At 42.2% G+C, this 72,089-nt stretch overlaps 1 protein-coding gene across 1 annotated transcript; it reads right to left on the bottom strand.

Annotated features, from left to right (window-relative positions):
* Positions 1-40,594: 40,594 nt before the first annotated feature.
* LOC121867002 (zinc finger protein 239-like) lies at positions 40,595-65,159 on the bottom strand. Its single transcript, XM_042366756.1, has 2 exons — positions 65,056-65,159; positions 40,595-42,959 (listed from the first exon to the last, which is right to left on the bottom strand). Exon 2 carries the CDS (start codon positions 42,089-42,091, stop codon positions 40,916-40,918), a length of 1,176 nt encoding a protein of 391 aa, XP_042222690.1. The 5' UTR covers positions 42,092-42,959; positions 65,056-65,159; the 3' UTR covers positions 40,595-40,915.
* Positions 65,160-72,089: the final 6,930 nt, after the last annotated feature.

The raw sequence follows: 72,089 nt of genomic DNA, 5'->3' as shown, positions 1-72,089 counted from the left end.
TATTTTATCTAAAATTTGTATGTCTCATGCAAAATATATGATGTTTATATTCAAAATGATCACCAAATTATAAGAATTCCAGCAATGTAAATTATATTCTGGCCGGGTAATTTGTATGAATTTTATGAGCTAAAACAAATATCTTCAGTTAATAAAAAAAAAATAATCTTCACGACACTATCTGTCAATCAAAGTACCCCACCTTGCCTCACCCCCTCTTCCAACCGCGCGGGCAGTCCCAACCCTCCCCCCACCCCCCACCAATCATCCCTTCAAGAGATGTTGGGTGAAAAATTTAGATTTTAACATTTTGTATTAAATAATACCGCAGATTAAAGTTAGCATAATATAATTGACATTGCTGGATTCCTTGTAAGACCAGGAATAATTTGAATATAAACGTCATATATTTTGCACAAAAGATAACATACTTACTCAGATTAAACTTTTTATCTAAAAATTTTATATCTAATGCAAAATATATGATGTTTATATTCAAAATGATCATCAACTTATAAGAATTCCAGCAATGTAAATTATATTCTGACCGGGTAATTTGTATGAATTTTATGAGCTAAAACAAATATCTTCAGTTAATAAAAAAAAAAAAATATTCTTCACGGGGTAACAGATGGTCGGTCGGTCCCTCCCTCCCCCCCACCCCCCACCAACCGTCCCAAGGAGATGTGTGGGAAAACCAGAATACTTAACTTTTTTGTAATAAATAATACCTCAAACTAAAGTTAGGATAATATAATTGACATTGCTGGATTCCTTGTAAGACCAGGAATATTTTGAATATAAATGTCATATATTTTGCACAAAAGATAACATAGTTACCCAGAGAAAAAATGTTATCTAAAATTTGTATGTCTAATGCAAAATATATGATGTTTATATTCAAAATGATCACCAAATTATAAGAATTCCAGCAATGTAAATTATATTCTGGCCGGGTAATTTGTATGAATTTTATGAGCTAAAACAGGCAGTCAGGCAGGGTGGCGGGTGGGGCAAATCTAAAAATAGCGTCTCGAGCCGGACACTCACCGCGTATATGTGGAAAAAATCCGTGTTAAGTGAAAGTTCAGCTCTGGCGAGGCACCGCGTATATGATAAAACGCATTAAGTGAAACCGCGTTAGGCGGGGTAATACTGTATATATATATACTGTATATATATATATATATATATATACTGTATATATATATATATATATATATATATATATATATATATATATATATATATATATATATATATATATATATATATATATATATACATATATATGTATATATATGTATAGGTATGTGTATGTATATATATATATATATATATATATATATATATGTATATATATATGTATAGGTATGTGTATATGTATGTATAAATAAAAAAATAAAAAAATAAACAAATAAATAAAAAAAATTAATAATAAAATAAATAAATATTGAAGTGATAACCGTGGTTACATTATGAGATGTACTTATTACTGCCATGCTATTGTACTATTCCAGATGATACTAAATGTTAGATAATACTTGCTTGAGATAAATGTATAGTATATATCAGGTGCCTCAAAGACAGCTCAGGTTCTCAACTGGCTCTGCCATGTTAATATTGTTATTATTATCCACTCTGTATCTGTATTTTTCTGGCTAAATAAACTGTTACAATTTAATTCAATTCAATTCAACATACAAATACAATGTTTATTAAAACACAAAAATGGTTACAGAAAAGATGCTGTATGCACCCAAAATAGGAACTCCTGGTACCATGCCCCCAGGCTCAATTTACTCACACCACGACTGGGTGAACATACACAATAACACACATAAACTCTTACAGCACCTTTGCACCATTAAAACCAATGGCACTTACTAGTACAACACTCAATACCCCAAGGGCAATACTCCAGCGGCTGCCATGGGAGTCTCATCACCAAGTGACACCGTCCAACAAACTCGGATAATTCCGGTGGAATAACACCACCACACAATTAGCCCTACTGAGTTATGTACTGTACCCATTTACCAATGATGGGGGCTGGCAGTTGCTTGTGGGGCTTGATGATCTGGGTTCACTACGGGGGCATAGCGTTAGGGGAATACTGTCCAGCTATGGGGCCCATAGGTGGTAGTGGAGCTTCTGACGGTCGGGGTTCACGGGGATAATCGATTCTACTGGACTTCAGACATCTCCCCTGACTAGTGGATGCGTCATCCACGCTACAGACACGGCCTAGGCTGCGATAGGGACCTGTGGGTGGAGGAGCGTGGCGCTTACTGGTTTGAAAACAAACCGCCGCCTTCCACCCATGCTAAAGTCATGGATTCCACCTACTCAACCATTTCACTGAATTACGTTACTGTAACACTCTGATGTTTGAAACTGAGACTACGAACTCAGTTTCATTCCCTACTATTATCTTTACAAACAATGCTCTGACTGAGCTATCAAAAGCAAGAATTAAATTGATCACAAAAGGTTGGATGGCAATCCCGTCCCAACATGTAGCGCCTTGCTACAAACCCGAGGAGCAGATTTAAAGTTCCCTTCAGGAGTATTAACTAATTCCTTAGTTAACCTCCCAACCACAATTTTACTATGATATTATCAGAGTCTCTGATATTCATAGGTGAAAATAGGTTTACAGGGTCTCGGTAGCAGAAAGAGTTTACAATTTTAGTGAAAAAACACACGACATCTCAATGACGTCATCAATCAAACAGAGAGAACGGAAGGCATTTCCACTGGGAGACTGAGAAGGTTTTGTGGACGTGTAAGCGTAATATGAATCCTTAGGTTTCAACAGGCTAGCCATCATTGCGATCATGACAGCAGGGCCGGCAACGACCTTGTTCCAAGAACGGTAGGGAGAGGGAGGGAGGGGAGAAAGGATGGGTGGTAGGGGTGATAGGGGGGATGGTAGAGGAGAGGATATCAATGGGAAATCCTTGGTGGATGGAAGAGGAGGTGGTGGATAGGAGTGAGGTTTGGTTGGCAGGGGTTTCATCAGAGACAAGGTACAAGGTACAAGGTAGGTTTTCCCCTGGCGAGTGCCAGGACGCTGTGGGTAATTGGCATTCCAGGCGTGGTGAATGCCATGGCAATTGACACACCGTGGAATAACTGGGATTTTGTTCTAGATTTTTTATTTGCATTCCACTGTGTCGTGAGGACCTGCACAGAAACCGCAGGTGACCATCCTCGTGTACTCCCAGGTGCGGTGTTTCCACGATTGGCAACGACCACAGATTTTTGGGGTTCCGATAAATCGGATAAATCGGTGGAGAGGACAGTTGTGAATAGGTACTACATTCACCTTCGTAGGGAGGGGGCCCACCCACCAGCCTATGAGTTCGTTGGATGGACGTTTGGAAACCGGGTTGATGCGGCGTTCCATGTCCAGTAGTTGTGGTAGAAGAGGAAGATCGTCGATAGGGATCTCCCAGGGTACGTGGCGAACCATTACCTTGGTACGACGAGTTTCTGGGGTGATGATGGCATCACCTCCCCCTGGGGAGCAGGAAAGCCCACCTGAGTGAGCAGGCGTACCGTCTCGTCCATTTGTGTGGTGACTACTACGGCTGTAGGACCTCGGCGGAGGCGAAGTGTTGAGTCCTGAAGTGGAGAGCAGTGACGGAAGAACCAGGTCGTCTGTGTGCTCAGAGGCAAGTCCCGAGGAAAGGCGAGACGACGAAGGTGCTATGGGGCAAGGAGACGAAGGGAATCCCCCTATGTCCATCGTCAGCAGAGGGTCAGTCATTGAGCCACATGTAAGCTCACTTGGGGACCCTGACGGCAGGAGGCCACCCTCTACAGTCCCAGACGGGTTGCGAGAGGGAGCCGTAGCCCCTGGAGACCCTGACTTCTGAGGTTTCTGCCTAGACTTGTTCTCAAAATGAAAGTCGTCAGCATCACTCTCACCTACTGCCGCCGTCTCCAACGAACGGGATCATTTAACGGCGGGCATAGGGCACGTTGGCAACACTGCAGTCAGGTGGAGTGGTAAAGATGTTACTGCTACGTCACACTTCACATTGCGTATGCGCAAACTTGAAAAACTTCGACCAGAGGACCGAGTGGTAGGACCAGATGTTTTATCCCCAAAAAATGACAACGTAAATAAGTAAAAAAAAAATAGATGCCACTGTGCTGATAACTGGGTCTTACTATAGTTGTCTGTACAGGCTGGGAATAGTAGACTCGCTGAATGCGTCAGAAATACGACTTTAAGGAGGCAGTCTCTTACAGCCTTTGTTGACACTACGGCATGCATGAGCGTTCCTTTAGAGTATCTCTTTTCTTTTATCTCACCACTGACCAGCCTGTTCACCACTTAGACAGTCGGTCATGTCCATGGAAAGTACTGTATACAGGAAGAAGCACATCTTAAAGCTACTTAATGTAGATAAAGGAAATTACTATATACAGGAGGAAGTGAGTCTTAAAGCTACTTAATATAGAACAAGGAAAGTATTGTATACAAAAGGAAGCACGTCTTACTTTTACTTTTATCCTCTTCACCACTGATCGGCTCACTAGCCGCTTGGACAAAAGGTCACGTCTCTGTTACTTTTCCTTTTCTTTTATCCTCTTCACCAAAAGATCGGCTCGTTAGCCGCTTGGACGATCGGTCACGTCTCTGTTACGCACTGTTGGCAAGTACTGGGCATGCACCGCTCCTGAATGTACCTGAACCAGCTCCAGTGTTGGTCAAGTCTGGTCTTGAAAGGGCTCACACTCGGTGCCGTCACAACACTTTCTGGTAGATTGTTCCAAGAGTTCACAACTCTTCACTCCAAAAAATTTTGCCCTCACAGTTTTCTGGACTTGAGACTTCAATCTTGAGCTGTCCTTGTGAGGCGAGCGTCTGCCAGCTCCAAGTAAGGACACTGACTGAGTAGTCCTTGAGATGCTTATACACCTCAATTAGGTCACCCCTTGCCCGTCTGTAGTATAAGCTAGGCAAGTTCAGGCGCTCCAATCTCTCAAGGTAGCTGAGGTGCCGAAGGGCAGGCACTAGTCTGGTGGCCCTCCTTTGAACATTTTCAACCAACTGACAGTCCCTAGCATATCTCGGGGACCAGACGGGGTGACAGTACTCCAGATGGGGAAGCACTTCACTCTCGAAGATCGTTACAGGGGACGGACTCTCTAGATATCTCAACGACCTTCTTATAAGACATAATAATTCATTTGCCTGATTTACCTTCTTCTCACAATGGCCCGAGAACTTCAGCTCATTGTCAACATACACACCTAGGTCCTTCTCGCATTCAGTCTCAAATAGTGCAGTTTCTTCATCCCATTGGGACATATGATACGCCCTACCGTTGGTACGCCCCAGGTGCATCCTCTTACACTTCGTGACATTGAATCTTATCAGACATTTCTTCGACCATTCTTGGAGCCCACAGAGGCCCTAGTGCAGCTCTTCACAGTCCGCTTGGCCTTGATTTCCCGAAATAACTTGGCGTTGCTCCCTTCAAGTAGACATATCTTGTTCAAGGGTCGCGTCAGAATCCTTTGTGCAGACGTCTTCAGCTTCACGTGTCTCACTACATCATCCTCCCCGGGTTCCTCCTCCAATATTCGGCCTAGTGGACACTGGCTTCGGGCTAGGTTCTGACTTGTTACCAACACAAGGTCATGTACTCGGGAGTTGCTTAACTGCTTCTGGCATTGTTGTAAAGATGGGAGATACTCCTTTAGCCATCGCTTTAATAACTGGTCCGCCAGGAACTGTGCATGCTTCCAGCCCCTTTGATAAATGTTCTTCGTCGTCCTTTCCGATTGACCCCATAACGAGCGGTGGGGCAATGTCCTTGCACGTAGGATATGCAACGGGATGAGCGACTCGAGGTCGTTAACGTCTTCCGAGGTTTGTGTAAGTGGCCGTCCATTGACCATCGCCTCTACCTCACAAAAGAGTGTATGGAGCCGGTCCTCATCCATAACTTGTGAGCCTATTACCGCTTGCAAAACCTTTCTGACCATTTGGATTTGTCGTTTCCAGACGCCACCCATGTGAGGCGTAACGTGGGTTGAAACCCACTTAATCTCTTTCTTCAATAGTGTATGTCGAACCTTGGTATCCGTTCTCCAGCTTCTAGCCGCAGCACTGAGCTCCTTGTCTGCTCTGACCATATTTGTCCCGTTATCCGAGCAGATGCGTTCTGGTACACCCCTACGTGCAGAGAAACAGTGATGTATTGAGAGGGAAAAAATAAACTAAAAAAAATATAATAATCTGCACTCTCTATTGGCATAGAAACAGGAATAAATCGAAACATAATAAAATAAATAAATTCTGCGTGGAGTAGTTTTACACCCACTGCAAAGTGTTTTTCTCCAAGGAAGAGGACTTAAGCACGCTCTCCGCGGATGCGCTGGCCAGCATTCAAAGCTTCGAAGATGTCCACCAGGTAAGCTAGAGATAGCTGAAAGCCTTCTGCTTCGAATCAAGAAATATTGCTACTTCTTCTCGTAGTTCATAAAGCCGTCCAAGCATGTTCCCCTTTGATAGCCATCGTACGTTCGTGATTGAAAAAGCAAGGTTTCATGTTCAGATTCCATATCATACGGCAGTTTGGAAGACGACTGTTTAAGGCTCCATCCAGCTTTGATAAAGAAGTTGGTACCTTAGTAGCCATGTTCAGGACATCCCTCATTTCAGCAGGTAAAGTTCTGGATACTGAGATTCACGATGAAGTATGCGAGTGTACCTAAAACAGACAGTTTTTTCTTTCACATTGTAATGAATCCAGACTGCAGACCAAGCATGGCTGGAGCTCCGCATCGAAAGTGCACACCCCGACCAGCGAGAGTCCCACGAGTTGGTTTTCAACGAAAGAAGTTTGATACATCATAAATAGCTGCGCTTTCTTGTTTTTCCAGCTTTCCATGGAGTGACAGAACAGCATTTCCTCTTTTACACTGTTGCCTGACACTAAACAGCGACGCCATGTCAGTAGCTGAGAACACTGAGCGATGTCAATCGTTCGTCTGCCTGGATAGCCAGCAGGAGAATCTTTTACTTGATCGAGAATTTGATCTTTGATGTCTTGAGGCAATTCATCGATCCTTCCGCCCGACTGTATCGTTTTGATAGTGAAATTTGGGAAAGCTTGTTTTTCCTCTTTCCCCAGAACGAGTTCTGCTGCACTGATATCTTGGTCTTATGAGAAACTTTCCGATGTTTATGACTCTTCTTGCTCTTTGCAATCAACATAGCGATCTCATAGGAAGCCTCAACAACCTTTGAAGTTTGTTGCCGGAAATGCTTACTGCCGTCCAACAACTTTGGCTTTAAGGTGTCTTTTGTTTCAAGGAATGCCTTGGACTTGTCAGCTAGAGCAGGATGTGTTGTCCTCAAGTGGCATTCCAAGCGTAGGGGCGCATTTCATCATTGCTCAGTCTTGTAACATATCACACACTGGGGGACCTCTGTGTCTGCTTTTTGAACACGAATCAAATCGAATATATTAAATCAAGATACTTCCGCTTCTTTGCACTCATTGCAGATTATTTGATGTGCAGTGGACAACACAAATCTGTGAACAAAACATAAGGCAGGTGTAGGTAAGATAAACATCACCACGTGCTCATGAACACCACAACATCATGATAATCACAACCACATGATCAATAACAAACATCAATGATCGTAAAGTTCGTAAACACACAAGTGACTACAATCATACATGATCATAAGCACCACATGATTATTAACAAGCATCAATGATCACCAACATGATCATAAAGCACCACTACATGATCATAAACACCACCACATAATTATTAAAAGTAAATATTAGCAAACACCACAACATTATAGTAAACACATCATGATCAACAACACGTGATTATTAGAAACAAATCGTATCATCATAAATACAACTTTACCATAACCACCTGTTACCACCACATGATTTTAGCACCACCAACTACGATAAATACAAACGGAATTCAAAACTCGCGAATAACCAACAGAGCAAACACATGCGTGTTCTGAATTCACCAATAAACTTATGACATACTATTTTTGGTGTACTGCGCACATCATTGTCATCCTAAAATCCCATCTAATTCATATTACGCTACATAGCATTCAAATGCACAGCGCTTGTAGAACCCCAGAAAACGGAAACATTGAAAGGACAACTCACCTACTCAAGGTTCCTAGACCATGTGTGGTGTGTACAGGTATAATTATATCATATCAAGTGTATGTATTCATAGCATTAGGATCCTCCAGGGTATGCATAGAATGAATGTTAAAGTCCAGTTGAGCCGGACTAGGGTACTGTAAGACTAGGGGTATGGAGCAGGTTTGAAGATCCTACTATTTACGTCTGTGAGCTGATGTATGTGAACCTAACTCCAACAGATATCATATGAAATACATAGGAACAATGATCTGGAAAAAGGGATAAATGTATCAGAACTATGTGAGGGTGTTGACCCGGTGATCTAGAAACTATACTGGAAAGGAAATATCGTGTATGCGTCGGTATGAATTTAATACACCTCGTAGCCTCACGTGACGTATACCTGACAGGTACAGTGATCAGAATCTGAGGTCTGTGTTCAAAATAGTGCAATGTGTGAGAGGATCCCTCATTACAGTTTTAAGTGAAGTTGATACACCCCGCCATGATCATTCGGCTTTTGTTTCAAGGCGCGTCATGTACCCGCCTCCAGATGCCACGTTGATATTAAAATCCCAGGCATTTAACCAAGCACTAGCCAGCAGACTGACCTTAGTGTATAAGTTAGGATTAATATATGTGTTTATAAGAAATAGTGACAATATACCGTAAAGTGTTCAGTGAGAACCATAAGAAACAAAATGTAAAGTGAGGATTGGAAACTTCAGCAGGCCTGTGTGACGAGAAGCGGCGGGAAGCCGGCGCCAGTCTTTCCCGTTCTGCCGTCAACACAAGGTCAGTGTCCTGGCGGAATCTCCGCTTCCCTACAATTAGAGTTGATAAATAACAGTTACTACAGTTTAAAAGCTTTGCCGGATATATAAAGTGTGATAGGGATGTGTTAAGGGATGGGATAAACCGCCCGTCCAGGCATTATTAGCCCCAGTCTTTCCCCGTTCTGCCGTCAACACAGGTGCCACGTGGTTGGGGTATCTTGCCGCCCGGCCGCCATTGTCTCGCCCAGGCGCCACACCGGGTGAGGAATTACTCCCCCACTATACCAGTCTATGAACGGGGTGGATTCCCCAGCGCACCACTCCACATGAATAGTCACAACTAAGGAGACCAATGACTGCGGTCGTCACTTTGGGCGCGACCTATAATACCAGGCTTAGAAATAGTGCTGGTATGTCTCTGAGTGAAGCCCTCGTCTTTACCCACACCGAGGGCGGTGTGCGAACCTGAGGGGCCCGTTATGTATACCTAAAAAGTCATAAGGAGTCACATACTTTACAGGTATGGAGTGTAACAGGTGTGTGTTGCGATGGTGCTACTATGTATGATAACCGACGGTGCTACAAAGCCACATCAGTGGAACAGTCTGATGTATTTAAGGGATATTGTAGAAGGAACGACCGAGATACGGCGTTCACCGATTGTTAATGCAATAAGTGGGTGGATGACCGCCAGTAATGTGAGTCTGGGGACCCAGCTGGGCAAACAAAATTCCGTTGTTCTTCTGAGAAGGCCAATTCATGTATGTTTTTACAGTGTGTTTTTATAAGGAAATAAATCAATGAAGACATGTTATGGTTTCACCCTTCTTTACCCTTATCGATCTGATCAGTAAACCTAACCAATGCCTAGTCCGCTCTGCCCGCTACCTAACGAGCTACATGCTGTCCAGAGGGGTCTGGTGGCAGCGACCCTTAGAAATTAAGATTAGAGTTAAGTTATCCTTAGTTGTGGCCCCAGCAATGACATTATATTAGGTAAATATAACACTGGGATAAAACATACCTCCACTTAGCCTTAACTGAATAAATGTGAGAGAAGAGGAATTATTGCCACGGACGTGTGCAGAAGACTGGGAGAAGGCCAGGGCTCACCAGTCACCAACGAGCAGTATGCGGAGTCAGGAAGGTTAACCCCCCCCCCCCTTGGGTTTTCGAGGATGAGGAAGAGTCAACAAGTGAAAATGGTAAGCCCTAAGTCAAAAAAGTAGCCTATAGAAAACTAAAGTTATAAGGCGATACTTGCATTTTTCATAAACTTCTCAATATTAGCCCGCTCTTGTTAAGAAAATAAAAACTATAATTATAATTAAGAAAGTACTACTTTTTCCCTAGGAAAAACTGCGCCCCCTAGGGGCGTGCCCCCAGGTTCTAGAAACCGCTGTGCTAGATCGTATGTATTTACACCTCCTTTACCCATGGTGTCGACACAATACTCCCTCATATCGATCCACGATGCTTTCTACAAAACTCACTGGGTTACATAACCCAATCTGTAACCATTACTTTCTGACTCTCCCGGAAAGTTTGGTTCAAGTCTCCTACCTACCTCATTCCTTCTCCTCATTAGCCATAACAGCAGCAGTATTCCCCTTCATCCTAGATACCTTTTTAGATCGAGTGTTTATCTTCTATTGCCCACAAAAGCTGATGTACTTTTACGGTTCTGTGAGACCAAACTCACTAACGATATTGACCATTTGTATAACCTTCCTAAAATTATAATAGACACCATCAACACGTCACGACACAACAGTGGTGGTGTGCCCTATATATTGATATCAAGTATAATACTTCTGTAAGAGATGATAAAGCAGGTGGCCAACCTATCGAGATAGACTGGTCGATCGCAAGATCTTTCTAGTCGATCACATGGCAAAGTTAAACTTAATGATTCATCCTTCTTAAGCTCAGCCATACTACAATCCTTCAAATTTTACCCATAATCATTGGGATATAATTTGTTTAGATTTTTCTGGGAGTAGATTACCATTATGGACACATCAGAGCGATACATATAAAAAAAACTTCGACTGTGCCATGCTGTGTGTATGAACCTGATAGGAAGTGTTCGCGTTCATATACTTTTACTTTTTATTTTTATCCTCTTCGCCACTGATCGGCTTGTTAGCCGCTTGGGCGATCGGTCACGTCTCTTTTCATTTATATTCTTCACCAAAAGATCGGCTCGCTAGCCGCTTGGGCAATCAGTCACGTCTCTGTCACGCACTGTTGGCAAGTACAAGCACGCACCGGCCCCTGAATTAGAACCTTCGCTCCAGTGTAGTCCAAAGTCTTCTCTTGAAAAAACTCCACACTCTAGTGCCGTCTAACCTCTCTGGTGGGTGTTCAGAGTTTACAAACCTCCTCGAAAAAGTTTGCCCTCACGGTTTTCTGGACTTGCAGCTTCTTCAATCTTGAGCTATGACCCCTTGTGGGGCAGGCGTCCGCCAGCTCAAGCAGGACACTCAACTGAGTAAGGTGCCCCCTGAGATGTATAGAAACCTCAACTAGAGTCCCCCTTACTTGCGTCGTAGTATAAGCTAGGCAGTTCCAGGCGCTCAATCTCTCAGGGAAGCTGAGGTGCCCGAAGTGCAGGCACCAGTTTGGTGGCCCTCGCTGAGAACATTTTCAACCAACTAACAGTCCTAAGCATATCTCGGGGACCAGATGGGGTGACAGGCCTCCAGATGGGGAAATGCTTCACTCCCTGAGATCGTCACGAGGACGGACCGTCTAGATATCCTGAACGACCTTCTTATAAAAGACCCAATAATTTAACTTTGCCTGATTTACCTTCTTCTCTAATGGCCGAGAACTTCAGCTCATTGTCAACGCCACCGCCTAGGTCCTTCTCACCTGATCTCCAACTAAGTACATTTTCTTCATCCCGTTGGGACATATGGTACCCTTACTCCTTACCGTTAGTACACCCCAGGTGCATCCTCTTACACGCTTCGTGACATTGAGATCTCCTTAGCCATTCTTCGACCATTCTGGAGCCCACAGAGGTCCTTCTGCAGCTCTTCACAGTCCGCTTGGTTCTTAATTTCCCGAAATAACGCCATCATCGGCAAACATTTGTATGGAGGAGTGTGCAACGTCAGGCATATCATTTTATGAAGCAAACAAACAACAACGGGCCCAATACACTACCCTCGCGGTACCCCACTTATTACAGGTACAGATGACGATTTCGTGCCATTAATCACCACACATTGCTTGCAGTCATGTAGAAAGTCTTCTATCCACGCTAGAGGACTTGTTTCCCCGAATTCGTACCCTTCCAGTTGATTTTCAGCCTTTCGTGGGGTACACTGTCGAAAGCCTTGGCAAAATCTAGTAAATATTGTCGATATTACCACCCCGTTCTAGAATATGGGTCCAAATAATCCAATACCTTGAGCAATTGTGTCAAGCAAGAGGCCTTCGGCATAAAACCGTGTTGGCAATCTTTTACAAAGATTTGTTTCATAGTAGATGTTCCATCGCGCATCTCTGATAATACTCTCAAGTACTTTACATATTATGCTGGTCAGGCTCACCGGTCTATAGTTGTTCGTGGAGTGACTATCAGCCAACCCTAGCAGAAGATAGGACTCACATAAGCCACTTTCCATTCACTGGGGACCATTTGTTCATCCAGGCATTTACAAAACAAGAATCTTCAGGGGCTCTGCAAGCTCGTTTTTAGCTCTCTTAGCACTCTAGGATATATGTCAGATCCCAGGACTCTTATGGACCTTTAGCCTGAACAGTTTATTTCTAATACCCTCTTCTGTGAACACAATGTGGGTCAGTGCTTAGTAATGTGTCGAACCGTCTGTCCTCAAACGCAGGAAGGTTAGTTGCATCCTCTCTTGTGAACACTGAGAAAAAGAAGCTGTTCAATGCCTCCCAGCTTTATCCTGGTCCAGAATCTGCGTAACTACCATCTTCCAAGCCTCCAGGTCTGATACTCCTACTCGCGTTTTCAATTCGACTTTACGCATAGCGGTAAAACGCCTTTGGGTTTGACTTGACCTCGCGTGCAACCAGCCTTTAGAACTCCTTTTTCAGCCCTCCTACACTCTATCTGTTAGCGGTTTCTGGCTCTTGCATACATCCTCCTGTCACTTGCTCGTTTTATTAACCCACGTCTTAATTTCAGGGTTTCTTCTTAATAATTTTTGTCAGACGCCGCATGGTTCATGTGTAGGAATCCCCTCGTATTCCTAGAAGCACTGGGTTGGTCTTGGGTATATATTTATCGATCAAATGGGTCATTTTACTAATTTGTAAAATAATATTCACATAGTGTCTGCGTTCTTATGCCTAAATAAAATTAATTTGATTGATACCCTCATCTCTTCCACTAGTATCCCATTGTAATTTCCTTGTAATATTTTTGTAGCCTGGCCTTATCTTGAACTAGGTAACGAAGTTAAATCTGAATGACAACACTGTGTATGGTGGCTTCAGGTGCCAACTGGGGCAAGGTGTTCGGATTTAGTACCATACCCCTCCTCGTTTGTTATGATGAGGTCAAATTAACCCCAGGTGTTTGCTCCACTAACGTGTGTCAGGTCTCTACATATTTGGAACGAAAATTATTTCTCAGAGTTTCTACAAAAAGTAGCAGGAATTATTCAAGTCATTCGGGGAATTAGACTCGTTTCTCCAGTCGATGTCGCCATAGTTAAAGTCCCCCATGATAAGGAGGTGGCTGGGGTTGAGCATCGCCGCATTGTTTAATGGGTTCTTAAGTTCCTTTGATTTAGTAAGGCCACAGTTCGGGGATCTGTAGATACACCCGACGATAAGTAAGTCCCTTCCCTTTATTTAATTTTACACCACTTGGACTCTTCAAAGCATCCTCTCCCTGTGCCCTCGCCTGGCTGGCTCTAAGGTCTTGCTAGCGTAGTGGCTTACACACCCCTCCTGCAGGATTCTTGAAGTTTAGGTTCTGTAAATACAGAGTCATATCCAGCAATACTGAACTCACATTCCTCTGGGTCCCGATTCTCTGTTCTTGTACAACAGTTCTACAACTCCTACAATATCTGGTTGGTGTACTCTTAGTAGTGTTCAAACTCTCTCTCTTATCAAGGAACGTGTCAGTATTAGTGTACATGACATTCAATGGGAATTTGTTCTCAGTAGCGTCTCTGCTCTTTAGTAATAAACCCGCTCACACATTCTCAGAAGCTTCAGCATTTACTAAGTACACTGTATTTTGCAGGGTGTAGTTAGAAATGTCATTGTTTACACGGCGCTCGTTCCCTCCTGCCCGGTAGGCTGAGCTGGTGCCGCCTCCCCTGGTGGGGGGGTTGAGTGGGTGGAGGGCGCACTGCTGCCCCCTGGCCCTGTGTCGGCACACTTGTTTCCACTACCCTCCCCCTGAGTATAACCCATGTGCACCTGTCCCCGTTCCTCCTCGACTATGGGCCGGTGCTGGCTGGTTCCTAGTGAGGAAACTGATCAGCAAGTTGTCATCAGTTGTAGGCTAAAACTAGGCAGGTATTTGCTTTTATAAGTTTACAAATACACGTTAAACCTTTTATTAATGAATTTGGTAATGAAAAAGTCAGCTCGATATTGAGGAGTCTTGTCAAAAGTAAAGAGAGAATCATATTTGGCAACCTTGCCCAGCGAACCTACACATGTCACCAACAATGCAGTGATTTTCAGTCATCTGCAATACAGAAGTGTGAGGTGCTGCCTCTTGTTATGGAAAAGTCTTGGGTGATTACAAGAATTACTGACTTTTTAGCTTAGCGACAGTTGTCGCCGCAACCCTAGAGTTGACAGAAGTGTCCACACTAGCAGATGACAATTGTTTATAAAAAAAGTTAAGAACGTTACGCTGTTAGTTAGTAATTCTCATATTCATGTGGAAAAAGTCATGGAAAAAAGCAATTGGCCATCAACTGAACCAAAAATGAGTTCTGGACCAAGTAGTAAAAATACCCAAATTTACCATTTTCACAATGAATGGGAAGAAGACTATTTTTTACCATGAATAATTTGAAGTGTCTGTGCTTGATCTGCCATGCGTCTCCAGCTCTAGTTAAGAAAGAAAATCCTGAAAGGCATTTCCAAAGTTTTCACAAGAAGTATGATAATGATTTCCCAAAAGTGAGCTATGAAAGAGGAAAGTTCATGAACTGAAATCACAGCTTACTGCACAACAAACTCTTTTTACACAAGCGAGCTCAAAATCAAGGGTAGCAACTATTGCATCATTCAGGGTGAGTCGAGTACTTGCAAAGCATAAAAAAAAACATTTCAAATGGGAGAAACATTCAAAGGCCTTTTTAGAAGCAGCATATTCGTTGTTTGAAAATTTCAAAAATAAGTCTGAAACACTGTTTTCTATTAAGGATGTTCAGTTATCAAGAAACACTGTCATCAGACTCTGTGAATTCATGGCTGGGGATTTGGGTGAACAACTGAATAAAGACATACGTGAGTGTGTGTTCTTTTCATTACAATTTGATGAGTCTACTGATGTGGTCGATACATCATAATTATGTATTTTCATGAGAATGGTGTTTAAAGACATGAGTACCAAAGAGGAACTGCCGAAAATTCTACCATTAAAAGGAAAAACTCGGAATGAAGACTTATTTCAGACTTTCAGTGATTTTGTTAATAGTACACAGTTGCCAGTAAGTAAGCTCGTATCTAAAAATACTGATGGGGCACCTGCATTGGCTGACCGAATCAGTGGGTTCATTGCCCTGTGCAGGAGTGATGATAGGTCACCTAACTTCTTTTTTGGCCTCAAAAGATTGGCCTTTTGATCACAACGAAGTGTGGCTGTTGGATTTAGCTTTTTTAGTTGACATGACTGCTATGCTGAATAAACTAAACATTGTAAGGGGGGGTTATCACTCAAGCTGCCACCCTTGAGAGAGCGGGGGCACTACTACCTCTTCTACTGAACCACCGAGGCCACCCTTATCTTACTCATACTTCTCTCTGTCTTAGTTCCTTCAATTGTCCTGTCTACATATTTCAGTTCATTGTTACTACATAACCTCAGTTCTTTGGTAGCATGGCGAGGGTCTAGGGCACATGGGTATTGTAATTCTGATATCAAGTCACATGGACGGAAATAAAGGTGGAATACTGCGGGAAAATGAATACCCCTAATATACTCTAAGAAAAGGTTTATTATTATGAAATTAAAGTAGGGAAAAAGATGGCATTAACATACAACTCCAAGGCGCAACTCCTCGGATTTACTCAATTGCAATTTACTCAGATACTGTACTCTTACTACACATAACCTTACTGGTGTTACATTACATTAACAGTTACCAGGATAAACTCCGTGGTTTTACTCATATTACAACTCCAATCAGATATTCTCGCTTCTTGCAACATTACTGGTGTTACATGGCATCACATTGCAAAACAAACTTACTTCTGATACTTCACTAACTGTTGGTAGTCCATGTGAGATGCACTCACAACACACAACAAGTTAATACTGAAACCAACAAGTTATACATGGGTTCACTACCCAACATGGGATAATTATATTCCAGAATTATCCCCAATCAAGTACAACACACACTGTGGACCATATAACTTCAAGGCATGTCCCAGAGTAGAACACTCAACAGCTGACGGCCTCTGTTATGATCGGTGATAGTAGGATACGTGGTGACAGTCTGGGGTCCAGCCCCACGACGTTGACTGGATCAATTTAATCCGGCCAAATCAGCGACATCGTCCATATAGGCTATAGCTAACTGCTAGGTATCCACCGACTCCGGGCAGCCGGTGGGTGCTCAAATAACCCTCACACTGGATCTGGGAACAAAGTTGGAGGAAGGCATCACGGGAGGCATGAGGATGACTCAATCACAACAAATCTTTCGTCTCACAACGTCAGACGACATTTACTTTATATTAAATCTTACACTGGGTAAATGACAATTTCACTGTTACAACATGAACACTGATACTCACTAAATTGGCTAAGTCAAACTGAAAGACTATATCGACGGGGAACATTCGTCTAACATACCTGGGAACAAAGTTGGAGGAAAGCGTCACGGGAGGCTTGATCCTCCGTCCTCCGGGTGTTTATATACCCCTGAGTTGCCAGACGTGGCTATCTCACGCAATGGCAAAAATCACAAACAAATCAACTGCTACACATTTAAAGATGACCCTCAGTTGACAAAGGGTCAGGAGAATTACTTAAGTTGATTTACATAAACTAATTCAAGATTGAGCTTGCCAGGAGAAAGTGGAATACATACGTAATGACAACTGTGTTCACATAGGCAGGACTTAGAGAGGGATCCTTGGGGTAAAACGAAAGAGGGAAAAACATGTTTCTTCCTAGGGATAACTAAACAGTTACCCATTCATGTTTTGTGGGCGTGGAGTATAATAAGAAACACTTTCTAAAACAGACTAGCAGTCAATGTGACCATGACAACATGATTAGTCCTGTGGCTGCTTTCAAGCAGAAACTAAAACTAGTGTCTTCGCAAGTGCATCAACATCAACTAAGAAACTTCAAAAATATGATGTCTGAACTAGAAAACCAAGGAAAAGACTGTGACCAGTTTGACAGTGCTCGATATATTGAACAAGTACAAAACCTTGCCTCATATTTTGACAGACGGTTTCAAGATATAGCAACAATAGAACCTGTTGCACCATATGTGTTTTCCATTTGGTAAAATCACAAATGTTGAAGATATTGCATCTAAAATGGCATCAGTATTTAACATGGACATATCTGAAGTCGAAAATGAGCTTCTGAAGCTTAAAAATGATATTCAGATCAAATCCAGGGCAACAGGAGGAAGTTTCTGGAACCTTCTCAGTGAAGAAAAATATCCCAATGTCAGAAAATGTGCCATGTACCTCACAGCATTTTTTGGATCAACCTTCCTTTGTGAATCAACATTTTCACACATGAAACACATCAAATCCAAATACCGATCAACAATGTCAGAGGAACACCTGGATGCTTGCTTGAGGCGAGCAGTCACCGCCTACAGCCCTAATTACACAAAGCTGGCAGACAACATGCAGTGCTGACCATCTCATTAGTAAAGCAAGCTTATGATTTTGTCATATTAACAATATATCATAACAATTATTGAAAAATATTATTTGTTTACTCTCTCTCTCTCTCTTTCTCTCTCTCTACGAATCTGCGTATTTTATGGCAATGGGTGAATATTAGGCTGGTAGCTCGCATCAAGGTAACTGTGGAAAAAGTAGATCACATCACACAAAAGGTTGGCCACCCTTGATTTAAAGGTTCAGGAGGCGTACATGGAGAGTGTTTTCATTGAATTACGTAACGACTCACGAAATATCCTAATGGGAGTAATCTACAGAAGACCCCGACACTAATGGCAGGAATTTTCTTGATAAATTTTTGGAGCTTATCACTATCATAAGTTCAGAGAGGAAACATTGCTACATTACAAGAGATTTCAACCTTGATCTATTAAAATCAGAAATCGACATCTCAGTATTAGACCTTCTTGCTACCTGTCATTCTAAACTCTTCTTCTAATCTAATATACTGTAGGACTAGGCATGTGTCTGTCTGTCTGTCTGTCTGTCTGTTCTGGGCAGCCGAAACGGCACACTCGTTTTTCATCAAACTTGGTGGAAAATCGCAAACAAATCGTAGAGTGGAACAAACCTGGTCCCATGTCGATGATTTCTTTAGGAAGGCATTAATTAACCACTTTATTTACGATGGAAAACGATGCAAGTGTAAGGACTTGGCGCACCCTCATTCGCTGTATGCTAGCCAAGCACGAGCGTTCAAACTTTCACTGGGCACGAACGTGCTCGCGATCACTTGTAATATACTATAGGAATAGCCGTGTGTCTGTGTGTGTGTGTCTGTGTGTCTGTTCTGGACAGCCGAAACGGCACAATTGTAGTGGAGTCCTCCCGTACAGACGCTGCTTGTCGCTGACTAGCCGACCCTCGAATTCACCAGCCTGCGCCTCGTGGTCAAGGTCAGCAACCAGCGCCGCCTTACATGAATGAGGTCAACTATCAAGCCACGCCTACCTCCTCTATATAAGACCTCACCTCGTGGTGACCTATCTCTTTCTACCCACAGCCACCAGCACCTCCTCCACCTCCGCTCCTGCCTGGTGACCCTCGCTCTCGCCGGCGACTATGCCGCCCTACAAGCTGCGTGTTCTCCTCTGAGCACCCTCACCAATCAGCTGTCTCTACTCAATGCTTGTAACCATGCTGCCTTCCCAGCACCAAGATGCATTGTCCATCCAATACAATATGTATACAGAGAGCACATTGTGAGTTTCCTTTCTCCATCCCATCCTGAGTGTGAACCAATAACATGTACCCCACACAATCACTTTTCATCCAACTTGGTGGAAAAATCGCAAAAAAATCGTAGAGTGGAACAAACCTGGTCCCATATCGATGGATTCTTTAAGAAGGCATTAATTAACCATTTTATTTACACTGGAAAACGATGCAAGTCTACGGACTTGACGCACCCTTATTCGTTGTACGCTGTAAGCCGGACGCAGAACCGGCAACGAAAGGGCCACGTTTGTTAAACTATGCAGTGAAGGTATGTATGTGTTACGCCGTCTCTTAATTTACTTAAATATCCAGGTTCTAGGCGTAACCAAACAAAAAAAGTGAAGTAAATAAAAAGGGAAAAAAAAAATAAATAAAGTAAACCTTTAAGAATTTAATTAATTAAATATTAACACAATAAAGAGCCCCGTAGGCTGTCACAACAAATTGATTCACCATAGAAACTTTTAAGACACAAATGATACTAAACATCGAAACATCAAAAGAATAAAAATAAAGCATTGGATTACGTTAACACTGCATAAACATATAAAATAACTAACACTGAAATTAACTAACGTGAAACAACACTGAATTACTTAAATGTAACTAAGCAAATACTGATGGACATAAATAGAGACATAAATAGGTACTCACATAGATATACCACATTGGTGGCGACAGGAACAACACAAATAAATTAAGTATAAGTAACAGGTGACGAGTGTCACTCAAAGGATGTGAACTGTATGACAAGAGGACTGAACTAAACTCCGTCTGCTGGTGGGTCCTATATATCAGGCCAATTCCCGTCAAAAACCCGCGGGTGGGTCGTTTAACGATGCAGATGGTCGTTAGAGAATAAAGAATGCTTGTTACAATACTAAATAAAGAAATAAGATGGGCTTGAACAAATAATGACAGTTAAAACCTTAACAGCATAGGGTAAGGTGACTAGAATATATAATAGTAAATTTAACACAACATTACAGGAATAATATGGAACAACATGGGAGCATGTTATATATAAAAAAAAATAGAAAATACGACACGGTCGTAACAATGTTAAACTATACAGGGCAGGTATGTATCTAATACTGTATACTATAAGAATAGCCGCGTGTGTGTGTTCTGGGCAGCCGAAATGGCACAATCGCTTTTCATCAAACTTGGTGGAAAAATCGCAAAAAATTCGTAGGGTGGAACAAACCTGGTCCCATGTCGATTGTTTCTTTAGGAAGGCATTAATTAACCATTTTATTTATGCTGGAAAACGATGTCGCTGTATGCTGTCAGCATACAGCGTACGCTATGTCAATCTATACAACAACATCAGTGGATAATGTTCATCTAATTATAAATAAAAACAAAATATATCAAGAGTTTTTATTTCGATAATTATTTAATAAAGCCTTAAACGCCCGCCCTGCACTCACCAATACACGCGAGTCATTTTTCCTTTATTAATTCTGTAACTACATAACCAAACATTGTCTCGGTTAGGTTAGGTTAGTTTAGGTTAGGTTAGGTTGGGTTAAGTTAGGTTAGATTAGGTTAATAGTGGTGTTATATAGTTATAGTTTGTATTTTATATAAACATATTGTAAATATATATTGTGTTTTAGAATATAACACTATTTTAACGGTCATTTTCCCTAAGGTGGGTATAAATCAAGTGCACATAGCAATTTCATTCAGTGACAACTCTACAACAATTACGGATGCAATCATTGTAATTTTACGCTAATTTTGGGGAAATCAGCCGGACCATCTCACACATGGCGCGTAAATATCTCCCTCCCAACACACACACACACACACTTCTATTCCCTTGGTCTTAACGCTTGCATACATGACCGCTTACATACACGACCGCTTACATACGCGACCTCTTACCAACATGACCGCTTACCTACATGACCGTTTACATACATGACCGCTTACATACACGAACGCATCAACAAACGCAGTAAGTATACTTTAAAAGAACCACAAACACAGGTTGACGCTTATCATGTTTTGACATTACGATTAATGCAGGAAATGTCTTAAAACACACACACACACACACACACACACACACACACACACACACACACAGACACAGGTTAACAAAGCGACACGTATACTTTAAACAGGAAACAATTTGGTACACTTAATACACAGCTAATGTTACAAACACACCTACACACAGAATAACATGTATACTGTATTATTTGTAATGCATAGGTGAGTTAATTTATTAAGTATACACACATTAACATAGTACACTGGTATAATATTGACGAACAATTTATCTTGATTTAACTTAACAGGACGCGTTTATTTTAATATCTTCTCTGTGTTGGATAAGGTTAACATTAACAAAAGATAAAGTTGTTATGGGTTAGTTAAAAATACCATATACAAAGGCAATTAATTTCTCTCCCTTCCCCCTCTTACGCTATAGGTAAAGACTGTGTTAGAAGATGGTATCTAAGATCATTAAGACCACTCAAGTAAAGAATAAAGACTCCTGTTAATCCAATATACTATAGGAATAGCTGTGTGTCTGTGTGTGTGTCTGATCTGGGCAGCCGAAACAGCACAAGTGTGTTTCATCAAACTTGGTGGAAAAATCGCAAAAAATTCGTAGAGTGGAACAAACCTGGTCCCATGTCGATGGTTTCTTTAGGAAGGCATTAATTAACCATTTTGTCGCTGTACGCTGTCAGCCGGACGGCGGTTGCGCGCTAGCCAAGCACAAGCATTCAAACTTTCACCGGGCAAGAAGGGCCAGAGATCACTTGTCAACACTATAACCAAACCCCAGTAGAGTAACTGTCACCTCTGCCACTGTGATAGCTCATATCTGGACTAACATCACTCCTAACAATCTTGCAAGTGGAATTATTTATAACAATATCTCAGATCACTTCCCATTTTTTGCCATGTATAAAACAGCCACAAGATCTGAAAGGTCCAGTAGAGTCTCAATACAATACAGAGACTACTGCACCGACAACATGCTCCTGTTTGAAAACCTAATGCATGCTAACTGGGATCTTGTCTATGCCTCTGACAACCCTAACATGAACAGCTGCAACTTCTCTTGCATTTTCAATGCTTGCTTTGATAAATACTGTCATGATCGTGATAACGGCTAACCTGAAAACCTTAAGGATTCATATTACGCTCAAACGTCCACAAAACCTTCCGAGTCCCCCAGTGGAAACGTCCCCAGTTTTCTCTGTTTCCTTGATGACGTCATCGATAGGCCGTCTTTGTCTAAAGGGAACTTTGAATATAATCCGCGGATTTCGTAGCATGATGCTGTATGTTGGGACCTGTTGCCATCCAACCCCTTGTAATCAATTTAATTTTGCTTTTGATAGCTCAGTCAGAGCATTGTTAGTGAGGATAATAGTAGGGAATGAAACTGAGTTCATAGTCTCAGTTTCAACGTCAGAGTGTACAGTAAATTAATTCATCGAAATAGAAGTAGGTGGACTCCCTGACCTATTCTGAGTGAAGGTGCCGCGGGAATTTCAACTGTTAGTAAGTGCTCGCCCCTTCACCCATACAGGTAGACCATTGCACTCTGTGTTGTAATTCGCCCTTCTTTAAGTGATTTGACCCAATCAATAGTTGATTGTGCAGGTGTTACAGTAACGTAGTTGATATGCTCTGAGTGAAGTCATATTTACGTCTTTAACGTCCCCTGAAATGTGATGTCATTGTCACTGTTAGAAAGTGCCCGTCCCTTCACCCATACAGGTCCCTAACGCAGCCTAGGCCGTGTCTGTAGGGTGGATGTTGTATCCACTATGGCTGGGGAGATGTCCGAGGTCCAGTAGGATCAGTTACCTTCGTGAGACCCGACCGTCAGACACTTCACACTACCTATGGCCCCCATAGCTGGCTCGTCTGGCCCCAACGCTCGGCCTGCGAGGTGACCCCGGATCACCAAGCCACACACCACTACCAGCCCCCATCATTGGTGGATGAGTGTCTAACTCAGTAGGGATATTTGTGTGGTGAGGTTAATCCACTGGGATCTTCAGAGTTCGTCGGAAAGTACACCATGGTGGCAGGACCCCATGGCGGTTGCTTGAGTATCACTCCTGACGACTGAGTGTTGTAGTGGCAGTTGCCCCTGGTCTTTATGGTGCTAAGTGACTATAAGAGTTATGTGTTATTGAGTATGTCCACCCAGTAGTGGTGGGAGTGTTATTGAGTATGTCCACCCAGTAGTGGTGGAAGTGTTATTGAGTATGTCCACCCAGTAGTTGTGTGAGTATGTTGAGCCTGAGGGCATAGTACCAGATTTCGTCTGTTGGTACATATATATTCTTTCTCCTACCTCCATATTAATGTTTAAATAAATTTTGTATTTGTATATTGTGTCTATTATTTACCTACAGTATTTACCGTTATTTCTTCCCTATTACTTGATACTATCATTACATCTACCCACGAGCCTCCTCTCGTCACGCTACCAATGGTAATAAGTATGAGAGTAAAAGGAAGTGTTACTGACACACAGGCCCTTATAAAATGGTGGCACCATGGCCATTATAATACTTCCCGCTCAAGACTAAGTCAGTGAAAACTGTATCCATTTCCAAACCCTATATCACAAGCGAAATTAAGATAATGATTAAAGAAAAACACAAACTCCAAAGGAAATTTGCAAAAAAGACCCATAACTTTCGGTGATGCTTACCGAAGCATCAGAAATAGAGTAACTAAAGCAGTTGAAATGCCAGACGTAGCTATTATACAAATAAGCGACAGTCAGCATCAGGCAACAGTAAGAAAACCTGGAATGTCATAAATTCTATTCAAAACAGGAACGTTCAGCCTTCGGCCCCCCACTCAGCTTTTATGATAAATGATTCAGTTGTAACGGAACCCTCCCCCATTGCCAACCACTTCAATGAATATTTTATTAAAGTTGGTAAAAATCTTGCAGAAAGCATCCCTGATCACCATGAGAAATTTAGAGCCTACCTGCAAAACAGACAGCAAAATGAGCTGTTCTTATCCCCTGTCACAGCAGATGAATTATTGGCCATCATGAAAATGTCTAAAGATGCAGCATCAGGCGAAGACAATACTGTATAACAATGAGCATCATCAAGAAAGTAGCCCACTTATTACTACCTGTTCTTCTACACATTTTAACTCCCCCTTCACAAGTGGTGTCTTTCCGGATAAACTGAAAATTGTTAAAGTTCACCCAACATATAAAAAATCTGGGGACAAAGTTCTCTTCAAGAATTACCGCCCTCATATCAGTCCTCCCAGCCTTGAGTAAGATACTGGAAAAGCTAACATGTAATAGACTAAATTCCTTCTGCAATGCCAATAACATCTTTACAGACTCCCAGTTTGGATTTAGAGCTAGAAGGTCGACTGAGAGTGCTCTGCTATCCTTTACTAATGACATCTTAAATTCCTTTGATGACAGTCAGTTCACAGTCGGTATATTCTTGGACCTCTCTAAAGCCTTCGATACTGTCGACCATACCACTTCAAAGCTTGAACATTACGGCATTAGGGGCCTGTCCCACAATTGGTTTACCTCATATCTGTCCAACAGGATGCAGTATGTCTCCTATAATAATCACCAATCTGACTCCTCGCCAATCTTGTATGGTGTCCCCCAAGGTTCCATTCTCAGTCCAGTACTGTTTTTATTGTACATAAACGACATAGTCCACGCCAGCACACTCATAAAATACAACTTATTTGCAGATGATAATCTCTATGCCAGCAACTCAGACCTCCATTCCTTGATGAGAACTATGAACACTGAATTGAATAAAGTCAGGACCTGGGTAATACGTAATAAACTGACCTTAAACCTTGAGAAAACCCACTACACGATCTTTCACATTTGGAAAAACTTTCCCCCAGACTTGGAGCCCCTGTACCTTGGTAATTCAGTCCTCAAACGTAAACAAAATACTAAATTCCTCGGAGTTATTGTTGATGAGAAACTTAACTGGAGAAACCACATACAAGCCATTCACAGTAAAGTCAATAAACAGTGCGGTATCATGTATCACACTCGGCAGTCACTCACTCTAACAGCAATGAAAGAAATCTATCATGATCTTGATTTACCTACACCTGATACACTGTCACACACTATGGAGGGGGGCCTCTGGCTCTTTAAAAACACAATCTCTGGTTACTGCACAAAAGAGAGTTGTACGGACAATGACCTACTTGAAAAAAATAGATCACACAAACGAAAAATTTGCTATACTGTATTGTAAATGTTAAAATTCGAAGATATTAACACCTACTGCTGTGCCATCTTTGTTTACAAATCTATGAATCACTTGCTGACAATAATTATTTCCAGTTCTGGAATAATCAGAGATACAACTTAAGGCACCCAGAGCTACTAAGACCACCCCCCATGAGCTGCTCTCAGTTCCAGACCTCCATAAAATATCACGGTGTGAAGGTGTGGAACAACTTACCCCCACCTATATTTACAGTACCTGCTTTTATTGTACCATCAAAACCGTTTTATCGGAAATTATCATGTAAATAGATAAGTAATTACCATTGCAATAAACATAATTGCCAACTAGGCATACTCCTGACAGCTCTGTCCTCTTGTTCAACCTTATTACTGTACAACCCATGTTGTACTGCTCCCCCATTATACTTATGTTTTTCAATTCCACTGTAATTTTTGTATACTGTATATAAATAAATAAATAAAAATAATAATAAATAAATGAAATTAATAAATATTGAAGTGATAACCATGGTAACATTATGAGATGTACTTATTACCACCATACTATTGTACTATTCCAGATGATACTAAATGTTACATAATACTTCCTTGAGAGAAATGTATAGTATATATCAGGTGCCTAAAAGAGAGCTCAGGTTCTCAACTGGCTCCGCCATGTTAATATTGTTATTATTATCCACTCTGTATAGGTGTTCTTCTGGCTAAATAAACTGTTTCGATTCAATTCAATTCAGGTAAAATTCAAGGTAAAAAAAATTTCCTTTTTTTATTTTAATTGGGAAAAAAACAAACATTAAGCAAGTCTGTTTGTCAAAACAATTTCATTTAACAAGATTAGTGCCTAATATATAAGTTTGATGGCATGAATAAAGTACTCACAGTAACAGGATTATCACAACTAAATCACAAAGCACTAAATACAAATACAGTGGTCCCTCGGTTAACGAGCACAATTCATTTCAGAAGGTTGCTCGTTAACCGAAAAATTCATTAACCAAAACCATTGTTTCAATGGGTTTTTGGGTAATTGGTTCCAACTCACCGAAAATTGACTAAAGTCAACAAAAAAGGTAGTAAAGTACACTTACTTTGAGGTGTGTATGTAGAAGGCTCCTGGATGATGATGATGATATGAATTTGAAGTGGGAGGTGGATGAGGAGAAGGGAGAAGAGAATGAAGTGGAGGAGCAGAAGCATTTTACTGCTTCTTGGAAGGTGAGTCACCTTCCATGAAAATGTCAGGAACCTCTGGACTGACAGATTCTCCAGCAGGAACATCCTCTCTCCTTCTTGAAGTGGAAGGCTGAGGGCTAGCATCTTGTTCCAGCTGCCTTTTAGTGAAGAAACTGTCAATTTTTGTCTGTGGGGCATCTCTCCTCCTCATCATTATCTGATGTTTGAAGGAGACCACTGTGTCCTCAATATGACACAAAGCTAGTTCTGATTTTTCCACATCTGGGTGCCTTGAAGCCAGTTTCCTGAACTTTTCCCAGTGGTCAACATCTTTCAACTCTGAAGTTGACATATGGTCATCACTTTCCTTTTCCTCCTCACCACTGTCAGCCTCTAACATCTCATCCAGTTGCTGCAAGTCATCAAGAGTAAGTTCCTGTTCACGAGACATCACAAGCTCTTCTACATCATCCTCCTCCACTTCAAGGCCCAATGACTGACCAATGGACACAATCTCCTGGTCCAACTCTGCTTCTTCCTGAAATCCCTCAAAATCATGGACTACTGATGGCCACAGTGCTTTCCATGAAGAATTCAGGGATCTAGTGGAGACTTCTTGTCATGAGGACACAATCAATTTTACAGCCTCCAGGATGTTGAATTGTGTCTTCCAGAACTGTGACAGTGATAGATCAGGATCAGTGGTAGTTGCCTGATGACACCTCCTGAACATTTTCTTCATGTGCAGCTTCTTCAAGTTGCTGATCACATTCTGGTCCATTGGCTGTATGATTGATGTAGTGTTGGGAGGCAAAAACAACACTTTGACAAAGTCAAATTGATACTCCAAAGTGCTGGCAAGTTGAGGGTCATGACCAGGGGCATTATCCATAAGGAGAAGAGTCTTTAAAGGGAGTTTATTGGTGGTTAGGTAGCTCTTGACAGAAGGGCAAAACACCTCAACAGCCCATTCATTAAAGAGCTGTCGTGTTACCCATGCCTTACGGTTGGACTTCCAATAAACTCCAAGACATCCTCTTACCACTTTTTGTTGCTTGAACACCCTGGGGTTTTCAGAGTGGTAGACACGCATAGGCTTCAGTCGGAAATCCCCTGAAGCATTGGCACCAAGCAATAGAGTGAGACAGTCTTTCATGGTGTTACTTTTAAATGCAGGAAAGTGGTTTTCTTACTGTAGAACTCAGATACCTTCACACTGGTTACTCACTCAGGAGATTATGGTGTATCACTACGTAGAATTTCACTCTGCTTCCGGCATTCAATGCGTTGTGTACTTGATAAATGATGATTTAATGAATTCCATTATTTTCCAACATCCATCTAAGTTATTGGTTATACATTGTCATAACCAAATAGTCATTACCTTTGGCAATAATAATAATAGAGGGATCACAGATACAGGCAGATCATGCACTTACGTTTATTTGGCACAATTCCATACACTGGACTTATAATTTGCATTGATAGATCAGTCGCTCACATTCACGCCACAGTACCGTAAGTTATAAGGGAGAGTTTGTCAACCTGGAGAATCAATCGTTTAGATCTATTAGGCCGGCCTGGAGTGCTCTTGTAGCAAACAGGCCCTCACCATTGATCAGTTCCTTTACAGGATATGTTAGCTTGTCGCTGGACTTAACAACAATCTCGGGGATTTACACACACAGACTCGTGGTATACTGCCAGACTGGGGGTCACTAATACTAAGGGTAAATACTTAACTCTAATCTTAATTTCTAAGGGTCGCTGCCACCAGATCCCCTCTGGACAGTATGTAGCTCGTTAGGTAGCGTGCAGAGTGGACTAGGCATTGGGTTAGGTTTTCCATTGACCAGATCGATAAGGGGAAAGAAGGGTGAAACCATAACATGTCTTAATTAATTTATTCCCTATAAAGCATACTGGTAAAAAACATACAATTGAATGGGTCTTCCTCAGAAGAACAACGAAAATGTTGGTTACCCAGATGGGCACCAGACGTCTTACATTAATGGCGTGTCATCCACATACTTATTGCATAACAATCTGTGACCTCCTTACCTCGGTCATTCCTTCTTACACTATCCCTTAACACATCAGACTGCTCCACCTGTATGGAATATAGCACCGTCGGTTATCATACATAGTAGCACCATCTCAACATATATGTTACACTCCATACCTGCAGGTATGGGACTCCTTGTGACTTTTAGGTATACGCAACAGGCACCTCGTTCGCACACCGCCCTCGGTGGGTAAAGACGAGGGCTTCATCCAGAGACATACCAGTACTATTTCTACGCCTGGTATTATAGGTCGCTCCAAGTGACGACCGCAAAGTTTCTCACGGTCTCCTTATTTGTGACTACTCATTTGGAGTGGTGTGCTGGAAATCCACAGGTTCACAGTGGATTGGCATAGCTGGGATAATGGCTGCCGGGCAGCAAGGCACTCCGACAGCATGGAACCTGAGGTGACGGTAGAACGGAGGGTACTGAGAAATAATGCCTGACAGGCGGTTATCACACCCCCTAACACATTACTATTACACTTATATATCAGGCAAAGCTTTAAACTGTAATAACTTCTATATAAACCTTAATTATAGGGCGGGATGTAGCCCGATAGGACACTGACCTGAGGTGACGGTAGAACGGAGGGTACTGAGGGCCGTGCCCTGCCGCTCATCACCGCGTAGGCCTACAGTTTCCAACCTTTAATTTTTACTTTTATTTCTTACGGTTCTCACCTGAACACTTTTCGGTATATTGTCACTCATGCCGTATAAACACATATTTTAATCCTAAATTACACACTAAGGTAAGGTCTTGGTTTGCTAGTTCGTGGGTAAATTCATTGGGTTATAATATCAACGCGGCACACCCGAGGCGGGTACATGACGCGCCTTAAAACAAAGGCTGAATGTTCATGGCGGGGGTGTATCAACTTCACTTAAAATTGTGATGAGGGATCCTCCTCTCACACATTACACTATTTGAACACAGACATAAGATTCTCTGATCACTGTACCTGTCGTGGGTATATGTCATGTGAGAATACGAGGTGTATTAAGTTCATACTGACGCATACAAGATTATTTCCTTTCAAGTATAGTTTCTGGGTCACTTCCAACACCTCACATAGTTCTGATACATATATCCTTTTTCCAGATCATTGTTCTCATGTATTTTCATATAATATCTGTGGAAATTATGTTCGCTACACGTTCGGTGAGATAAGACGTGCCTGAAGGCGCTCTCGGTTTTAGCAGCCAGGCCGAATCTGTTTGGCCCTGCCCACTCCCCCTTCTATACCCCAACGCCCTACCAGCCTTACTACACCAGGATCGATTCAGCAAAACATTCTAGTGATTAGTGAACGAATGATTACGGAGCAGTGTTCCTATAGTGCACTTAAGGAACTTTCTCGGCAAAACATTCTAGCCATCAGTGCAATAAGTGATTACCATACAGTGCTCGATAGTGCACCCCAAGGAAAAGTCAGACAGTGGGCACTTTATCGGTCAACTTTAAAGTGCCAGTGACAAGGACCACCGCGGTGTTTACATATATCGTGAAAACTGTGTCGGCGACCCCAAGCACCGAGGACAAAGTCCACGGTCTTTACAACTGACAAACATTAACAGATGTCTACCAGTGTCAGTGTCCCTCAAAGTGCCGCCAGTGACAAACACTTCCGTCCGCCCACAACAGATTTCAACCGATGGCCACCAATCACTTACTCCCGACGCACTCTGTATCATCTAAAGCGTGGGAACGGTTATCCTGATGGAAGTGTTATCGCGCTACTCAAGTCACTGAAAATATTCCACGCGCGGAGCCGTAGACAAGGCCGTCATGCACATAAGCCCATTAGAACCGTAACCTCCACTAGGAAACCGGAGAAACCCACCCCTGACAGACCATACCACCACACTGAAGTTCCACGGATATGGTATGATCTCCCGTCTTTACTGCTATCCAACGTCACTTCCCTAGCTAACAAGTTCGACGAGCTGGCAACTACAGTCAGGTCAACCGCCGCGCGCGTGGTTGCCATATGTGAGACTTGGCAAATTGTACCTGAAACGTGTCACATTGAGGGATATCAACTCTTTCATCACCTTCGTCCACAAAGACGCGGAGGGGGCGTTGCCCTCTTCTGTCAAGATGACCTACGCCCGTCACGCCTGGATGTTCAAGTCCCAGCAGATGTGGAAGCATTATGGGTACGTGTCGTGCTGCGGGCACACCCACGCAACACCGCCTCCATTATAATCTGTGTGGCATACCATCCGCCTCGATCACCCACCAGAGACACTCTTATCAATCATCTCATCACCACCTCAGACCATCTCAGAGTTAGGTACCCATGTGCCAAGTTAGTATTATGTGGGGATTTAAATGAAATTGACACCACTGATATCCAGGACCAGCTATCACTATCACAAGTTGTGACCTTCCCCACACACGGTCAAAACACCCTTGACCTTATCTTAACTGACTTAGTGGACCAGTACCAACCCCCTCAACCACTGCCTCCTATCGGGTGTAGCACACACTTATCAGTGCTCTGGTCCCCTGCTGCCACTCCCACTCAAGTACAGAGACCCTACATCAAGACCTACAGGCCGATTACTGACTCTGCAGTACGCCTCTTTGGGCAGTGGATAGTTCACTATCCCTGGACTGAAGTACTCAGCGTGGATGACGTGGAAACCAAATGGATAAATTATACCAACACCACCACCGCAGCTCACCACCACTTCTTCCCCGAGAAGTCCGTCAGATCTCACCCAGCTGACTTGCCCTGGATCACACCTCGGATCAAAAGACTAATGCAACAGAGAGACAGAGCCTTTCATCTCAATGACCACATCCGCTACAGGTCACTTCGCAACAGAGTCATCCGCGAAATACGCACTGCAAAGAAGTCCCACTACCCAACCAAATTACAACACCTGAAGCAGACCAACATCAGTCAATGGTATGGTAAGCTTAAAGAACTCTGTGGACTAAACAATAAGACACACCCCCTCCCCTTCCTTAGCCATCTCACTAATGTTGACGCAGCTGAGCAAACAAATAACCATTTCGCTACTATATGCCAGACGCTCCCACGGCTTGACACAACCACTCTCCCTGCTTACCTACCAGCCCCCCTTCCCACTGACTTAGTAGAAGAATTTGACGTAGCAAAACGCCTGGACAAACTAAAATTAAAACGCTCTACCACCCCCATTGACTTACCAATGAAACTATTCAAGGAGTTCTCCCCGGAGCTTGCTAAACCCCTCTGCTCCATCATCAATGCTTCTCTCAGTCAAGCCAGATGCCCAGCTGACTGGAAGACCTCTTATGTATCACCAGTGCCCAAGTCAACCAGCCCACAATCCTTAAATCAGCTACGACCTATTGCAATCACCCCAATACCCAGCCTAATCTGTGAAAGTTTTGTGTTTGACTGGGCTTATGCTGATATTGCAGGAGTCGTAGACCCTCAGCAATTTGGCAACATGAAAACTTCCTCCACCACTCACTGTCTTGTCAGCTTTCTCGATTACATATACCGCCATCTCGAGAAACGAAAAACGTCTGTAGCTGTCGCCTTCATTGATTTCACTAAAGCGTTCGACCTAGTCGACCACAATATAATCATAAACAAAGCTATTGACCTCGGGCTTCGGAGAAGTCTCATATCATGGCTTACAGACTTCCTCAGTGACCGACGCCAAGCTGTACGCTTCCGAGGGGCTGTCTCCACCTTTCAGTCACTCACCTGTGGCGTCCCCCAAGGCACCAAGATGGGACCACTCTGCTTCCTTATGCTCATCAATGATGCCCTAAGAGAAACCCCTGCTCGCTGGAAATATGTCGACGACTCCACCATTGGGATCAGCGTCAACAATTCTGCTCCCAACTATACCGCCCTTCAGGATTTATTGAACAGTCTCCAAAACTGGGCCACCAACAACCATGTCACCATCAACCATACCAAGACCATGGTTATGCACATCAACCTCTCCTCCGACATTGTCCCACCTCCTTCCATTACCCTAGGTCCGAACACACTCCAGGTTGTAGATTCCACGAAGCTCCTCGGCGTCACCATAGACAACAAACTAAATTGGAAACCACACGTCAGTGAAGTTGTCAAATCCTCCAGTTTCCGTCTCCACCTCCTCCGCCGACTCAAGTCCCTCGGAGTTCCTGCACACGAGCTCCTCAGTGTATACACAACATTCATACTTCCCAAGCTCACCTATGCCTCCCCCACCTGGTCTTCCTCCCTAAATGCCACACAACGTAAACACCTAGAAAAAGTGCAAAAGAGGGCATGCAAGATTATTCTCTCCCCTTCCTACTCCACATATCAAGAAGCGCTCAACACACTGACCCTTTCGACTCTCACTGACCATCACCACGGCCTCATCTGCAAATTTGGTAAGAAGCTTCTACACCATCCCCGACACCGGCCCCTACTACCACCTGAGATCCCCTGTCCGAGAATTGCTGTTCGACACCACAACCGCATCCAGCCCATACGTGCACGAACTGATCGCTATAAGAACAGCCCAGTCCCAACCATTGTAAAAATTATCAATAACATGTAATAAATCAGTGTATTCACTCCCAGTAAACACTGCTCCCTACACTGTCACTATGTTGAAATGAACTGTAGTTTGAGCTGATCCCCATCTAAGTTACTATATGTCTTATTTGTGTCACTTATGTTACTTGTATATTATTTGTAATTCGTAACCCATTCCCCAAATATGTAACTGTATATTTTCAGCCTTCCGGCTGCCAAGCTCTTTCAATAAACCGTTAATTATTATTATTATTATTATTATAGTATGACCTTCAAACCCTGATCCACACTTAGTCCTACAGTACACTAGTCCGGCTCAGCTGGACTTTAACATTCATCTTATGGATACCCTGAGTTCTCCTTAATGCTATGAACACATACAATTAATATGATATAACTGTACCTGGGTACAATACAACACATGGTCGAGTAGCATTGAGTAGGCGAGTTATCCTTTAACAGTGTTTTCCGTTTTCTGAGATTCTACAAGAGCAGTGGATTGAATGTTATATAGCGTAATATGAATTAAATGGGGTTTTTAGGAATGACAATGATGTGCGCAGTACAGTAGCACTGGTAGGACTGTATGGCCCCTGTTCTAAATCTGCGGAGCAGGAGGTCTTCTCTAACCCAAGGTCTAAAGCCCACTGGCTAAAATGTGGTTTTGAGGCGTGAAATGACCCCTATTGGCTGGCCGGGTACCTTATATCTACCTAAACAAACATTTGGGATGGGTTGTGCGGGAGGCCCAGTGCAACCCATGACACATGGGTTTATGCCCAGGTAAAGAGGCTTCGTCTCTGGTGATGAATGTCCTTTTGGGCATCTTTTTCCAGAACAGCCCAGTTTCGTCCACATTGAACACTTGCTGTGGAAGATAATTTTCTATATCCATCAGTTCTTGAAACTCCACTAAAAATTTTGCTGCCCCTTCCTTATCAGCACTGGCAGCTTCACCGTGCCTAACAACACTAAAAATGTCACTTCTTTTCTTAAATTTTTCGAACCAGCCCTTGCTGGCAGTAAACTCTTCAAATTCTGTGCACGAAGAACCAGGTTGATCTGTCTTTAAATGTTCGTTGATCTCCCTGGCTCTTTCACAAATAAATTCAGTAGAAACTGAATCACCTTTCATCTGTTTTTCCCTAATCCAAATGAAAAGTAACCTCTCTGTTTCTGCTATTAGGGATCTACCTTTAAACACTGGTAGATTTGTCTCTCACTTTCACTTCCTTGAATTTGTCTTTCTGTGCAAGAATTGTCGACACAGTTGATGTCGACATGCCATATTCTTTGCTAAGCACATTTGTTCTAATGCCTTCTTCATGTTTCTTAATAATTTCCTTTTCACCTGGATTGAAATCGCTTTTCTTGATTTCTTGGGACCCATGCTGGATTCAAAAACAATTTCAACACTTGATATATTAAGTTTAATTGCTGTAAATAAAGAATATTTTCTTTAAATCAACACTGCACTGCACTATATATGATCAATATGTAAAATAAATTTCAAAATAACCAATAATTTCACTGTAAAAACGGAAAAAAAATTATGTTGAAGAGAGTCTGAAGCAAGATGTTAACTCCACTGAAAAGATACAGAGACTGACGCCTGCTTCGTGTGTTGACAGGATGTTTGGCGCACTAAAAACTAGTTTCCCCGTATTCAATTATGTTAAATAAATATTTAAATTTTTTAGTCATTTTAACAATTATAATTGTTAAAATGACTAAAAAATTTAAAATAAGACTTTTAAAATTATCGAATGGTACAAACTTCTTGATATTTAGTAAAATAGTAAGGAATTTATGCCCTAGAACCGATTACTGTATTGGCGGACTTTGGCGGACTTTTCGTGATGTTATGTTGTCTAGCAATCAGGATGGGATGAATGGAAACTCTAGGTGGTGGTTTTCTTATATAAAATATATTATATACAAGACAGTCTAGTGCTGGAGATGCCGTGTGGTGAGGAGCTTGCTCACGAGACACGTTCAGTAAGTAGCGTGCTTGAGGCGGTATCTGTGCAGGAGCTTCGTTAGAGATGTTGGGTGTTGCTGTCCTCCAGGTTGAATGAGAGCTGGACAGCGAGGAGCTTGCTTGGAGGAGGTGTTGCGTGTTCAGGAACGTAGGGCAGAATGAATCTCAATGGAGAGACTGAGAGCTTATATACACAGCAGCCGGAAGTAAACCCGTGGGAACTCGCCGGTTGATGGGCTCCGTTGCTAGGGTAGACACAGCAGGTGGTGACCCCCCCCCCTGAACAGTTCAAGGGTTGCTAGGATACTGTCGCATTGGAATGCGGATACGCAGTTGTAGGGAAGAGGTCCACTACAATACTCCACCTTCCTCCGGGCGCTGCAGGAGACTTGTTGTCGGCAGGGTTGTATCTCACATGTGCGACATAACGGGCAGGAGTGTGGATCAGTCGGCCGCTGTGGGAGACGACTCTGTCTGGAGGCACGAGACCTGTGGGAGAAGCAGAGGGAGAAGGAGGGTTGTGGATAGGAGAAGGTTGTACTGGCGAGGAATGTGGTGCTTCTATCGTCGCAGGTGGAGGGGGGCCGGTAGGGGTATCTGGGTCATTAGGGCTGGCTGCGAGATCGTCAGGAAAAGTAGGTACCTGAGGATGAAAAGAGGGTATGCAGAAATGTTGTGGGTGAGGTGGTGCTCTAAGTGGCAATGGTGGATAGACTGGCGGAGGAGGTGCTGGATGAATGTGTTCAGGGCGGTGGGGAGGCTGGCGTGGGGCAGTAGCCTTGAATGCAGAAACCGCCTGACGTAGTGTTTGTAGTAGGTCGTGACGGGCAGCAGGAGTGAAGTGGTCAAGGTCAGAAGTAAGGCGTGTGATGTGCTGCTTGATAGTGGCGGAGGTTATAGCGCCTACCAGTCTCCGTCGATGTTGCTTCGCTGTGTAGTTGCAGGGAGCCTCACAGCGTCTACCTTTAGCGCCAAAACGTTGATAGTACCAACAGAAGGTAGGTACATTGTGCTGGGGACTGGCAGCGGGGTCTGGGGCAGGACGGGGGTGTTGGGGTCAGTAGGACACAGTGCGTGGGGCAGGAACAAGAGAAGAAGCAGGCATGGAGGAGCAGAGCTGTTCAATGGTGTCCATCCTGCGGTTCAAAGTTTGCAACAGGACCCTGGTGTCTTGTTAGGTATTGCTCGGCTGAGGGGTGTTGACCCGGCTTACAAGTTCAGAGGTAAATACTGGTGTGGTCGTTGGGTTGTCCGCAGCAGCCAGGCACGCAGCCGAGCATTCGTTGAATATTCTATCTGCCGCGGTTGCGTAAAGTTCAGGTGTCGTCGAGTAATCTACTGCGGACAGGGTGATACGTATTAGTGTGGGGAGCTTTTGTGCGTGAAGCTGGCGCAGGATAGGTTCAGGAAGTCTGTCTGCGTGCCGGGAGTTCAGCCTACATATCTCCTCCCAGAGAAGTCCCGGAGTTGAGTTTCCAAGGGAGATTGAAGATAGGTTCTGCTGGAGGCTGGGGTGGGTCCGTCGGTAATGTGTTTTTAAGGCGTCCTGCAGGGTGGCGAATTCGTTGTTCTCTGGAGGGTTGGAAGTAGTCCGTGATACATGCGTGGCGACTTCCGTGGGCAAGGAGGAGAGCAGGGCACCATACTTTTACTCGTCAGTAGCTTGTGAGCCGATGAGGATTGCTTCCACATGATCTAACCAGTCCTTGACGTTGTGGTTGAAAGTCGGTAGAGAGATCTGTTCCTCCTCCATCCTGTGTGAGTACATTTTTCCGGGGTCACCATTTGTAGGGTTTCGTGATATTATGTTGTCTAGCACTCAGGATGGGATGGATGGAAACTCTAGGTGGTGGTTTTCTTAAAAAAAATATATTATATACAAGACAGTCTGGTGCTGGAGATGCATTGTGGTGAGGAGCTTGCTCACGAGACACATTCAGTGAGTAGCGTGCTTGAGGAGGTATCTGTGTAGGAGCTTCGTTAGAGGAGATATTGCGTGTTGCTGTCCTTCAGGTTGAATGAGAGCTGGACAGCAAGGAGCTTGCTTGGAGGAGGTGTTGCATGTTCAGGAACGTAGGGCAGAATGAATCTCAATGGAGAAACCGAGTGCTTATATACACAGCAGCCGGAATTAAATCCATGGGAACTCGCCGGTTGATGGGCTCCGTTGATAGGGCAGACGCAGCACTTGGCGACCCCCCCCCCCTGAACAGCTCGCGGGTTGCTAGGATACGGTCGCATTGGAATGCAGATACACAGTTGTAGGGAAGAGGTCCACTACAGACTAATACGACAGCAAGCGAAAACATGTTGAGGGGCGCTCGTAAGGAATTCGTTAATCGAGGGATTGCTCGTTAACCGAACTTAAGAATCTTATGGAAGGTAATACGTTAACCGAAATCTCGTTAATCGAGGTGCTCGTTAACCGAGTTGTAGTATTTTACATTATTTAATGGGAGAATGAGAAGCCACATGCTTGGTTTACCTAGAGCATTTATTCTCTGTTGTTCTGTACAACTTGCCTAACACATTTCATGATTACACAAGCCTAAACACTTTCTGACTTTGGTAAGAAGTAACATAATATATAATGTACATATAATCAATAAAGGCAGCATATAAACATACACATATATAACACTAGTAACATCTACAAGTTCACATTTCTTGATGAACAGCACCGAAATGCTGCACTGACAGTCACAATTGTGTGGATTACAATCACTTAAGAACAGAAGTAGTACTGCAGTTCCTTACAGCACATTCCAGCTTCTCTCTATTTCAGCCCGGAAGAGAGACACAGACCTACTGTCTAGTTGGGTTACAGCAACCGCTGTTGTCACAACCACAAGCTGTTGTACACTTTATCCTTTTTCTGAGGCAGTTGCACCTAGCTGTCTTGCACTTCTTACAACCACAAGCAACAAGCTCCAGGAAGGCTTCAGGGATTGGAAGTAGTCTTGTCCACACTGGTAGGAGGCTGAAGTGTCCACTGGATCACCAACATCTACGTTGTCTTGTCAACTTGGAGCCATATTTTGGCCTGATAGTTTGCCCGCTTGGCATGGAGCTCCAGGGCATCCTTTGTCAGTGGGAGCATTTCCGGAGACTTTTTGGTCTTCCCAGAAAGGTGAGCTCTGGTGTCACCAACTGTGTGTTGTTCCAGGGTGCCATACAAATGACACACAAACTTCTCAACATCTGCAATACCCCCATCTCGACCAATGGTGTTCAGCAGGAGTGGGTGGTCACTGAACACCTTGCAACACTTATTTTAACCATGACCACTAAAGGACGTGACTGTGTCACTCCCGGTCAAAGCGTGGAAGCTGACCAAGTTGTCCGTGACTGGGGGGCAACAAACTCTTGAATACACCGTGCACCAGGTAGCATTTTCGGCTCTTGGCCGTTCAACAAAGCATCCATACTTCAGTGATGTTGGTACAAATGAAGTGATTCTACAGCATTATTACACCAGTGTCTCTGACCACTACCGGTATTTGTTCATAGCCCTGGGATGTCACATCACATGAGTGAAGGATGAGCCTGGTGTCTGCCTCTTCATAGTTGCTATGCAGTAGAACATCATGTTGCCTGGGTGACCGTACTTCAGTGGCTTCAGAGAAGCCATCCCCTGTCACCAACTCACATCTTTCTAGAAAATCTCTGCCTTTCTCAGTGATAACATTAGACAGAAGCAAGGCTAAGTCAGTCTTGTTTGTATGCAGGGCCATGATGTTTTTCCACACTTCAGGCAGTGGAACTTGTGGGTCATTAGTGACTTCCCAGTCGGTAAATTCTTGCTTACACGCTTTGTCCTGGTAACTGCTTTAATCAATCCTTCCCTTGCATACCGATCAAAGATAACATCAACTCTTGTTGTGAGTTCATTGAACAAACTGGCCACAGCCTTGACGAACACTTCAGCAGTAGCCGAATGTCCAACAGCTGGCAAGCTTGCCAAGAGCTTGGATGAGTGCATGGCCTTCCATCGTCACACAGGTCTTCAGATCAAAGGTTGAAACCTCTGAGCTTGTGGTCTGCTGTGCCATCAGGAAGTTCATTAACTCAGACTTTGATGTCAAATTCATCTCTCCTCCTGCCTTCACCAGACTAAATAAAACAGTTCATGCTTCAAGATGTTGACCATCTCCACCATGCAACCTGCGGTCACATCATTCAGGAGCTGCTGTAGTAGCTTTCTGTCAGCTTTGATGGTCTTCTGCATGTTCTGCTTGGTAAAAACTGTAGCTTTAAACACATCAGCTAAGGTTATTGACCAATGTTTCATTATTGTTTCATGAAAATGATCACTCTCCTTCATGTAGCAGATTATATGAGCTGTCAGTAGTTTCTCCACAACATCTCTGGGTGCAGTGTCTTTGGTTGTCAGTGAAACAAGTGGGATTTTAGTGGTGGCATCAGAATCTTCTGCTTCACCCACGAGTACTCTGAAGAAGTCAAACTGCTTCTACTGCTGAACAAGCTTCATGACATCATGATCGTCACACATAGTGCAAAAAGGCAGGCTGTCAACATTCTGTGATCGCCGATGCACCCATGGTCTGCTGCTGACTTCGCATCCTTTTGAGTTTGCCTTCAGAGGTGAATAAAGAGTAGCATGACTTATGCTACTTGAGTTCCAATGCCCTGAAATCATCCCTAGAATGACTGTTCAGTCTTTGTAAAACATCAAGAGAATAACGCCTGTATCATTAAACAACATCTCCCCTTAATGGGGTTGTCGTGTTTCAGCCAGTTTTAAACTATAGGAGTGCAGAGGGACACCGCAGTACTGTACTTAACGGGGCGGTGTGGCGGTAAAATTAACTAATTCCAATAAAATTCATTTATAATATTGGAATTAGTTAATTTTACCGCCACACCACCCTGTAAGTACTGTACTGCAGTGTCCCCCAGGGCTCATTTAGTTTAAAAATCTGGTTGAAACACAACGACCCTCTTCAAGGGGCGATGTTGTTTAATAATATGGGCGTAAGTATCTCCCAGGTACTTTTTCTCATCACCCACTCATAGTTCTTGCTTTTCCTTCTGCTGATGCTGTGTGCAAGTCACCAGCGCTGCTTTGGCAATATTAGCAACATCATTGATAACCTATCCTTCACTATTATTATTTTACCAGCTGGCACTGTTTGCACTTTTAACTGCATATATCAAGCCAATGTCTGGCCGGCCAGAGCCCTGAAAATATTCAACATGACACAGTATGCTAATACTTGTACTATGGCAGTAGTAGACCCATGTGCACCTCACCCAGCATGCTAAATGTATTTTTAATGGAAATAAAAACACCCAGTCATAGTTCCATTCATTTATTATCAAAAAAATTACAACAATATGCTTTATGTGCTAATGGTATGCCTTTAAACACAGTTACATAGAGCCACCATTGAATTTAAAAAACTCAGAATTTTTCAAAATTTGACATATTTGACCCACAAACCCAAAACTGTGTTGCATCCACCCACATTTTGTTTAGCATCCTCAATACAACTTATCTAAGGTGGGTTCCTGCTATTACCCAAAAATTTAATTTTTTTCCTAGATGACTTTACTCTCTTTGGCCAGCCTATTATAATGGGCAGTCATGCCTATGGGACCCAGTTTTCAACAAGTTTCAGAATTCTTCCTTAGCAAAATTTAGTTCTTCCTGGCACTCCATCTTTAAAGAAGATTGGTCAATTATCTCAGGCCCTGGTGAAGCTTCTGTCTCACAAATAACCGAGAGTGGATCATAATTAGTTTCCTTTTTCACTCCTTCAGAAACACACATCTCCACTGTTGGTTGGCTAGACAAGCTCAAGTCATGGTGCAAATCCTGGCAACTTTCACCTTCATAGTGATTAGAGTTGACCACCTGGTCAGTCTGGTAACATCTCTCTACATGTAATATTAAACTCTCTTTCTCTTTAAAGTGTTTCATGCATCTTACACAGTGGAAAGGTTTTTCTGAGTGAACTTCCTTGTGTCTTATTAGAAGATAACTTTCAGAAAAGCCTTGATGACATTCTGAACACTGAAATGGTTTTTCTTCAGAATGAATTCTCTTATGTTTTATGAAAGAGGAATTATCTGAAAAATGTCTTAAACACTCAGAACACTGATAAGGTTTCTCTCCTGTATGAATTCTCATATGTCTGGCTAAATTAGATTTTAATGAAAAATTTGTCGGACACTCAGAACACTGATAAGGTTTCTCTCCAGTATGAATTCTCATATGTCTGACTAAAGAAGATTTTAATGAAAAATTTGTCAGACACTCAGAACACTGATAAGGTTTCTCTCCAGTATGAATTCTCATATGTATGACTAAAGAAGAATTTTCTGAAAAATTTTTCAAACACTCAGAACACTGATAAGGTTTCTCTCCTCTATGAATTCTCATGTGTTTGACTAAAGAAGAACTTTTTGAAAATTTTTTCATACACTCAGAACACTGATAAGGTTTCTCTCCTGTATGAATTCTCATATGTGTGACTAAAGAAGAATTTTCTGAAAATTTTTTCACACACTCAGAACACTGATAAGGTTTCTCTCCGGTATGAATTCTCATATGTATGACTAAAGAAGAATTTACTGAAAATTTTTTCAAACACTCAGAACACTCATAAGGTTTCTCTCCTGTATGAATTCTCATGTGTTTTTTTAATTTACTTTTATATGGAAAGCTTTTCGAACATTCTGAACATTCAAATGGCTTCTCTCTTGTATGATCTTTCACATGTGTTACTTGATGTGATTTTACAGACAATTCTCTGGGAGACTCTGACTGTTCCTCTGAGTGACCTGCCATTATAAAACTGTGTGTACTTTGTGTTCAAAGGTTTTAGTGACACTTAACTGGCAAACTGTTTCCTCCTACAAAAACTATTAATGTCTTGTTACTGTTAATTATATTTGACAATGAAAACTGAAACATAAATCAATTAGTGAATGTGATTTACTGACACTGATGTAATGATGCTGAGATGGGAGGACAGTGAGGAGGTAAGTGTGATGGAAGATCCAGTTTGTGATGTGACTACACCATTATTAACAAGGTTCCTCTATACCTCTTTGAACTAAATGTGAAAAATGGTGTAAAGAATGAGTTACACATATAACTATACTTGTCATTAACAAACACTGTTTATGACTTACAACATACACTATAAAAACACTCAACAGGGAAGTGTACAAAAACTATATACTGTACACTATTGTTATATGTACAGTTCCTCTGATGTACAGTAAACAATAATACTCAGGCTGATATACTACTGTACTTGTGATGGCTGGTAAACAATAGTACTCAGGCTGATATACTACTGTACTTGTGATGGCTGGTAAACAATAGTACTCAGGCTGATATACTGTACTACTGTACTTGTGATGGCTGGTAAACAATAATACTCAGGCTGATATACTACTGTACTTGTGATGGCTGGTAAACTTTTACTACATGTGACAAAAGTCTTATGAGGGGGTGAATCTTTACACAAGTTTTGAATTATTTCAAAACATATTTCCACAAGGAAGAATAATTTCTTGTCTACTTGTAATTCTTTGGTTCAGTTGGTAATACTTCGTCTATGTCCACTGTTGTTTACCCCTGCACCCAACATAGTGTTCTCACAGTCTACTGCATCTCTTTCCATTGCCTTTTGTTCTTCAGTTCATATCTGTGGGAAGGAAAGTCAAACATATTAGTGAAATAATCCAACAAATAACTCCAATAATATCGACCAACTTAAGAAGATAGAGATACAATATTCACACAGACCTCTCAGCCAGCTATACATGCCAGTGAGGTGGCTGTGACCTGGCTGGGAAAAAATAAAAAAATAAAAAATAAAATAAATAAAATAAAATAAAATAAAATAAAAATTGTGTATTGACCCACATTAATATTTTGCCGACTTCCCTTTCGTCTTCAGACACTCCTCCAAATGGGCAGGAACTGAGCCAGTGAGGTTCTGAAGCCTAGTGGGGTCTACATTTGTCCATATTATCACAAATGGCTGCCTCGACCTTTGTTTCATAGTAACCCATAAGTTATCAGATGCGTTTAGGTCCGGTGAATTGCCAGCCAATCATTAAAACACTCCACTTGACTGTCCATAAGCCAATAAATGATGTATTTAGCAGTGTGGCCCAGCCAATCATTAAAACACTCCACTTGACTGTCCTTAAGCCAATAAATGATGTATTTAGCAGTGTGGCCCAGCCAATCATTAAAACACTCCACTTGACTGTCCTTAAGCCAATAAATGATGTATTTAGCAGTGTGGCCCAGCCCAGGGTTGTGGAGTCGGAGTCGGAGTCGAGGAGTCGGAGGAAATTTCGGCTTGTGGAGTCGGAGTCGGAGTCGGTAAAATTGTCCAGACTCCGACTCCGACTGAAGCTATTCTGTTCCTAAGAACAAATATATGAACTCAGGCATATTCATTGCAGTGATTCCACTGATCCCACTAATTTTCTTAAATTATTAAAAGAATTTATTTCCATTTTATAAGCATTATTATGAATTTATTGTAGCAGGCACAGTATAGCACTATAATTTTGGACGATAGTCTCTTCTTTACCATTTGAAATTTTGAATTATATCAAATTTTGTTTCGTTGAAAACTGCACAGAGGCTCTCAGCTACAAAACAATTAGCTACAACCTGTTTTTGGTGAGATTAAGGCAAATTTAATTTAATAACTTAATCATGTAAGGTTTATCCATTTTCCTTAATAAGGTATTCATTTCTTTAATGTACATAAATATATAACTTTACTTTAAAAGGAATTGTAGGATCATCATTTAGATCCACATCAGATTATGAGCTTAAACAAAATTCATATGCTGAGATCGAACTTTTAGATATACATGTAAATGGTGTTTTCTAGTTAATATCTTGAATTCTTAATAAATTTATTTTTCTTTTGATTGAAACTTTGAAAGTCAAGCCTATCATCTTTTTGTAGTTCTTAAATATCGTCCAGATCATTAATAAAGCTGTAGCAGTATAGCCACGGTGTTTTACTTTTTACCTATGCAGGTTACAACATACAAATTACAATTAGGATGGTAGAAATAGTTGTTACAAATAGGCCAAGGAGTCGGAGTCGGAAGCATAAAAATTTGAGGAGTCGGAGTCGAAGGTTTTGTCTTCGACTCCACAGTCCTGGCCCAGCCAATCATTAAAACACTCCACTTGACTGTCCTTAAGGCAATAAATGATGTATTTAGCAGTGTGGCCCAGCCAATCATTAAAACACTCCACTTGACTGTCCTTAAGGCAATAAATGATGTATTTAGCAGTGTGGCCCCATCCTGTATAAGTCTTCAAGAGCAAGAGGTTGTTACGACCCTTGGGTAGATCGTTACATAAACACAAATTACTTAAGTCTTTTAAATATATTAGTATTTATTATGTTATTAGTCCCAAGTTTCCCCAACAAAGGTCAAGTTCACAGGTCAAAACTTTAACAAGTCAATAAAAATATGAACATTTGTTAAATTGTTCCCACCACCACATATGTACATAAAATAAAATAAAATAAATAATAATAATTAGATAAGAAGTTTGGAAGTGGCAGAATAATGACACACAAAATCAATATCAAGCAATAACAAATCTCAATAGTCAAATGCCAACTCCCAAATCACCAGAGACAGGGTATACTCAACTTAAGACAGCTGTGCCGAGACTGACTAAAGTGTACCAGCCGGTTGCCGACGTCACCTCTCTACCGCCAAATACTGACGTATCATATCCGGATTGGCCAAAACGTAAACTTTATCTTAATGACCCTACTGACATTAGTTCCACTATCTAACCTCTATACAAACATAATACAACCAATAACACACGAGAGAGAACTTGCAATAAACAGGAACACCCACACAGACCGGAGCCCATACACACAGGCAGGCACCCATGCACCCATGTGAACAACCGTTACAATGTTTATGGCACTTGTCAGACCAGATGGACACAAATAGTTACAGCCTCAAAGAATAACATACAGTGTGCCAACCAATCAGGGTCATAAGGACCCTTGGAAAAAACCAACTCTGATTGGAGATTGAAAAGGCCTCCTCGACAGGATAGGCAGTGTAAGAAAAGACGATAGTTTTGGCTGTGGAAGTGTGGGTGTGAGGTTCCTGTGTGTGGCCCAGTGACCGTCGATACTGAAGGATCGGTAATGTGTACCTAACGTTTTCTCTTTAGTCTTGCGGGTGTATAGTGAGCTCCATTTTCCCCCAAGGTATCTAGTTAGAAATAGGATGAACACAGGCGACCTCATGTCAAGTCCTTGCTGAATAAAATTAAAATGGAAAATGTCTATTTCCACTACCCTTCCTAACTAATACAGTAAAGCCTCGGATAAAAACGATTCATCCAACAACTTCTCGTATTTGAAACCCTAGATAATTTAGGACCCGATTCAGTTTACATCCTTATTTCATTAGTATTTGAAACCCTAGATAATTTAGGACCCAATTCAGTTTACATCCTTATTTCATTAGTATTTGAAACCCTAGATAATTTAGGACCCAATTCAGTTTACATCCTGTTTTCACTCGTATTTACGACCAAAATATAATAAAAATAAAATAAAATTTCATTTTCATATAAATAATAACTAAATCCCGATATGCATTATAAAAAAAAAAATTACTGTACAAAAAACGAAGAGCGCCTTGTGCAAAGAAGCTGCCTTGCTAATTTGTGGTAAACAACCCTTTGACCTTGGGGGGCCTTTTGTTTTCACGCATCTGGAACATGAGAAAAACTTTTTCAGGTTTCTTACAGCATATTTGCATCCCTATTCAACATGAGCAAGAAAGCAAGTGATGGTAGTGTTGTTTCAAGAGCTAATAGAAAGTGTCTGAGCTTATTCGAGAAACTACATGTGTTAAAATGATATGAAAAAAGTGAGAGGTCTGTGTATATTATATGGAGCAAGCAATGAACATATTTTCTGAAGTAGATCCATTAACAGAACAAAGCCTTAAAATTTAAATAAATGCAAATGACCTCTACATAAAAATATATAATGAGAAAAGAAAGCAGCTGTGCAAGGTTCTTTCGAGAGCTTTATTATTCGAAAGCCTAAACCATCAACTTCAGCATCATAAGCTGCTTCAAAATCAACTTCAGGTTCAGTAACAGTTTCAGCAACAGCTTTATGGAGCGCTACAGCTTCAGCCAGAGTTGAACTTGATGACTTTGTCATCTGAGTAAAAACTCGCACAATATTCATTGGCTGTCCTTATGTTTTAGACTTTACCGCCATTGGTGAATAGAATTTTAGTTTTACATTCGTAAATATTATTAAAAATATATAAGAACGGTAAATAAGCGTTGCTTTCATATTCATATGTTGAGAAATGACGATATAGGTTTTCATATGTACGCACTTACTGTTCATACGTTGGCGTTCCCAATCGTCTCACCTTATTTCTTTACCATTAGTGGTTAGCTACTTCTAGTGTTCCATTTATTAACATTAAATAGCATTACTTAAAACATACATATAGGTATTCAATTTTTTTTTATTAAGTTCACTACAGCAACAACCAGGGTCTTATTTTCTTCAGTTTCTTATGTAGAACCATCGCCACTCACGAAAACAATGCCGTCTTGTCTCCTTGTGTGTGTTTTAATATTCTACGTATTATTTATGAATTACATTTTTCATTTCGCATATATAAACATTAATTTAATCAAATACATATTCAGTAATAAACAATAATGAATCTTTTGTACATATTCTTAAGACAAATGATGCGGCATCCTTAAATGAGCATGTATATATTGGCGTTCCCCATCCATCTCTTTTTTTTCTTTGCCATTAGTGGTTAGCTACTTCGATACTTAAAACATATACAGTACAGTATACTGTATTAATTTTTTTACATTAAATTTACTACAGCTACAACCAGGGTTTTAATTTCTTCAATTTCTCGTGTAGAACTATTGTCCCAGACTCCTGGCTGTAAACAAAAACAAAAACAATGGCGTCCCATCTCTTCTTGTGCGACCATATTATTATTCATTTATACAGGTTGTACCTCTCTAGTCCGGCATTCTGTGGTCCGGAAACTCCCGTGGTCCGGAACGATTTTAGTTTGTCCAATAGGTAGATAGGCATTTTTTTTTTACTTATCTGAATTATTATTATTATTACAGGAGTATTAAATTTTTGCCCCTCAGGCCCTAATGTGGGTCAGTGACCTATTCCCGGGTGGGCTAATCCCCTTAAAAAAAAAGCCGCGGGAAATTAAGGTTTGTTTACATCCGGCAGTTCGGCTGCTCTCTCTCTCTCTGCTTGTCTATACAGAGTACAACATTTAACCCTTCAATATATATGAGCAGTAAATAAGTGTTGCTTTCATATTCTTATGTAGAGTAATGACGATATATTTTCACATGTGCGCACTTACATACGAGCAGTCTCACTTTTTTTTTACCATTACTGGTTAGCTACTTATATTGTTCCATTTATTAACATTAAATAACATTACAGGTACTTCAAGCAACCATATTCATTTTTTTACATTAATTTTACTACAGCTAAACTCAGGGTCTTATTTTCTTCAGTTTTATATATAGAACCAATCAGTCACTGATTTCGTAAGCTTTAACATAAACAATGCCGGCAGCCGTCTCGTCTCCTCTAATATTCCACGTATTATTAATTCAATAAAAACAAATTCAGAAACATTAAATAATATATATATGAACAGTAAATAAGTGTTGCTTTCATATTCTTATGTAAAGTAATGATATGTTTTCACGTGTGCGCATGCGCACTTACATATGCGATCTCTCTTTTTCTTTACCATTATCGTTAGCTACTTCTATTGTTCCATTTATTAACATTAATAACATTACTTAAAACAACCATATTAATTTTACTACAGCTACAACCAAGGTCTTATTTTCTTCAGTTTTATATGTAGAACCAGTCAGTCACTGGTTTTGTAATCAACGAATACAATGCTGTGTCATTTCCTCGTGTGTTTTAATATTCTACGTATTATTAATGAATTGTATTGCTCATTTTGCACACATGAACACTAATTCAATAAAAAAGACATTCAGTAATAAACAATAATGAATCTTTTGTACATAAGAGAAATGACGCTGTTTACACGATTATGCACGTCGTCTGCATGTTGGCGGGCCGTTCAAACCCGTCGAAATTCAAGTTTCCGCCGTCAAAATTTTTATTTATTTATTTTTGTGTGTGTTCCAATAAAATACGTTAAGAATTAAAAACTCGTGAAATTTGAGAAGCTACTATACGACATTTAACCCTTCAATATGTCTTCAAAGAGACCATGATGCAGAGAAAGTGGTGCTAGTGCTTCCAGGCATAAGCACAAGTCACTATCTATCCAGGAAAAGGGTGAATTTCCATGGTCCGGCACCGGTCAGGTCCCGAGGTTGCCGGACTAGAGAGGTACAACCTGTATTGTATAAGGTGCATTCAGAAACATTATTCAGAGAATCTAGTTTGCACTTTTCATGAATTGTATTGTTTTGGGGGGAAGAAGGTAAAAAGCCACACAAGATATGTAAAGGTTACACTGGGGAAAGCATCTCATTATTATTATTTTATTTGAATGGTAATTAATGATTCACCTTGCACTGCAATATTGGAGGACACATTAACGTCGTTATTCGAGGCTTTACTGTACATTAATTTAAAACAAAGGGTTCCCCCAGTAACAGATGGATGGATACTAAAATGTACATAGTCAAGTGACCCCCTTTATTAACTACAGTACCACCCCGACTGAGTAAAGTAAGTAGACACAAAACCTTTGTTATAAATTGTGACAAGTGGTGTGTTTGTTCATATAACAATAGTCTCACGTGCCTTGGCTGCCTCGCTACGCTACCAAATACATATTATCTTAAGGTGTTGTGTTTCATGGGTGAATTAGGTTGGGATTTGAGGGTTGTTCAATGGCCACAATAATATTCTAAAACTTAACTGTGAGACGAGTCAGTAGAATAGTGTGAAAGGAACAACATATAGATAAATTATATCAAGTTATTTTGGTGTTCAATACAGGCATCCCCCGCATTACGGAAGGGTTACGTCCCAGGAAAATTGACCAAACGTGAAATTACGTAACTCAAAACCTATTTTCCCATTGACTTCCATTATAAAACTGGAGATGCATTCCTAAGGAATTTTTTTGGCCCCCAAAAAGTAATACAAGCACTTTTATGAATGAAAATAAACATTTATAAACACATACAATACAGTACAATACATTAAATAATTTATGATATACCTTCTTAAAACATCCAATGTAATGCCTTTGCAGCTTCTTTTTGCACTACTGCGGTCACTTCCACTTGATGGCCTCTTTCCAGTCATCTTGAATAAGGGTAATGCACTGTACAGTATTACCCCGCCTAACGCGGTTTCACTTAACGCGTTTTATCATATACGCGGTGCCTCGCCAGAGCTGAACTTTCACTTAACACGGATTTTTTCCACATATACGCAGTGAGTGTCCGGCTCGAGACGCTATTTTTAGATTTGCCCCACCCGCCACCCTGCCTGACTGCCTGTTTTAGCTCATAAAATTCATACAAATTACCCGCCAGAATATAATTTACATTGCTGGAATTCTTATAATTTGATGATCATTTTGAATATAAACATCATATTTTTGCATTAGACATACAAATTTTAGATACAAATTTTTCTCAAATTAACTATGTTATCTTTTGTGCAAAATATATGACATTTATATTCAAAATATTCCTGGTCTTACAAGGAATCCAGCAATGTCAATTATATTATCCTAACTTTAATCTGAGGTATTATTTAATACTAAATGTTAAAAACCCTGGAAGGGAGAATTGGTGGGGGGTGGGGGGGAGGGTTGGGACTGACCGCACGGTTGGAAGAGGGGGGAGGGCAAGGTGGGGTACTTTGATTGACAGATAGTGTCGTGAAGATTATTTTGTTTTTTATTAACTGAAGATATTTGTTTTAGCTCATAAAATTCATACAAATTACCCGGTCAGAATATAATTTACATTGCTGGAATTCTTATAATTTGGTGATCATTTTGAATATAAACATCATATATTTTGCATTAAACATACAAATTTTAGATAAAATTTTTTCTCTTGGTAACTATGTTATCTTTTGTGCAAAATATATGACATTTATATTCAAAATATTCCTGGTCTTACAAGGAATCCAGCAATGTCAATTGTATTATCCTAACTTTAGTTTGAGGTATTATTTATTAAAATTTAGTGGTTTTCCCCCAAAAATTTATCTGAGAGGGAAGAGCCGGCAGTGTAGTGTGAGAGGGGGAGGGAGTCGAGTCCATTATTTGAATGGACATTAACTTGGCGACTGTATTTCTCTATTTCTCTTAAGTATTAATTGTGTGCATGGACCATCATAAAATTAAGATGTTATTTTTACTACAACATAGGTATGTGCCTTCAAAAAGTGGAGTTTGGGGGTCGGGCCGGTTTCTATTGGAATTAATCCCATATGTTCTGTTGTTCACTTAACGCGGGACCCTCTGGGTTCAATTGACCGCGTTAAGTGGGGTACAACTGTACTGTACTTAGTGTATGTTTGTAAAAGTTAAATCCAACTGCTGGGGCGAGAAACATGTGCGCACACTGGATGTAAACAATGGACTGACTCCTCGTGGCGATGACACCCTTGGCGGTAGCAAACACCAAGAAATCCACACAAAACAAATTATAATTTAAAAAAAAATTATAATTTTATATAGTGATTTTTTTTAATTTGTTAAAATTTACCCCAATTTCCGTAAGGGCGGATTTATGGGCCATAACGCGAAATTATTGGTCATACTTTACAAATTCCGTAGGAGTGAAATTCCGTAACCCGGGCTTTTGTAACACAGGGGATGCCTGTATTATGACTGGAACGTTTAATGTGATATTGTACTTAATTATCTCTTAGCCATAATATTTAATTCAGGAAAGAATGTTGTATACAAGTTATTTCACTTTTCATGTGGGTGATTGGAAGAACTAAATGAGTGTTATTTCTAGACACATTAAAGACCTACTATTTTAACAATGGTTAAATTTTTGGTGTGACGTGTTCACAGTTTGAGAAGCGTAAATATTAATTAAGTGTGTTTAAATTGGTGACATTAAACTGATCAGAATTGTTACCTCACCGATATCTAGATGATGAGTGGCCCGCATATAATTATTTGCTAGATTCAGATACCCTATTGATTTAAGTTAGTGTCAGTTTCAGTACTGTGACGTAGAAGCAACTGGTCAATAGTTTAACAAATTGTGAGCGTTGATAGATCGTGGGAGTATTGCACTATGTCGCCACACCGCCCCGTGACCATAGCCCGTGCCAGGATTGTCAATAGCCCAGATAGTGTACACCCTGATGACAAGACAATTTGCCGGTCACGTAGTTGTAATTCATCACCACCGCGGGTTACTCATAGACGGCGTGTTGTGAGTGCATCACGGGCACCTGAGGTCGTATCACCTAGGACCAGTGACGATTGTCTTGCTATCAATGTTCCCCTGTATCCCCTGAACTTACCTTGACCGATGCTCTATCAGGGGCTCACTCGTCCGCACTGCCCATTCGGAAAACTGTACAGGTATTTAATCCAGACAAGCTAAGACACTTAAGTATTCTGGAGAAGAACCAGGCCATTGAGACATGGTTAGACATCAGTGCAAGAGCTACCCGAGCTTTATATAAGGGTTGTGAACGTGTGACCGCCGCTCTCTCGTTATGTCGTAGGGCCGCTAGTAGTCTCCCAACAGAGGAGCCCTTCACGAGGATCTGTGACTATGACGAATTTGAGACAAATTTCTGGAAAAAATTCTCGACGTCAAATGTTAGATAACGAGACGTCCGACGTCTTCGCCACACGTCTCCGTTCAGTATTAAACAATGCTAACGTTGCTCCCCGACTTTTACAAGAGGCCTATGACGCGTTCCTTGTACTGTTGTACATTTCAGGGTTGCCAGCCTGGTTAGCACCACGTGTGGACCCATCAGCTACGATCAAAACGTGCACTGCGAAAGACAAATTATTTGGGAGTTGGAACAGAGTACGCTTTCCATAGGCTGCCCCCTCCACCTCCCGTGCCTGTGACAGATATATCACAATCACGACCCCACGTAACTGGTGCAGATCAACCTCATTATAACCCGTTGGCTCTCCCGCCCCACACGCACTCAATGGATCCACCACCGCTAGTGTGCTGGAATTGCAATCAGCGAGGTCATCGGCAAATGCATTGCCCAAAATTACGAGCCGGACAGCGCTACTAGAGCTCAGATGAAGAAAAACCCACAACTTTCCCCAGACAGGCCACTGATTGAGATAACTAAGTGGAGTCCACCTAACTGCATTTATTGACACCGGTAGCCAGGCCACGATTATTAAGAAAAGTGCATACATAAAACTTAGTCCCACCGGTCGGCTTGTCAGGTCTAATAAGCAGATATCCACCGTTAGCGGTGAAGCAGTGTTGATCACCGGACAGTGTCCACTGTCCACTTGACGTAACTGTAGGGAAGTCATTGGTTAGACATGCCTGTTTAGTTGTTGGTAATCTAGTATTTCCTGGAGACATCTTAATAGGAATGGATTTCTTACGACGTTTCAACTTTGAGTTATCCATAATAAAATTCCCCAAATTAAGTTATTTGTGTCTAAATAATGTAAAGTACCCTGTAAAACTTTTCATGCACGATCCAGTCGTCGTGGTTACGAGTCGTAGACCTAAATATCAGAAGGAAATGCCGGAGTGGATGTTAGATCCTACAGTCACGGGTAATCAGTCGGTGTCTCCACCCATCCCTGTCTCCGGTATACATTGTTCACGCTCTAGTCGAGAAACATTGCCCCCCTGAAGCACTAACTCTTATTAAGGCAGCCATAGGGAGGCCCGTAATGTGGTTAAGGTAGAGGGGAGGTTAAATTTTCTTGTAATTCCCCACCACATTTCTACTATAGTCAACCGCACTGTTTTTCTCCCCGTCGTGAATGTTACTAAACACGCTGTCCGCCTGAGAAAAGGGGACGGATTAGCCCATGCTACCATAATACCAGTGGCGTCAGTCATAGGACCGACAAAGCCAACACCTCAAATTTGCGCGGTACACGCTAGTGCTCCTAACCTTGCAGACACGAACCCACGCTCTGAAGGCCCCGTACTGAGTAAAGATGTTGACCAGATGATTAGATCTATGAACCTGACACACTTGAATCCTGCTGAAAGACTCCCCATTTGGGACATTCTACGATCCTTCCCTCACTTGTTCTTACAATATGAAGGTGATATAGGCTTCTTACCTGATATAGAACACACTATCCCTACTGGAGAAAGTGCACCTGTACAAACAAGACAATGACAACTACCTGAATGCGCCCGGCAGGTGATTAGAGAAGAATGCCAGAAAATTTTACAACAAGGTGTGATTGAACCTAGCTCTTCACCTTGGTTGTCACCTGTTGTTTTAGTGAAGAAACCTGACGGGTCATTTCGCCTCTGTGTGGATTACCGTAAAATAAACGATCTAACAGTAGCAAATTCGTACCCGTTGCCACACATTCAGGGTATTTTAGATGACTTTGCAGCTGCACAATATTTTACTACGTTAGATGCTAAAGCGCCTTATTGGACTATAACTGTAGCGGAGAAAGATCCCGCTAAAACAGCATTTTCTGATGGGTGCGCCTATACTGTACCAGTTTCGACGCATGCCATTCGGCTTAAAAACTGAGCCGTCTTCATTTCAACGAGCCATTAATTTCACCTTGTCTCCCGTCCCCGGTAAACACTCGTTAACCTACCTTGATGATGTTATTTATTCCAATTCATTTGAGGGTCACCTACACCACCTAAAGGGGACCTAACATTACTAGATAAGGTGGGATTTAAATTAAACGGGGAGAAATGTACCTTTGCCGCGCAGACCTTTAAATTCCTGGGGTTCCAGTTATGACCAGATGGTATTAGACCCGACCCAGATAAAAACCGAGCTATTGTTGACGTGCCCAGACCCCGGACCGTTAGGGAAGTACGCCAACTACTAGGTGCGTGTAGCTATTTTCGGAGACACATAGATCACTATGACAGCTCCACTCACACAACTGACCAAATCAAACACTAGATTTAAATGGGAACCCGAACACCAGGCAGCGTTTAACCAACTACGGGAGAAGTTGACTCAGAACCCGGTATTAAAGTTACCTAATTTTGATGCACCATTCGAGGTCCACGCTGATGCCAGCGGCCTAGCTATAGGAGCGTGTCTTGTGCAAAGAGATTTTGATACTAACCCTCGTGCCATAGCATACTTTAGCCGTAAATTAAGAGGTGCCGAATTACGCTATAGCATCACCTATAAGTAAGCTTTAGCAGTGGTTGATAGTGTCCGATACTTTGAACTGTACGTATTTCAACGCCACTTTAATATTTTTACAGAACATCGTGCACTAACAACTATCTTTAAAAAGAAGACACGTTGTCCCCGTATGTCACGCTGGGGTAGTGAGTTAGCCACTCATTCATATATAAACCCTGCGCCACTCATCGTGTACCGGACGCTCTGAGCCGTAACATGGCCACTATTAACGGCGAGGTGAATATTGAAACCTAAGATCACACTGATCTTAGGATGTTACAAATTATTAACTACCTAGGAGGAGGCCCCGTTCCTCTGTCAACCGCGTTAATCACATCTCTTAGTTGATGAAGGTAGCAGCCAGCCACAGTTTCGCCTTGTAATACCTAAAGTACTACGTCTAGCAGCTTTCAAATTGGCTCATTCCGCTTGTAAAGGCTTGGCCTTTGGGATATAGTTCCCCTGCCAGGAAAGTAAAAAACCATGGGTTTCCAAGTAGTAACAAACAACCATTAGAAATTGACATCTCTTTAATACTAAAATAATCACAATAATTTAACTCTGACACCACTCACACAAATATTAAATAAACAGCACTGGAGTAAAACAGTTACTTGAAACTAAACAATCAATACAACAAAGAACAGGTATTTCCTACTGCTGCAGATGAATCTTCCTCCTAACCAGCAAGGTAGAATGTTCTGGTAACACGGTGATCCGCTCTGAGGGGGAAGGTACAGGGCAGTTTCCTCACTTGGCGCCGGCGTTGGTAGGCGATGTCTTGCCACACAGGAGAGACGCCAGGGCACGGTCGGTGGATAGGGAGTGGAGGAGGCGGCGATCACGTGGCAGCCGCGGCAGTAGCTGGAGTAGGTGACCGGAGTTGACAGCCGAATAGTGAAGGACTAGGGAATCGCCCTCGGAGCCTCAGATGAGTACACAACCAGAGTTGGAATCGAACAGCGGGGTGAAGTAACAGCTGTGGTAACGACTGGATTGTGTCTGGCGTTGCGTATTTTGGGGCACCCAAGGTTTTAATTACGGATCGGGGTAAAGAATTCACGGGGAAAATATTTAAGGACGTATGTGACCTTCTCAAAGTTCACACGGCACTAACCACAACATCATCATCATCCTCAAGCAAACTGGCTGGTTGAAAGAACAAATAGAACCATCAAAGACCCTCTATCCATTCTCAGTCACAATGATCCTCACACTTGGGATGAACAATTAAATTTTGTACAGCTTGCCTTAAATACAGCCGTCCATCAGTCGCTGGGCACTCAACCTATATTCCTCCTAACTGGGTTACCAGGTCGTTTCCAATCAGGTCTTATCAATGCTTGATAGGCTTAGAAGAACCAACATCAATATCATGCACCACGGCAGTAGTACAGCCAGGCCTGTCTTGGAAGACAAGAGGATGATGTTGGGTGGCGGCCAGCACGTCAGCTCTCTGGTGTCCCGGTAGACGCTGTAGCTTCTCCTGCAACTCCACGGAGTTGGACTGCCAAACACTGACTGATGACAGGGCGAGTGGACTTGCCCCTTCTTTCTCACCATCTACCAAGAAAGTGTCAATGGCACACACGGGAACTGGATCATCAGCAACAAATGGGGGTGCTGGGCGTGTGTGGTACAGCTTGATGGTGTTGACATACCATAAGCGCTATAGTTGGCGCCTGTCGGGGTAGAGATAATATAATGTGTGGGGATTACCTTCTTCACCACTCTATATGGCCCACTGAACTTCGCATGGAGCGGCTGTCCATGTCTCAGCAAGAGAATGAGTACTTGATCTCCTATCTGGAACTCTCTGTGTCTGGCACGCTTGTCGTACCATGTCTTGGTCTTGGACTGCGACTGCTGTAAGTGGTCTGCAGCAAGGCTCCAACATCCTAGAAGCTTTTCTCTAACATCATCTACTAAACTTAACACACCAATGCTCTCTTCACTACTGCCTAACAATCTATCTCTAACTATGTGCAAAGGACCTCTTACTTGATGAGCGAACAGTAGAAGTATGAGAAACCAAATGGATGATATTAGGGCCTTAGCAGTAACTTTCCTAAGAGGTACAGCATGCAAGTACCTAGTGGAGGTATCAATGACAGTAAATAAATATTCAAGCCCACTAGAACAGGGGTTCTCAACCAGGGGGAAATTCCCCCCAGGGGGGGAATTTCAGGTTTTCAGGGGGATTGTACTAATATGGAAAAAACAAAGGATTTTCAGTATTATATGCATATTATTTGGAATGCACTTTTTGAGGCAGACAATCTTGGAAAGGAGGGGGGAATGACATTCTGACATATGGTGAAAGGGGTGCATGGGGCAAACAAGGTTGAGAACCACTGCACTAGAAGTTTTAGGCAGAGGGCCTACAATGTCAGACTGTACTGTTGTAATGGGCTCAGGTACGTGAGGTACTCTTATAAGTGCAAAAGGTGGAATAGCCTGATTGGCTTTGCCTACCTTTTGACAAAAATGACAGTACCTACAATATTTAGTGACATCTCTCCTCATACCTGGCCAATAGAATTTTCTGGCCAGCCTGTTGAACGTCTTTCGGACACCTTGATGTCCAGAAAAGCGATAGTCATGGGCCAGAGCTAGAACATCTTGTCTGTAAGTGTGTGGGAGAACTATTTGAGTGACAGACGCCCAGTCCGCATCTTCCTCCGACATGGACGGTGGGAGCCAGCGGCGGCACAAAACACCGTCTTGACTGAAATATCTCGTGGTAGGGTCTGAATCATTGGCAGAACCGGACACCTGGTAAAACAAGAGCCGTAATGAATCGTCTTGCTCTTGCGCAGCTATTAAAGCAACTCTCCCGGTCACAGCATTAACTGCGTAAGAAATGTCTTGGGAAGCAACTGGGTTAGCAAAAAGTCCTTTTAAGGAAAGTGAATCATCTACATCAGGAGTTACATTATGATCATTAGTCACTGACATAGAACGAGTCACAGCACACAAAGGGAAAACTCCGGGCATATCATCTTCAAGTTGTTGCAGCTCTGCGGTAGACTCTGGTCTTTCCCGCAGCACAGGAGGTGGGGTTACGTTCCCCATTTGACCTCCCGCCAAATCGTTACCGAGTATGAGGTCCACTCCAGCAACAGGCAGCTCGTGCACGCAGGCTACGTTAGCTATCCCTGAAAAACAAGAAGACTTGACACGTACTAAAAACAAAGGAGCTACACCCTGACCCCAAAGAGATCCCAAAACGACGTATTTGTCAGTCTTCCTCGCCGCAACAACACCCTCTTTGATGAGAGTTTGGAGACAACCCGAGTCTCTCAAAATAGTGATTGGTGTTTCGACACCATCAACTTCTACCGTGCCTTGTGACAAAAAGGGACGAAAGGGACGTCTGGGTCCTTCGCAAAACTCTCCTGGAAAGGATCAAAGTCTCGTGAGGCAAGAACCGAAACTGCACTCTCTCGTGCTTCACCTTTTGTGGAAACTAACGCTATTGGCATGCTGTCAGCCTTGCTCAAACCCGCCATCACTCCAACTGGTGACGTATTAGTCTCTTCAGTAACAATCATAGCTGGTCTGCCCGTATTTGGCTGCAGCCTTGTCCAACAAAACTCTGCCTTATGACCTGCCTTCCCACAGTAACTACAAGCGTATGTAGAAAATTTGGAAGCCCCTTTAGGTGACGAACGCGTCCAGCTCCTCCTGTCACGCACAAAATTACCATTGTTAGTATTCCCTTGTCTCGCTCTGTGGAGAGAGGGATTAAAAGTCCTTTGAACCTGTGGGGGCATAACATCTTTGTTAGTCCTACCATGCCTCAAAACAAATCCATCAGCATGCTTAGTAGCCTCTTCAATAGTACTAAATTCCCTATCTAACAAGTATAAGGTAACCTCTTCGTCGATGGTTCTCAAAAATTCCTCTGTGAGCATTAACTCAATCAGGGAGTCAAAATCACTCACTTCCTTGGAGTGTAACCACTTTAAGAATACCTCTCTTTCACTCCTAGCAAATTCAAGGTGGGTCTGCTCTGCCCTTTTACGGAGGCCACGAAAGCGCTGTCTGTACACTTCAGGAACAAGGGCATAAGCCTTCAACACTTCCTCCTTAATACATAAATAATCCTTAGCGTCACTGTCTGTAAGAGACGAAAAAACACACACAGCCTTACCTGCAAACGCTTGAAGCAAAATGGGCCAAAACTTTATAGGCCACTCTAAAGTGGTAGCAAGTCTCTCGAAAGCAATGAAAAACTCATCAACTGTTTCCTCTGAAAAAGTGGGCATTAGCCTAGCAGCACGTGCTGGATCAAACTGAGAAAAACTAGATCTGGGGGTGAGGCCATCGGTGTTAGAAGGGTTACTCTGACTGAGCTGTATACGCAATCGCAAGTTTTCTGAATCTGCTTCTTTCGCTTTACCTTCAGCCTCCGCCTGACGTATTCCAACTTCTTTCGCTATACAGTAGCTTCAGCCTCTTTCGCCTTAGCTTCAGCTTCTGCCTGACGTATTCTAACATCTTTCGCTATAGCTTCAGCTTCTGCCTGACGTATTCTAACATCTTTCGCCTTAGCTTCAGCTTCCGCCTGACGTATTCCAACTTCTTTCGCTATACAGTAGCTTCAGCCTCTTTCGCTATAGCTTCAGCTTCTGCCTGACGTATTCTAACATCTTTCGCCTTAGCTTCAGCTTCTGCCTGACGTATTCTAACATCTTTCGCCTTAGCTTCAGCTTCCGCCTGACGTATTCCAACTTCTTTCAATTTTATTTGCGACTCGAGAAGGCGTAATTCATCAGTCACTGACCGTGACTAAGCTACGTTAACTTGACTAGCTTCACCGTGGTCTTCTCTTAAGTCAACATCAACACTATCTCCAAACAGCTGACTACTTACCGCGTTAAATAATTTTACTTTACTGGCGCTGCTAGAAATTACCACACCATAATATTCGCAAATTAATCTTAACTCATGTGCATTTAATTTTGAAACTTCCTCCTCAATGGAAGGATTACCTGATGCAAGTGCAGCCACATCATCTTGGCTAATGATAACCATGACGGCTAAAATAAAAAAAAATAAATAAAACACAAAAAGAATATCACAAGTGTCAAAAGGTCGTCAGTGAATCCTGGCAAGGTCGCCAAAACTGTTACGCTGTCTCTTAATTTGCTTTAATATCCAAGGTTCCAGGCGTAACCAAACAAAAAGAAAAATGAAGTAAATCAATAGGGAATAAAACTAAATAAAGTAAACCTTTAAGAATTTAATTAAATAAAATACTAACACAATGAAGAGCCTCGTAGGCTGTCACAACATATTGATTCACTATCGAAACCTTTAAGACACAAATGATACTAAAACTTCGAAACATCAAAAGAATAAAAATAAAGCATTGGATTACGTTAACACTGCATAAACAAATAAAATAACTAACAGTGAAATTAACTATGGTGAAACAACACTGAATTACTTAAATGTAACTAAGCAAACACTGATGGACACATAAGAGACATGAATAGGTACTCACATAGATATACCACATTGGTGGCGACAGGAACAACGCAATAATAAATTAAAGTATCAGTAACAGGTGACGGGAGTCACTCAAAAGAACATGTACTGAATGACAAGAGGACTGGACTGAACTCTGTCTGCTGATGGAGTGCTATATATAGGGTCGGCTCCCGCCAATGCGACCAGCCAGTGAAACATGGGTCGTTTAACGATGCAGATGGTCGTTAGAGAAACAAAGAATGCTTATTACAATACTAAATGAAGAAATAAGATGGGCTTGAACAAATAATAACAGTTAAAACCTTAACAGCACAGGGTAAGGTGACTAGATTATATAATAGTAAATATAACACATCATTACAGGAATAATATGGAACAACATGGAAGCATGTTATATAAAATAATAGAAAAAATACGACACGGTCGTAACAATGCGTGTACAGCATATATATATATATATATATATATATATATATATATATATATATCTTGATAAAATCACACGGGGAAAAAGGAAACAATGTGATTTTATCAAGATTTATCTTATCCACGTTTTCATTGTGGAGCTACATGGAGAAAAAATTTATATATATACCTGTATACAGGTTGTACCTCTCTAGTCCAGCATTCTGTGGTCCGGAAACTCCCGTGGTCCGGAACGATTTTATTTTGTCCAATAGGTAGAGAAGCAGCTTTTTTTTTTTTACTTATCTGAATTATTATTATTATTACAGGAGTTTTACATTTTTGCCCCTCAGGCCCCAATGTGGGTCGGTGACCTATGCCCGGGTGGGCTAATCCCCATAAAAAAACAACAACAACAAAGCCACGAGAAATTAAGGTTTGTTTACATCAGGCAGTTCCACTGCTCTCTCTCTCTCTCTCTTTGCTTGTCTATACAGGGTACAACATTTAACCCTTCAATATATATATGAGCAGTAAATAAGTGTTGCTTTCATATTCTTATGTTGAGTAATGACGATATGTTTTCACATGTGCGCACTTACATACGCGCAGCCTCACTTTTTTTTACCATTAATGGTTAGCTACTTATATTGTTCCATTTATTAACATTAAATTACATTACAGGTACTTCAAACAACCATATTAATTTTTTTACATTAATTTTACTACAGCTACAATCAGGGTCTTATTTTCTTCGGTTTTATATGTAGAACCAATCAGTCACTAGTTTTGTAAGCTTTAACATAAACAATGCCGGCAGCCGTCTCGTCTCATCGTGTGTTTTCATATTCCACGTATTATTAATAGATTGTATTGTTAATTTTGCACACACAAACATTAATTCAATAAAAACAAATTCAGAAACATTAATTAAAATATATATGAACAGTAAATAAGTGTTGCTTTCATATTCTTATGTAAAGTAATGACGATATGTTTTCACGTGTGCGCACTTACATACGCGATCTCTCTTTTTTCTTTCCCATTATCATTAGCTACTTCTATTGTTCCATTTATTAACATTAAATAACATTACTTAAAACAACCATATTAATTTCACTACAGCTACAACCAAGGTCTTATTTTCTTCAGTTTTATATGTAGAACCAGTCAGTCACTGGTTTTGTAATCAATGAAAACAATGCTGTCATTTCCTCGTGTGTTTTAATATTCTACGTATTAATAATGAATTGTATTGCTCATTTTGCACACAAACATTAATTCAATAAAAGAGACATTCAGTAATAAACAATAATGAATCTTTTGTACATAAGAGAAATGACACTGTTTACACGATTATGCACGTCGTCTGCATGTTGGCAGACCGTTCAAACCCGTCGAAATTCAAGTTTTCGCCGTCAAAATTTTTATTTATTGTTTTTGTGTGTGTGTTCCAATAAAATACGTTGAATTAAAAACTCGTGAAATTTGAGAAGCTACTATACGACATTTAACCCTTCAATATGTCTTCAAAGAGACCATGATGCAGAGAAAGTGGTGCTAGTGCTTCCAAGCATAAGCACAAGTCACTATCTATCCAGGAAAAGGGTGAATTTCCATGGTCCGGCACCGGTCAGGTCCCGAGGTTGCCGGACTAGAGAGGTACAACCTGTATATATATATATATATATATATATACACATCTCCCCGACTTATGACCTACACGACTTACGACCACTCGCACTTACTACCTGCCTCAGTAGTACCAAAATTTTGTCAAATTACATATTTTCGAGTCCCAACGTCAGTACAGACAAAATTTTCGTTTGTAATTCACTTTAAAATGGCTGGTAAGCTTAAAAGTGAGAGTTTTGTGGTGCTGAGAAGAAAAAGAGACACCTATTTTAGATTTTTTATGTATTAAATTAATCATTTTCGACTTAGGACCATTTCGACTTACGACCTGGATGTGGGTCTCTAACCCCGTCGTAAGTCGGGGAGGAGCTATATATCTAGGTAAACCCCGTTATTCATTGCCTCGGTACTCGTAAACCTGTTTATCCACAATCAATTTATTGTTACCCATTTCCACTATTCACAATGGTTGCCCTTACGAGCAAAAATTGGGAACAATGTGCCTCAACCGTAGCGTAGGACAGAGTGTGTACGTTGGTTGCTCTGGTGTGAGAATAGGTTATTTTTGGTGTAGTACTCAAATCTGACCTTCAATTTTTTGGCTAATTAAAATGTTGCAAAAAATGTACATTTTCATTTTAACGGAACTGCTAATTTGCACAAAGATGGTCAGATCTGAGTAAAATACGCCAAAAATAACTTATTCTCATCCAATAGGAACCAACTAACCTAACCTATTCTCATACCAAAGGAACCAACCAACCATCCTATGTGTAAAAAAAAAAAAAAAAAAAAAAAGTAATTTGCACCAAAGATTAATGTCAGAATCATCTACAACAGCAAGAAAACTAGCAAAGAAATATATTCATGTGAAAAAAGGTGATGGGTGGATAATGGAAAATAACCACAAATATTATGAATTGTTTATGATTACATAATAATAGCCATCATTTGATTAATAATCAGGCAAAGGTGTAGAAAAATGGAAACGACAATGCATAGAACCTAATAGAACCTGACAATCTTTTTATTTACTCTATCCTGCTTCACAATTCTCCTCCCTGTGCCATTTTTGTTGTTTACCTCGCTGAATACCTGTTCAAGAGACGTTTCCTAAATGATGGTGAATGCTTCCACGTATTCCTCCTCACCATTGCTGATGTATAACAACCTCAATATTAGGGTAAGTTGCTTAACATATAAATTAACACGATAATGCATAGAACCAAAGAGAGCCTGACCTAACATCACCGCGTTCATTCCCATCAATATTTGCAGTACATGAAAATAACTGTTGCCTGGGATAGAAAATAATAAAAAACACTATGAAAATTTATTAAAGATGAAAATAAAAAATAAAAAGGTAATTATAAAGGACTAACCCACGAGCGATAATGACTGAGAACATCCATAAAAGCACCGGATTTTCATTGTTATATTATAGTGGACACTGTTGTAGTTTATGGAAATATGTTAAAAAACGGATATTTTAAAATAATGCTACTTAACGTTTGTGGGCATGAAGAACAGACCTACCTAACCTTACCTAACTTCCCCAGTATATTAAACAGAAAGAACTTACTATGATATGGTGAAATTTGAGGCATTTTCTGGATGTGAGATGATACGGCCGCATCGGTGCTATGCAGCCCTGGTGGGTTAGTCTCTTATATTAACCAATAAAATCATTGTTAATATGCCTGCAATGATCTCGCTGCTTGGTGGTTATGCGCTGGTGCCAAAATCACCTTCATTTGTTCTGTATTTTATTTATTTACCAATTTTTTAATAGTTTTCTTTATTAAATAATTAATATTCATGTAAAAAAAAGACAATACTTCTAGAGTCGTCTGCATACATGCGTAATTTCTATTCTTTAAAATAATAACTTACAATTTGTCACTAATAACAGAGCGACTGTTAGTGGTGACGAAACGGATTTGTTATTGGCAGTCCGACTAATTACCCAAATGTACCCAAATGTAGCCGCAATGAAGTCAAATAATGGTCCTACATGAATAAATCGGACTGCCAATCACTTCTCGACTAGTATTTGGTGACACAAAGTCACAAAAAATTGGAAAACTTACTTTAATCTGAGTTAATACATCGCGTGCATGTACCAAGGGAGCGAGGAATTACCCAAATGTAGTCACAATGAAGTCAAATGATGGTCGTACAAGTGTAAATCGGGCTGTGAATCACTTCTCGATTATTACTTGGTGTCATAAAGATTAAATTAAGTTTACCAATTTTTTGTGATTTCGTGACACCAAATACTAGTCGAGGTTAGGTTAGGTTAGGTTCGGTACATGCACTCGATCTATTAACTCAAATTAAATTACGTTTTCCAATTTTTTTTTACTTTGTGACACCAAATACTAGTCGAGAAGTGATTGGTAACCCGTTTTATTCATGTAGGGCCATTAATTGACTTCACTGCGGCTACATTTGGGTACATTTGGGTAATTAGTCGGATCCGTTATTGGTGACGAAATGGAATGTATCCCTGGTGCATATATGGTATACCGTAAGCAACATGTGTTCATACTCAATGAAAATAAATACTAGAATACTTACTTAAACCCCTGTATATCTTTGAAACCATTTAAATACGTATGGAATTATATATATTATACATGGTATATAAATCAATCCAATACATCAATGTTTGTGAGCTACCGAAAGTTAACAATGGCAGAACAACGAAAACAAAGGCTCTGAATTATATTCATCATTTAACTACTCTAAATTCATGAATCCATATATGTGAACATTTCCACCCTTACTACACAAGAAGATTAACATGTCCAAATATTACCTTTGATGAAAACCAGTCCAAAAAAAGAGAAATGGCGAGAATAAAAGCAGACCGACCGTTAAGTTCCTCCAATATCTCACAACGTATTTACTGTCTAGGGTCTAGACGACTAGCGCCAATGTTGCCACGTTTACTCGGCCAAATTTCCCTAGGAGGGGGCCCTCAAAATTCCCCTTTTTTTGACATGAAATTTCCCTAAGGTGTCTATACCATTCGCATTAAAATATTGTTAACCCTTTTTGTGGAGAATTATGGATACATCTAGTATATGAATGTCTTAACTATTAAAATTAGCGATAATTAAAGAGTAGATATTCACATTTTAATGTTTGGGGTTTTTGGTCTTGTATATATGTTACAAGAACAAAGCAGGGAACTCCCATAGTAGGGATATGACACACACTTGAAATTTTCTGTCCTTTATTTATTCTAGAAATCACCCGAGGAAGCAAAGGCTGGGACCTCCACGAGTTCATCACATTCTTCATATTGTAGTGTAGTGGATCATCTCCCTTACAACTCCCAACTGAGCTCCTGCCGCGCGCCTACCAGCCAATCAGCGTACAGTTTTTTAGTTCAAGTTTAGAAGCTCCAAAGTTGTTGATAGCGAAAGTCAGAGCGGGGAAGATGACAGAGGAAGGAGCAGGAGGTTAGGAAGGGAATTGTAGTGGGAGAGATAGTGCCGTGACTTTACACGACTGCGTTTAATTGGTTAGCGCGTAGGCACGTATTTGGTTTTGTCTGTGTTGGGTGTGTGATCCTCGGGTCACCACTCCGGATTGTGTCAGTTCAAGTTTAGAAGCTCCAACAACTTTCCTTGAATACGAATTCGCAACCTTTCGATTTACAACAGGTACCTACTTTACTGCTAGGTGAACAGGGACCAAGGGGGCTAGGAAGAGTGTCCAAACAACTTCCGCTTGCCCGGGAATCGAACCCGTGACATCTTGCTACAGCGTACAGCAATACATGCATACATAAAATGCTAGTGACAGGGGGGAAGGAGGTTCAAGGGAAGAATAAAGGGAGGATTGAAGCGAATTTTAGGAGGAGAGAATGGGTGCAGTGGCTAAACACCACTTGCGTGAGGGAGTTTAAGTTGCAGGCAGCAGCAATTCGCCTGGACGCGGCTGGGAGGCGGCAGGACAGAGTCAGGTTAGCGTCAGGTCAAGCGTCAGGTGCGTGTTGGGTTGAGCCATGGTTTCTCAGTGCTTGGTCGGCTTGATTGTGTGTGTTGTTTTCTTGTTTGGAGGAAATGTCTTGGTCTTCTGTCTTGGTATTCTTCTTAGCTTGAAGTTGATTTTCTTCTAACTCTCCCCCTCTTCTTGCTCTCTTGAAGTGTCCATTCATTCGTGTTTGGGTCTTGTTGTTCGTCTTCCTCGTGTCTTAAGTCCTCATAGGTGTGGAAGAAGTCGGAGACGGTGAGGTTGACCACGTGGGCTTCAGCTCCACGGGCCTCGTGGTGTTCTTGATTCTGTGTGGCGGGTGTCTTTTCTTGAGTTTTCTTTTCTTGGTTTTTCTTTTCTACTGGTTTTTTCTTGTCTTGGGAGCGTACAGCAAGGAGGGCCTCTTTGTAGCTCAGTTTCTTGTCGAGTCGAGCCTTGGCTATCCTGCATTCCTCCTTCCATTTCGGGCAGGTCCGATCGGCGGAGGAATGTGGGCCGCCACAGGCAGCGCATTTTTTTATTGTGTTGGGGCAGACCGTGTAGCGGTGTCCGGGGCTGCCGCACAGGGAGCAGGTGTCCTCCTGCGCCTCACACTTGTTGACAGTGTATCCGTAGTGCTGGCATTTGTAACAGCGTTTCGGTCTGCAGTAGGGCTTGACTGGCACAGTTACCCGCGCCAGTTGAGCCTCCTTGGGTAGAGTTGTATGGTGTCCGATGAGGGCAGTGGTGTCGGACAGCTTCTTCACAACTTGGAGTTGCTCCTTGAGGAGCTCACTCAGCTCTGCTTGGTCCACGTGGGCAATTTCGGCGTGGGAGATTACTCTCAGCTTCAGGTTGTCCCACTTGAAGGCAATCAATTTAAATGGAATGCCGTTGATGTCTGGGATCTCCGCGAGCTGTACGGGCATACCCTTCTCGGCGAAGGTGATCTTGATGTCACCATGGAGCTTCAGTCGTTTCACCTTGGTGACCCCCATGATCTCATTAGTTTCAAAGAACTTCTTGAGAACTAGAAGGTTTAATTTCTTGGGGCAGGTCGGCGTATCCGGACGTATCCACGCCAAGTTATCAAACTCGGAACCGTTCATGGTGAGAGAGGGTTAGAGAGTCACTCACTCCACATACAGCCAGCTACACCGAGAGACTAGGTCTATGCAGTGGACGTAGGGGTACGATCGCCGACCTAGTCTCGACCTTCAACTTCCAGCTCAGGATCAGAGCGTTCCACACCTTACGCTTTCGCTCCCGTGATTGGCCCTCGCGCTACAAGCACCTCATATCCTGAGATTCCTAAATCACATAAATGCGGCCCCGGCTGACCGGGGAACTCACACCACACTTCACACATCGCTCCTGAACTAAGAAGACCTCCCAACAAGACCTCCTGCTGAACCCGGAACTGTGAAGACTGCCCTCTCTCTGCTGCCATTGTTTGGCCATCTTCCCGGACCGGACCACCCACCACTGACATCGTCGACAACAACTCACGAGCGTTTTCGGTTTATCGAGCATTAGCTTGCCCTCCCCACTGGTGGTGTGAGTGACCCACACTCCAGCTGGAGAGCAGCTATAGCGCAATATTCCTGACGTGGTTTGAGCTGTTTTCCTTCTACTGCTATTTTTCCTTTTTTCGCTCTGGCCCAGGGACCTGCACCCTCAAAAGTGTATTCGTCCTGCAGTCCCCCCTGAAACTGTTCACCTCCCTCCCAGGAGATTGTGAACACAAAAGGGGGCTGGAGCAAGAACCCATCCCAGCCGAGTCTTTCCAGGAAAACCGTGATCGTGCGGTTCCACCTGGAAAGAGGGTAGCAATGCTTATCCTTCCCCAATAGGCACACTTAGCTCACGTCTATAAGTGAACAGTCACATACACTAGGAAGTAGGTTTCCCCAACGGGGCTCCGGAAGAGAAGCTCAGGAACCACTCTACGACCACCCGGCCATCATTGCCTGTGGGGAGTGCTGAAATTCCTCTGCTACTTACTCAACTGTAATAGGTAAGCTCTAAAAAAAAAAAAAAAAAACACCACTTAACCACCGGTTATGGAGTGCTTACGCCCTCCTAACCGCGACCTCCGCCTGAACAGCCAACCTGACGACCCGAACCACGACAGGCTCCGCACAGAGAAAGCGGACCAGTTACGCATCTTCAGCGAAGCCCTGAAAAGCAAGAACACTGCCACCGCCTCCAACAACTCCACCACCACTGTTACCGCCACTGAGGACGACAACTGGACGAAGGTTGAAAAGAAAAAACGCCGACGTGCATTTTCGGGAAACGAATGCCGTCAAGCAGCCCAAAAGGCACCCATCACCACCACCAGCTCACCTCCAACGACACTGCCAAAATTCCGGATCTCGAAAACGGACACGAAAACGATGCCGCCATCACAGAGATCGAAAAACTAAATCCACTGGCCAAGTTCTCAGTGCGGCCCAACCTAAAGGGGGAGATGATTATTTACCCCAAAGACAAGGACTCCGCCACCACCCTCAACACTTACCTGAAAAACACCACCACCGTTGCAACAACGAAGCTGGACCCCGCCCAGAAACTGATGAAGTCGGTATTCCTCCGGTACCCAAAGGAACTACCCCTCGAACCCCTGGAGAACCACCCGAAGATCCTAAAAGCCGAAAGATGCTCTCCCCCGTCCGACAAGACGGCCACCACAAAACAAGTGCTCATAATACCACGGTCCATCTGAATTCAGCAATTATAGACCCCAAAACCTAAAGAGTTCCGCCAAGGAGGCCTCGCCCCAGGAGCTCTACCAGATGCCGTAAATATGTAATTAACAGACGAGGTGCACGCAGGCGAAATTCATGAGTATGCTGACAGAACCACGACACACACCCTGCCTCACCGTTGAAAAATGGAGAAAAATTGCCCCAAGTGTACCTCACAACTGCGGGGGCAAAACACCACGCTCAAACCCTGATGCTCCGGAGAGGGACTGGGGGGAAAATCCAGGCAAACCGACCAGTGCAAGGTCTGGCCCACCCCGCCTGCACACCAGCCCCAATTGGCACCTTCGTGGGGAACCCAAAGGCCAAAACAACAAGCCAACCTCCTCAGCCGGTCACACTCCAGTGAGCCCAGTTTCCTGGCCTCACTACTGGACACTCACCCATCCAAGCAGCAGACACCACGAAAAAGACAAAAGAAGCACACAATTAAGGCACCACACAGAATGATACACGTATCAGACCTAGCTAAGGCATTGATAACTCGAGGTAACATGGGACTACTGGGCCACAAGATCCAACCCACACAGCTCCAACACTACATGGGGAAGTGTTCCCAAAGCCACAGCTCCAGCCACCTCAGTGGGAGGACGCCATGTCGTCTCCCACACGAAAGTGACAGCTGAGGTACACTTCTACACCGAAAATCACCAGAGAAACCTCAAAGATACCTACAGCTCCCAGGAAATAAATTGGGATGCTCTAACTCCCCCTGAACCGAACCGAAGCTGTGAAGGCAAAACCAGAAGAAGAAGATTAAAACCTGATCTGTCAGAATCAATCTGAACATTTCCATGAGGACCACCAGAAGTCCTGAGTGAAACAGTGGTGGAAAACATCAGCACCTGAACATCTCATATGGAATGCCCAGGCATCAAAACAAGAAACACCTCCCAAAAGAAGCAGCACAAACATTTAAGCTTGGCATTATACTGCTACAAGAACACTTACAAGAAATACTTGTTTCAAATTCATAGTGGTTTAAAGACATACAGGAGGCACTTCACGCAGGCCAACAAGAGGACAAGATCTATTAAGCCATGCATACCCGGCACCGAGGTCAGCGTGCATAATTTCCATGGGGAAACATCGACACAGGCCGTCAAAGTAACCTTCCGCAACGTGGAATTATTAACTGTTCACAATACTCCAAGAACCTAAGGGCCTACACTGGAGGACTCCACTATTCGGCTTCAGCCAGCTGACCACGCCACACTCATAGGAGGGATTTCACCCATATCATCCTCTAAGCTTGCTATGCCCCACAAATGAAGACTGCTCTACACCTATACAATTCACCTTTCGCCATCACACCTGAGATTCAGCTTCCCAACTGGAGAGTTTCTCCCACCCACATTAGGGGGAGGAAGGCAGATCAACCTTCGCCCCAGTGCACTACAGCCTGGCCCTGGCAGCGCCACATCTCACGCCGACCAGCTGACCATACCCCATCAATGCTGAGGAGAACAAACTCTACCCACTCCCCGCTGAGAGATGGAGATACACCAAAAAGGCAGATCTGGGGACTTTAAGAAACACCTGCTGGCGGCGAGAAAAAATCACAGCCGGGTCGGCGAAATTCGTGGACGATACAACCTCTCCACCAACAATTGGTTGGAGGTGACACCGTTGCAGAAGAGGCTATCCCAAAAACAAAACCCACATCAAGACAGTACAATGATTACTGGTACCACTGTCCAGGTGAGAGACTCAACCACAGAGTGAACATGGCCTGAAGAAACTACAGGAGACATCCCACGTGAAAACAAACAGACATCCAAGTCATAGCATGAGATACCCAGGGAAGAAGGAAGAAATAAAAACGCAGCTAGCTCAAGTGGTGCTCCAACTGAACGAGCACTTCCTGGTTTCAGCCAAATTAGAACCGAAGGGCATCTGAAAGCGCACCACCACCAACCCATCCCAACCTAGCAGCTTAGAGATCAAACCGTTCTCTGACCGACAGCAACGAAAAACCTCCCTGAGACAGGCGGGGAGAGGCAACGGCGTTTCACAACAGGTCAGACCTTGATGACCTGAAGAGGCCTGGCAAGAAAGGAAATATGACACCGACAGACCTTTCAACCAGCAAAACTCCAAAGTCGCTAAAACAACAAGGACACAGCACCAGGGGCCGACAGGATAACCTACTCCATTCTTTCCCCATGCCGGAAAGCTGGACACGCAGGGCCTTGCTATGTCATCAATGCTTCAGGGACGTTAATAAAGATTTCCACCGAATGGGAAGAAGGCAAATATACAGCTCCATTCTGAAGCCCAGAGAACTGAGACAACTGAGACCATCTCCTCTTAGGTCTTCCATACGAAGACGGTAGAAAGAATGCCCTCAACCGACTAAATGGAGTGAAAGTGTTTACACCCTCAGTATTTTGCTTACACTGAGAAATATTGCACAGCACATCGCCGAGAGGCTCAGCACAGTAAATCACAAACCGCTCTGGTGGTCTTCCTTGACCTGGAGAAGGGCTGAACTAGCAATCCACTGGGCTATTATAACGATGTACCACAGAAAAGGCGCCAAAGGAAGGTTGGGGTGGATCCAGAACTATTTTACATGAGAAGCAAGAGTACGCTTTTAGGAGCATAAATCCCCAAGCTGGTAGTCCATGAAAACGGAACCCCACAAGGAAGCATCCCTAGTCCAGCGTTGTTCAATGTCCTGATGGAAAAAAATCTTGCTCAAACTTCCTTCTGGTGACAAACAGCCAAGCCCTATACTATGCAGACGACTTACAGCTCATAGTAAGAGGATCAAACAGAATAGCCAACACTCAACACGCACTTTAACTTTGAGGAAGTGAGAGTGTACTTGACCCAGATCAATCCAGCTGTCGAGCTTTTATACATCTGCACAGACACACCAGACAAGATGCTCTGCAATAAACACGCCGGTAGTCTGGACCAACACCCACCAGTGCCTGGAATCTGGTTGACCAGAAACTCACTTTTCAAGCTGCAGTCTGAGTATTCAGGCACAGACGAAGAAAGATACAATATAAGAGGTCGCTCTCACCCAGCACAAACTTCATTGGTGAGCAAACCTTCGTGCTCAAAGCTTATTGCCGACGCTGGTGGATTACAGTGCTCCAGCATTCAATAG

The sequence above is a fragment of the Homarus americanus genome, unplaced genomic scaffold (genome assembly GCF_018991925.1).
Source record: "Homarus americanus isolate GMGI-L3 unplaced genomic scaffold, GMGI_Hamer_2.0 scaffold36347, whole genome shotgun sequence".
In the NCBI taxonomy this organism is placed as follows: Eukaryota; Metazoa; Arthropoda; class Malacostraca; order Decapoda; family Nephropidae; genus Homarus; species Homarus americanus.
The sequence above is the reverse complement of the archived record's forward strand: the minus strand, read 5'-3'. Positions and strand labels throughout refer to the sequence as shown.

What these genes read in the sequence shown, in the direction of transcription:
- LOC121867002 (XM_042366756.1), bottom strand. Translation starts at nt 42,091, where the DNA reads ATGGCAGGTCACTCAGAGGAACAGTCAGAGTCTCCCAGAGAATTGTCT.